General features: G+C 42.4%; 4 protein-coding genes across 7 annotated transcripts in view; 1 reads left to right on the plus strand and 3 right to left on the minus strand.

Moving 5' to 3' along the window:
• The window catches only part of FGF23 (fibroblast growth factor 23), a 3,654-nt gene extending 3,320 nt beyond the window's left edge, over positions 1-334 (minus strand). Inside the window, exon 1 of the mRNA XM_058023562.1 lies at positions 106-334. Within this exon, the coding sequence (XP_057879545.1) occupies positions 106-334 (229 nt within the window). The remainder of the gene's footprint in view (positions 1-105) is intronic.
• A 13,171-nt stretch (positions 335-13,505) lies between these two features.
• FGF6 (fibroblast growth factor 6) lies at positions 13,506-17,008 on the minus strand. Its single transcript, XM_058023143.1, has 3 exons — positions 16,669-17,008; positions 15,641-15,744; positions 13,506-13,682 (listed from the first exon to the last, which is right to left on the minus strand). The coding sequence occupies exons 1-3, from the start codon at positions 17,006-17,008 to the stop codon at positions 13,506-13,508; spliced, it is 621 nt and encodes a 206-aa protein (XP_057879126.1).
• A 14,446-nt stretch (positions 17,009-31,454) lies between these two features.
• Positions 31,455-51,706, minus strand: C4H12orf4 (chromosome 4 C12orf4 homolog). 3 transcript variants are annotated; one of them, XM_058022783.1, is made up of 14 exons: positions 51,635-51,706; positions 50,251-50,445; positions 49,842-49,987; positions 48,581-48,762; positions 47,016-47,115; positions 46,815-46,936; positions 45,493-45,599; positions 43,753-43,950; positions 42,120-42,248; positions 41,006-41,074; positions 39,326-39,528; positions 34,307-34,364; positions 32,985-33,052; positions 31,455-31,988 (listed from the first exon to the last, which is right to left on the minus strand). In XM_058022783.1, exons 2-14 carry the CDS (start codon positions 50,426-50,428, stop codon positions 31,896-31,898), a joined length of 1,653 nt encoding a protein of 550 aa, XP_057878766.1. In that variant the 5' UTR covers positions 50,429-50,445; positions 51,635-51,706; the 3' UTR covers positions 31,455-31,895. The 3 variants fall into 3 exon arrangements, with proteins under 3 accessions (XP_057878766.1, XP_057878767.1, XP_057878768.1); XM_058022784.1 differs by lacking the exon at positions 51,635-51,706 and adding an exon at positions 51,261-51,562; XM_058022785.1 differs by lacking the exon at positions 51,635-51,706 and adding an exon at positions 50,783-50,801.
• Positions 51,707-51,741: 35 nt separating this feature from the next.
• RAD51AP1 (RAD51 associated protein 1) lies at positions 51,742-58,028 on the plus strand. Of its 2 annotated transcripts, XR_009114375.1 has the most exons (9): positions 51,742-51,814; positions 53,712-53,761; positions 54,012-54,138; positions 54,789-54,898; positions 55,225-55,299; positions 55,750-55,902; positions 56,554-56,700; positions 57,228-57,389; positions 57,553-57,641. XR_009114375.1 is itself a non-coding variant. In XM_058022786.1 (8 exons), the coding sequence occupies exons 1-8, from the start codon at positions 51,795-51,797 to the stop codon at positions 57,678-57,680; spliced, it is 810 nt and encodes a 269-aa protein (XP_057878769.1). In that variant the 5' UTR covers positions 51,742-51,794; the 3' UTR covers positions 57,681-58,028. The 2 variants fall into 2 exon arrangements, 1 of the variants encoding a protein (XP_057878769.1); XM_058022786.1 differs by lacking the exon at positions 57,228-57,389 and having other exon boundaries at positions 57,553-58,028.
• The last annotated feature ends 5,551 nt before the right edge of the window (positions 58,029-63,579 follow it).

Here is a 63,579-nt window from a genome sequence, read left to right on the forward strand (position 1 = left end):
TCTGCCTGCCTAATGAGAAGAGGGGAATTTCTGTAGGTGGTGAGGAAGTAAAAATTCTCCTTGTCCCTCCCCTGCTCCCATGGAGGTCTGAAGGAAGCCACTTACTGTAGATGGTTTGGTGAGGAGCGCCGTCGACGTAGCCATCAGCGTTGATTTGGAGGTGGAAGCTGCTCCTCTCGGTGTCGGTGTAGAGGTGCATCAGGCGGTCTCCACTGCCCCAGCTGGGACTCAGCAGTGGAGAGGAGTTGGGAAAGGCAAAGGAAGCCTTCAGGCTGCAGAGCAGCAGGAGCAGGGAGCTGCAGGGATTGCCCTGGGGAATGGCTCGCCGCTCCATGGTGGGTCAGCGTCTGCTCCTCACGTCCCCTCGTGCCTGGAGTGTGAATCCTCAGACAGGATCCCTTCTTCTCTGCAGAGGCTTATAAAGGGCAGCAACATGACATCACACAGGAAAACCTTCTCCACATCCTTGATTTTTGGCAAAGCAACATTTTAAGTGTCCCGAAACCTCAAGGGAAGGATCTCTGGCTAAGGTGTGTGGGGGAAAAATGTAAGGTTTCTAAAGACAGCTCACGAAAGCTAATCATATGTTCAAATGTTATCTACAACCCTGTGACATCTGAAAGCTTCCCACGCCTCTACTGTTGGATCCAGGAAGGGCAATCCACTGCACTTGAACTGAAGGGAATGACCCTTCGGACCTGAATTATCTTTCTTTTTTGCCAGATGTGTTTATTCAGACTCCCACCTCCCCTCACCGTTTCCAAGCTGCATTCTGATTTAGAGGAAACATCAAATACAGCTAAAATTTTGTTGCAAATGTACTAAAAGTTAGTATTAAGTTGTCCTGAGCCTGGTTCCCCCTTCATTATGGTCTAAGTTCCACACCAAGCCTGTTGGGCTGATATTTGTGTCACTCAGTTCAAGTGAAGGGAACTTGATATGAGCAGAGCGTACGTCAAATAAACTGTCCCTTTTCTTTCTCCTATTTCCTTCTGAGTCACACAAATAATCTAAAGTTGGTCAAAACCAGCTGAAAATAATGTGTAAAACACTTAAAAGCTGGATGTTTGCTCCTGCATTGCACATTTGGCTGGCAGTTTGTAAAAAATGTTCCAAGATACAAGACCTGCTTCGCAGGTGTCCTGCCAGTGTTGTGGGTCTTTACAAACAAATTTTCTGATATCAAAAAAGATGGTTCCATTTATTACATGAAAATGCTGTACTAATGGGATGCTGTATATGGGTGAGTCAATGATAGGAGTGACAGATTCCAAAACTGGACTGTGTTAAGGTTCCTTTCAAAATTTAATATAAACTTGACAGAAGTGCCAAACAATAAATGAATATTTCCCTAATGAAACCAGGAGGATTTTAGCTGTAGCAGTGTTAGCTTCCGTTTCATTCTCTAGCTGCACACAGCATGAAAAATTTTTAGTTTCATTAACAAGCTCTGGACCTATACCATCAGCATATAGTGGATTGATAACATTAATGGATTGATACAGCTGTAACCCACTGTAAAAGTGGATCTGATTTTGGTTTTTTTATTGTTTAAAATGAGTAAAACCCTGCCAAATTCTGCTGCCACAAATTCTGTGTAAATCCAGAGACTTGCGTCAGAGTATATTCACCTGTGTAAATGACAGCACTTTTTAGCCAAAGTGTATAAGGGTCAGATCTTAAACTGAGCAGGCTGACAAATCTGGCTGCACTGAAAGACAGTCCAGGCTCAGATGTTTTACTGGTTATAACATCTGAAATCTTTAAATGAAAAGGTAGCTTAGAAGGACAGTTAATTTTTCTTATATTTTTTAAAAAGAAATATCTCTATTTACCGTTGAAATTATCCACCCATATTTTTCTTTCTGATCTTAGAACAAATGTTTGGGTTTTTTGGTTGGTTAGTTGGTTGTTCTGTTTTTTTTTTCTTTGCCCCCTTGATTAGACTCCTATGGAAATGTGGATATTGATACCTCAGTTGCAGAAGTGTCTCACAGAGGCACTGTACCCTCTTGGAATATTCTGTCATTCTTTTGTGACTGCAGTTTTTCTGGTTTGATGTTCATATTCACCATGACATTTTGCTGTGCTTGCCAGCATGCACTGATCTGATCTTTTTCCAGTGCCTTTGTGGCACAGAAAACACTCTCAGGTATTTGAAAAATTCATTCAACCTCATTTAAGCGCATGCCAGTTGTGAGCATCTGTTTATGTTTTTGTAATAATCAGATAAGCAAAGATTACTTTTACAAAGTTAAATTGTTTGGCATTTTCTAAATTTTCCCACAGTGTCAAGAGAACTCCAGACTTTACTAAGTTCTGTTTAATCTGCTGAGCTAAAGTGAATTTATTAAGTCCCTGCTTGTGAAAATGATAATAAAAATTCTGCTTTTTCATAGACTTTGTTGCTTTAAACCTATAAAAACCCACTACATATGGTTTGTTGTGGGTTTTTGGTTTTTTTTACAGTCCATGTCTTTTTTATTTCAGGCTGATCCATTATTCCTTCTGTGGCTATTTCTCTTATCCTCTACTCATTCAGCTCTTTATGGGGTAGCCAGGTGTATGAAAGCTGCTTCACTCCTTCAGCCAAGTCTGTTATAATAGAAGTGATGACAAACTTTCTTGTCTTGCATGTTTTGCTGATGCATCAGCAATAACAATATTTCTGCAACTTTTACCACAGAAGCTGGTATAGATTTTTTCATATTTTTATATTGCTCTATGGTGTTTGATGAATTGAGATGGCTTTTCTCAGTTCTCAGCTAAAAAATTGCTGATAATTAACAGAAATTGCTTGTTGTAGGGAGAAATAAATGGAAAAAAATGGGACTGAATTTAAAGATCACAACCATTTCACATTGCCATATTTTCCACTTCCCACTGCAGGGGTGCTACACTCCCAGTGTCAGGTGCCACAGTGGTACAGGATGCTCCTTAGATGTATCCTGAAAAGGGAGCTGGGAGACAGCCTGGAGGAGCTACCACCTATTGTCAATGTCAGGAACCAAGGTAAAATGAGGAAATCCTCACTCCAGAGCAAAAGATGAAAGGAGAATATGGCTAAGACAGACCCCAGCTTTCAGGATGAAATTTATTCAAGATAATCATTGAACAACCTCGTCTAGGGGGAAATGTCCAGGCCCATAGCAGGAGGTTGAAACAAGATGATTTTTGTGGTCCCTTTCAACCCCCAGATCATTCTATGATTCTGTGATTGATGCTCCAGCCCTTAGTGAGTCTCACTCCCCCCCTCCCTGCCATGTCTTTGTCCCAGGCCTGCTCCTGCTGCCTGCTCCTTGCTCCAGAGGCAGCTCAGCATTCTGGGCACTCACCTGGGCCAGGTGCCTCAGCTGGAACACGGGTGACGCTCAGACCTCCCTGGTATCATCATTTAACTGCAAATGACACAGAAGGAACTGAGGGTTACAGGAGCTCTGTGGCTTCTCCCATTTTGACTGCTTTGAGTTTCAGCTTTACGTCATTTTGCAGTCCAAACTTACCACCTCAACTCTGTAAAACCTTCAGCAGCTAAATGTCATTACTGCTTTCTTTTACTGCTTTTCCCTTCAGTCCTAGAGAGGACTCACAAGGCAAAGGCAAGCTTTTTACAACAGATTGAAGTTACTAGAAGGGACTTGCAGTTATCTTTTGGAAGGGCTTTGTGGACCATCAGAAAAAAATAGGTTTTCTACTCAATCTAAGGGATTTGCCTTCCAGGATTCTCCTACGAGTGAAACTACACGTCCCTTCCCAGTGCTGGAGTTCTTTTCATCACGTAGGAGCACCTGTAGCACTCTTGCCTAATAAAGCATATTGACTTATCTGTAAACAGGTGGGTGGCTTGCCCTTTTGCAGCATTCTGTGCCATCTGAGTGCCTGTGCTGGCCTCAGGAAGCCTCTTGCTCTCTGCTGCTCAGCTCACACAGGAGTTTGGGTTGATAGATTCAAAACTACCTCTGCTCTCAATAATTTCCTTTGCACCGCATCTCTTCAAAAGAAGTCATGGAAATCAGGGGGCCTGTCCCTCTGCCTCTGCTTCCTTAAAATCACTGTTACAAGTGGCTCTGAGATGATCACACCCCCAGCACTGGAAGCACAAGGGTGGAGTGCCTCTCCAGCAGTTATTCTAGGAATACTGACGCACTGAGCCGAGGGAATGTACCGTGGATGCTGTGTGTGTGTGTGTGAGCAGTTGCCTTTGCCACAGACTTCACCCAGTGTTGTTAAACACATCCTGAGTGACCTTATTTGGAGGCCCCATTCTTGTCACACTGCCCACGACTAAAGAAAACATCCTGGCCCAGCTCACCTACGTGAACAAGATGAGGTAAGCACAGCCCACTGGGTTCGGGACCGCAGCGTGTACCAGCAGTTTCTGCAGTGTGCCTGCTCCAAGGAACTGAAATGAAGGGCCTCATTCCTCCTCCAGCTGAAATCCTTGGCACAGCTCCCAGGCAAAGCAGAAGAAGTCCCTAAAAGGTTTTGTTTTCTGAACAGAGAGTGTTTCTGTCATTTTAAGGGGTCTGAGTTTTCTTAGGTGTTGTGGGAGAGAGAATGGGTGCAATTTGTGGTTAGAGCTGCTGATACCCTCAATTTCAAAAACAATCATAGAATCACAGAATGGCCTGTTTGGAAGGGATCTTAAAGATAATTTAATTCCAACCCTCTGCCACGGGCAGGGACACCTGCTACTATCCCAGCTTGCTCAGAGCCCCATCCAGCCTGGCCTTGGACACAGCCACATCTTCTCTGGGCAACCTGTGCCAGGGCCTCAGCACCTTCACAGGGAACAATTTCTTCCTGATATCCCATATAACCCTGATCTCTGTCAGTGTAAAGCCATTCCCTCTTATCCTGTCACTCCAGGCCCTTGTCAAGGGTCTCTCTCCACCTTTCCTGTGGGCTCCCCTCAGGTCTGGAAGGCTGAAAAATGTTTTGGTTTGATGCTGAGGCTTGGAAGGCCTGAAGTTTGTCTGGATTCTGAAATCTGCCCTGTGCACACCCAGTCCTGCTGACATGTCTGCCCAGGCAGTGTGAGAAAGTGTCTCCTTTCTCCTGGTGTGCTTGCTTCCAGGTGCAAAGAAATCCTGGGGACACAGATACACACACTCAAAAAAAAGTCTCTTCAGCCATCCATCTCCTATGGTAATACGCTGCAAGGTGCCTAAAAGCAGACTGATGGTTTTATTTTGGGAAAACTCATTGGTTTATGTAAAGTTTCATGTTTCCCAACATTGGAAATAGGCTTGGACTAGGAACATCTAGGAGTCCCTTCTGATCCAAGTATTTCTAGGATTCAACAACATCTGCCACTGCATTCATTGTCAGTTTCCAATAAACTAAATGGACATTTTTCCCCTTGTTAGGCAGAAGACAAGGATCGATAACAAACTTTGTTGTAACTTAATTTTAAACTTATTCCAACCTCTTGGCTTCACATGTTTCACTCAGATCTGTCTCCTTTAAGAAGAGATAAAAAAGGCTTAGGTTAAAGAAATTAGGAATGGAAAATGAAAAGAGGGAGAGGGGAATGCAGTGAAACAAGAAGACAAAATATGCAGACATCATCAGCCAAGGGCACTTTTACTGTGGGACAGTAATAACACAGCATGTGACTGATATGGGAAGAGCTGCCTCAGTGCAATTGCAGGTGTTGCTCTTTGGCTCTGGGCCTTCTTTTCATGTGGGATCTCTTCAAAATGAAAACTTCATTGGAGAAATCTTTGCTCTCTATAAGTTTTAAGAGTAATTTTTTTTAACACAAAAGCCGAAATAATAAATGAAGACAGTCATGACTGAACATTGTCCTTGTACTCAGGGTTTCTAATAAAAGGGAAATAGAAAGATTCCCTAAGCCACTGGAAGACCAGTCTATGATTCTGGAGTCCTTTAAAGAAACATGGAGATCAAAGTTTGTAATGGCCAAAGCAAGAAAAGTAACAGTGGCTTCATTTTTTCAACTAAACTCTGTTAGCTCATCTTTGCTCAGAAGCTGGGTTCTGTTTTCTGAGCTATTTCCATGACAGGGAGCACATTGAGGAGAATTTATGAGACTGAACAGAAATCTGGCAAAAATATGTCTTGAACTCTACCCCTGATTCAGGTTTTCCTTCACAAAATATCTTTTCAGATAGATGTGCAGCTACATTTTATTTTTTTTCAGCGTAGACACAATAGTTCTTCATGTTGCTTTCTCAGCCTGCCACATTGCTGGTGAGGAGGAACTTGAGAGTCACATTGTGCAAAGGTTCATCAGCTGCTGGGACACTGATCCTGCACCTGGGCCCTTTTGATCTTTGGCCATTTTCACAGCTGTCACAAGCTGGTACCATGCCAGGGCTGGTTGGGAAATGCTTTCTCTTTCAAATAAGTCAGACTATCATCTTTATTGAAGTTCTGACTCTCATCAACCTGCTCAGTTCTCCAAAAGTAGAGAGATTTCTTTGCTGACAATTCTTTCAAAACTTAAAAATACAACTTAATACTTTTTTTAAAAATCTTCTTTATTATCTTTTCCATTATGCCAAAGGAACTTTCTTACATGCCAGAGGCTGGTTAGCCCATCTGCCTACCCTGAACATGGCTGTGTCTCTTTTACACTGGTATCCCTTCTTGACCCTTTGCTCCATTCCTCTCACAGTCTCCACTTCTGGTGGAAGAATGGAAATTAATTCAAGGTACCACCTTCATGACCAGCTGATGACCATCTCAGCATGAACTGAGGTTGTGCAGAATGCAAACATACATAAGAAATGTCATGCACAAGGGCCTGTGGACCTGCATGTTGATTGTTATAGGGGTGTAGGGAAAAAATTCCATTGGAAATTAGCTTTTTATTTTGAAATCTGCAAGTTTCTCTTTAAAAAGTGCAAACATATCTGCAGATTTGCTCAAGAGTTACAGAAAGTGACATGCAGACATACCCCATACATATTTACTTTCCTACAGTTTCTATTTCTGTAGTTACTGCCTTTGCAAAATCATCATCATCACAGAATCATGAAGTGGTTTGGATTGGAAGGGACCTCACAGCCCATCTCATTCCAACCCCCTGCCGTGGGCAGGGACACCTGCCACTATCCCAGCTTGCTCAGAGCCCCATCCAGCCTGGCCTTGGACACTGCCAGGGATCCAGGGGCAGCCACAGCTGCTCTGGGCACCCTGTGCCAGGGCCTCACCATCCTCACAGTGAAGAATTTCATCCCAATATCCAATCTACACCTACTCTCTGTGACTTTGAAGCCATTCCACATGTGTTTTGACACTGGGTTAAATGTAAACTGGTTTGTCCCTCACTGAATCACTGAGGTAGTTAAAGTTCTCCTGATGTCACTGAGTGACACCTATGCTGATTAGCATAATTCCCTTCTTTGGGTTTTTGCATAATTTTGTTCTATTGCTTCTTCAATAGGCTAGAAGATTTATGTTGGACCAGTGAGTCCTGGGCTCAGGTCATAGGCAAAGTAACTCCAGGAAGAAAGCAAGGCTCCAGCCACCAGGAATGAGTCAGGATTGATAATTTTTCATTAAAAAAAAAAAGGAAAGGAAGAGTGCCCTGAAACAAATATAATCATAAAATGTGTTGTTTTAGATATCATCCCTAATGATTTCTTGTTTGACGCAAGTTTCATTGTCCTTGGACAAGCTATTCCAGATCTGTCAGCCATGGTTCATGAAAGCACACAATAAAATTGTGAGTTGTAAACACTTAATTGTGAGGGGAAAAAAATTAGTCCTAATCAAGGCATTTTGGTCCACACCCTGTGACAAAAAATAGCGAACAATTATATGTGCTTATGAGATCCAGGATTGAATAATATGTTCAGATCTCATGATCCAAGGACACAGCTCATTGAGCTCATCTGGACTTATTGGCCCCTTGGATTTTGGCCAAACACTTTTCAGCAGTGTATGGCTTCCAAAACAAACATGCTTTTGGACTGAGCAGGATGCAGAGTTTGGCTGGAGAGAAAAAAGAAAACTCTGCTTGTGGCTGCATACTTGGTTGTTTGTTCTTATAATTTTTTTCTCCAATGACAGAGACTTCCTCACTGCAGTTCAATGCAATTCCAGTTTGCATTACATGTATTAAACCTAGAGATTCCCGGTGGTTTTTCTTACCCTGAGTCTCCTCCTCAGCTGTCCAGCAGCTGGAAGAGATTCTTACTTCCTCCTTTAATCTTGGGTTCTGACAAGGAAACCAAATGACCTTTCGGATTCTGCAAGTCATTGTGATTCCTAACATGGAGCACAAGAGTTTGCAGCTGGACCATTTTTTGAAGGAACAAAGTCACCTGTAGTTAAATACCTGGGACCTAATTGTCTCCTCCATTGCTCAAATTGATGCAGAGCAGGGTGGCTTCAGCAAATGCCAAAAGTAAAACAAACAATAAAAAACACCCCAAAAGACCAATGCAAAAGGGATGTGGGGCTGTTTATTTCCTTTTACAAGCATGTCTTTAATTAGATGGCCAATACTTATCCCAAGTTGCTCAGAGCCCCATCCAGCCTGGCCTTGGATACTGCCAGGGATCCAGGAGCAGCCACAGCTGCTCTGGGCAACCTGTGCCAGGGCATCAGCACCATCACAAGGAACAATTTCTTCCTCATATCCAATCTAAACCTGCTTTCTGTCAGTGGAAAGCCATTGCCCCTTTTCCTGTCACTCCAGGCCCTTCTCAAGAGTCTCTCTCCATCTTTCCCGTGAGTTCCCTTCAGGCACTACAAGGCCACAATGAGGTCACCCCAAAGCCTTCTCCTCTCCAGGCTGAACAATCCCAATTCCCTCAGCCTTTCCTCCCAGCAGAGCTGCTCCATCCCTCTGCTCCCCTTGGTGTCCCCGCTCTGGCCTGGCTCCAGCAGCTCCCTGTCCTTGCTGTGCTGGGCCCAGGGCTGGATGCAGCCCTGCAGGGGGCTCAGCAGAGAGGGGCAGAATCCCCCCTGCCCTGCTGCCCACACTGGGCGCTCAGCCCAGCACAGGGGGGGGGGTTCTGGATCCCAGCACTGGTGCTGGCACTGCCCCTTGCTCTGAACGTGCTCTCAGCAGAAGCCACACAGTTCATGGACCTGAGCTTTGTGCACCTGCAGCTGAGCTTATCCTGTACATGCCAATTACCAGAAAGCCTCCTTTTTCCTTTTTTTTTTCTTTCCCTTCATGGTACTGAATCCTTCAGATGATTTCTGCAGCCATTTGTGTTGGTAAGAGTTAGCTCCAGCTGGAGCTAACAGACGCTTTCTGTCAATGCACAGGACTAATGTATCTCGTGTCAAGACTGTAAAGAAGATGCCAGCCCCTTTTAGACTTAGACTGTCAGCAAAGCATGGGCTGCTCTGGTGACCCTTTTGAGATATTTCTCTATTTGATTCCCTTTGAGTTGCTATCCAGAGTTTCAACCAGAGCTTAATGAATCATGAAGCTGTTGCAGGGGTGTTGCAGGAGATGGGTAGATGGGATTCTTCCTGATACATCTTCCCCTAGCTTTGAAGTTGGTCCAGCACTCATCTAAGAGGTTGGATTCAAGCCTTCCAACAGTCCTTTCCCTTATAAATGTCTCCATAGAAACAGAGATATTATTAAGTTTCAAATTATCTGTGAGGAAGCAGAAAATGAGGTAAACTTAACAAAATGTTTCCTATTCTTCATAGAGGTGTGAGGCTTATCCACCATCTCTTGTCCCCAAAATTCCTGGGAGAGTTTTCATCCCCCAAACTGAGAGCACAGAGTGGGAAGGGAGCATGGGAAATGCCCATGCCTCCCAGGACACCTGGGCACTTCCCAGGCAAGAAATCTGAATTACGCAAAGGTCTACAAAAATTTGGAGTGTACCAATGCATACTCTGGTTCTAGAGGTGAATAAAAACTAGATTTGGAGGAAGAGTTAACACAGCATTTCTGAATCAAGGAAAACACCAAGTGTTAAGAGGGATTTAGAGTCAAAACACTACCAAAAATGTATAAAATTTTATTTTATGAATACATTAAACTATTGTGCGCAGCACATACATATAAAAATAGAAGCAATTTCACAAACAATTGATTGGACAGTTTTATGTTTCTTGCAAATTTACAGTCTCAATTGTGAGTCCATATTGAGTCAGAACATGAGGTATATTTTAGTGAAAAAAAAGCAATCTGAGAACTTTGGCACCATTTTACTGTGCAAAATAAAATCTTGGAATTGAAATAGTGAGGTATACAAATATTACTCTGCTTTTCCACTGTGTGTATATCTGTGTCTCTGCATGTCTGGGAAAAATACATTTATTTAAGAACTTGATTCAGTTCCAGCCAAATCTGCTTTCTAACAGGGTGAATTAAGTCTTAGAATGTTATGGGATTTGCCTGAGGAAGGAGAAACTGTAAATATAGGCATTAACTCCACAGGAGAATCCCATATGCAAAATGTGGGCATGCCAGGCTGGTGTGGAGCAGTCACAGCAATGTTTTCAAAGCTCAGCCCATGGCATGACCCCTGTTAATGCACACTTGAGATATGTTTTGAAGTTCCTAATTTGGCCCTGATGTGGGAAATTCCTTTAGTTTCATGAGTTTTCTTTATATAGTCACATACCCTTCTTTGATTTCAGCTGTGATTTCCATGTTGATCTGGCTGGCATTCGGGTGTAACGAGGATAAAAACAGTGATGTAAAGAGTAACTCAGCAGAGTGACTGATGGGGCTATCCAAATGCCCACCAAAACTGCATCAAAAAGGGTCTGCAGTTCCTAAGAGCAGTCTCAGGCTGTGAATAACAGATTTATAGATACACAGAATGACTGAGGTTGGAAAACACCTCCAAGATCATCAAGTCCAACCTTTGACAAATCCCCACCTTGTCAACCAGACCAGAGCCACATCCAGTAATATCCTGGACACTTCCAGGGATGGTGACTCCACCACTTCTCTGGGCAGCCTGTTCCAATGCCTGACCACCCCTTCAGTGAAGAAATTCTTCCTGATGTCCAACCTGAACCTCCCCTGGCACAGCTTGAGGCTGTTTCCCTCTTGTCCTGACTCCTTGTGACCTGGTCTACAGGTTGTCCTCACTTGACCAGTGTGTGCAAAATGGAGCCAGTGAGTCTGATTCCCACCTTTTGTGCCAGCTCTCCCAATGCTTACCAGTCCTGGCAACAATCATTTTCTCTAGGCTGCCCTGGTTTAAGAGGGAACAGACTTCATCCTGTCACAAGGATGCTGGATTAAGCTGTGATCAGAAACAAATTTGTGCGCCAGCATTTGAACTCTGTTTCCTTCTACATCACTGGACTCTTCCATACTTCTTCAAACTTCATTTCAAAGACAATTAGGAATATAACCCCAGGATACAGGTTGCCAGCTAATGTTGCACAGCTCTCTGTACCTCTAGGGACTCTGATATCCTCCAAACTTTTCTTTGACCCACTCTCTCCCCACTCAAAACATCCTGATTTTTCACTTCAAATGCACATTTCTCCAAAGCGAACTGCGGCACAGGTTGTGGGTGAACAAAGTGTGTCATCTTGGCTTCTTTCTGAAATACTGCAAGACCAGAAAATAAAGAGCAATTCCTTTCAACTCCTTTCCTTCCAAAGCATCCTCCAAAGTATCCCATTCCTGTACTGTGAGTAGGATTCCACTCTTTTTTTCTCTTCATTTACATTGTGATCATCACTTACATTTGAACCAGATAAATCCAAGTATAAGTCACATTAGAGATGCTGGAAAAGTGTATCTTGTTCACAAGACAATTGCATTGACAGTTTCTTATGAATGGTGGTGGTGGGTACATCCTTGTGGGTATGTCCTTTGGGCCAAATCTTCTGTAGCTATAAACTGATAGTTTTCCTGGACCGATTTACTCCAGCTGAGGATCTGGCCCTGACAGTGTCTCTCATGCATGTCAGAAGGCTCAAATTCATCACGAATAGACAGCCCCTGCAAATAGAATGGCATGTCAAGGCTGGACATAGCCCCCTTTTGGCTGGACGTGGGAGATAATCTTGCACTCAGATATTCACTTCTGCAGCAGCATGGTCCATCTATGCTGAAAATGCTCATGCTCTGACATTACATTGAATCTAGTTTCAAATTTAGGAGCATGCCACCAATGCAGGAATCCCAAGGCTTCTGGTAACTGACATTTATAGCAACTATTGACTTTGGGCCTCTTAAAGTACTCTTTCAAAGGCACAGAGAATGCAGCTTCATTGGTGATCTGGAAAAGGATTGTCAAAATAGCAAAGCAAGGTTATGTGTCATTTGTACAGCTTCTAGGAGAGCTTTGAAGAGTGCTTCATACAGCTTGCTATGTTGTCTTTGAAACAGATGCTTTGCAAGTGACAGAAATTGGAATTATGGCATGAGTTCCTCTGTCCCAACATGGGAAGGTATGCTTGTGTAGCCTCCTTTCTCTGTCCTTCATACCTTAGGGAGGTATGATAGAGAAGAACCAAATATACTTAAGACAGTGAAAATTCAACAGAGTTTTCTAAAATAACCCTTTGCTGGAAGCTTCCATGAATTTCTTATCTTTTATAAAATTCATCCCACACATCAGTTCTAGTTCTTAGAGATCAACAACATTCAGGCTAAATGAGATTCAGCGCCTTTAAATATTTCTTTTCTTTTATATAGAGGCACATGGGAATCAGGAGACTGGCATGACTGATTCATTAAAAGTATGTACTTACATAGATGCACACTCATCCATCCCATGTCTATATTTATACAAATATTAATATTAAAGTTGTACACATCTATACTGGAGGTAAGTCTAAACTAAGCTCACAAAATGCCATTCAGAATCCTCAGCTCCAAATCAGTTTTGCATTTGGGAGTCATGTATGATTTATCCTGTGGCCCTTCCCATGGGAAATTGATTGTAGGTCTTCATTTTGCCAACCAGTCCATGTGAGGAGACCCTGGGGAATCCCTTCAGAGGCAGAGGGGCTCTGGGAACAGACAGTTTTCTTGTGTAGAAACACTTACGGAATTGGCACCTTAGTGATCAAAACAGGTTGAGGACTTTAGAGGACAGGACACAGTCTGTAGAGGGGGATGCAGGCAGATATTCAGATGGAGTGAACTGCCTGAAGCTCTAGTGAAGCAAAATCATCTGGTGATTTGGCCCATGGTATGTAAACAGTTCAGTACAATAGGTTATTATGTGAGGTAAATAATATCTAGTAAATCACCTATGATTGATTAGATGGTTGTCCACAGCCATTCTGCATCTTCCAAAAACTTCCTTTGCACTCCAGCTTGCATTTTTCTCTGTACAGCACCAAAGGAGGCACACAGCCATGTAAAATTTGTACAGAGTAGGAGAGAAGCAGCATTGTAATACATATGCTATGTGATGAATCTAGTACAAATATTTTTATCCAAATATACACATACATATAGAGACATCTTTTTTTTTTTTTTTGCAATGACCAGTATAAATACTTTACCTGGGAGGTTATTCCCCATGTGCAAAATGAAACAGTTTGTCCTGGGATTTAATCTTCTGTTTTGCTGGTGGTCATATTCTTGGTAAGAAGTGGGTCACTGTCATGGCAGGAGAAACCTTGTTCCCTCTCTTCACCCTGCCGTGTTTGCTCAGGGCTATGTAAGCGCCGCGGTGAACCTTGGATTCATATGCGTTGTAGTTATTGGGCAGCAAGGTTTCCTTGAACTTGCATTCATCTTGGAAAACAGCCTAAGGAATAACAAGGGGAGGGGTAGGGATTCAAATCAGGTACAATCAATTTTCCACCAAGGCCCAGGTCATTTTTCTCCCTCGTGTTTTTACACCAGGGCTCATTGCAGCGTGCGACAGGTGGTGCCGCAGCCACTGCGGCCAACAATAAATCTCCCTCCTCGGTGCTAATTTGGTGTCAGATGAACTCAGATGCCACCTGTCCAGATAATGGACTGTGTATTTCCTGTGGCAGATCGAGTTAATTCATTATAAATCATGGATTTCTTCATTTTATTTGCAAGTAATAATTTCTGTCAGCATCGCACCCTCTCGCCCAAACAACAGCTTTATTTAAGACCAGAAGTTCCATCATTTATAAAAAATTATATGCTGGCTGTTGAAACCTTCAGAGCTTTTCCAAACAGCAGTGTCCAGGGACAACTGCTTGCTTTAATAAGAGATTTGATTTGCAAGAAATAATTTCTTTCTTAAACCATTAGTAATATTTAACTATGCAGCTAGTTCTAATCTGGGAAAACAGTTTTAATATCCTCCATGTCAAAACATGAAAATCTAAGGAGGGGGAGTTATCTGGGAGAGGAGGTGCAAGAGGACAAGCAGGAGACAAATGCAGAGGAAATTAAAAGAGAAAGCAGAATAATTCTCTGACTTCAAATGTCTGGCACATGACATGCCACCAATGCAGCTCTATTTGGGCATCTGTGTGATAACACCATCCAAAGCCTGTAAGAGTTTGACTTAAGGCACTGTGCTATGCAGGGAAAATGCAAATCTCTTACAGTTTTTGAAAGTGTATTTGAAAATAAACAAAACTGTATTGAAGGTGGAGGGAAAAAAAAATCAAAGGGATTTCTGAAGCCGGACCCTGTGCTTTTTTAGAAAGACCCAGCTAAGTAAAGCAGTTGGACTTGTGGCACTTTTCGGGTGCTTGTGATCACTTGTGATTGAAAGAATATTCCTGAAGTGGGACCTTAAAGTGTGCCCTGTCATTATGAGTGTGAGAAGGAATCAGGTTAGTGATGGTCACAGGTCCCTCACAGCATTTGGCATTATTTTAAACCACTGCAATGCTTTGTTGAAATTACAGCTCTTCCAAAGGAAAGGACTCTGCTGTTCCTTGACAAAAGAGATTGCTACAACCAGTGCCATTCATTACTTTGGGATGAGCTGATTTTGCCTAGTGCCCAGGGCCAGCCTCTTTCAAATGCACCTCCTAACAATCACTTTTTCTGCTGGATATTGACACTGGAGATGTGTTGCTCACATCTCAGAGGTTAAACTGCATTTAGATAGCAAATCATCTAGATGAGGAGGATGGTGTTTTAGTATGATTTGCATACCATTGTTAATAGTTATTATTATTTTCTCACCCTTTGCAACTGATCTCACAAAACTGATCATTAAAATAACCCCAGCCACACATGTTGACCTTGTAGGGTAGACTTCCTATTTATTCTTGATGGTGTGGCTGTTTTTGGTAGGAAGGAGCATGTGGTCATTACTTTACTAAGGGTAGCTGTTGGAAATATCTATAATTGTGCCTCTCCTACACACAGTGCAATGCAGGATGGAATCAACGGGGCTCAGCTTTGCTACAATGTGTTTGCAGCCCTGTGACCTTAGAAGCCATCTAATTAATCTGTACTATTTGCAGAATATGTTCATTTTCCTAAGGTGTCCTCTGTACAGTCTTAAAGCTTTAAAATCCCAGTCCTGTAACAGCCGTGCTGCTTGTTGCATTAAATAGCACTGATGACAGCAGGCTGGGCAGGCTCCCTCTAACAGGAGGGCTATTTTCTCTGCTTGTAATCAGAGATTTCCATAAGGAAAAGATTGAAACAAACAAAACCAAAACAAACTAAACCCAAACAAACAAAGCAAAACACTAAACTGAACCAAACCACTTCAAAACCTTTTCGTATAAACTGTGAAAAGCTACTTGCACTTGTACTTACCGTCCCATACAACCTGCCTTTGCTGTTCATTGCAATGAAGAGAGCACTTTTCACACCAAGCAGACTTACAACACCTCTTTCTACTGTGGATATTTCAAAGAGACCTGAAAAACAGGAAGTTTAATAGGGGTGTTATCACAGAAACTATAGCTAATGGGAGGCAATTTTGATATAATTTGGTTTTTTTTACACCCTAATGAACTTGTAATATATTTTTAATAAGAATTAACTCCCTAATGCAGCAAAATAAATATACACAGAGATCTTGTGTTTTTCTAAATGTCACAGGATTTGAAAATAATTATTCTAGAACTGTAGTTACATTCTGTATAAGCCTTTTGCTCTATCAAACTCTTTTGATCTGTCAACCTCTGGACCTTTTAAATAAGAAAATAAGATCTGTACAAATTTTAATGTAATATGCTATACTTACAAAAGGTTTTTTGCTGAGCCTTAAAGAAGTGTGGCTTGCATTTTGAAGTCCCACAGGACATTGCTGCAAAAGATTTCAGCAACTGCCCTCTACAGGAAATTCAAATCCATATGACTAATGCTTTCCTTAATTCTTAGGGTAACAGAACAGCACCCACAAGAATGAACAAACCAGGACCAGCAAACCCCTTCCATGGGACACACTGAGTGTCCCAAAAATACTGGTCAGCTGGGATTCAAGAATCATGCTTTGGCACTCTAGACTCAGCAAAAACCTCCCAGATTCAAAAGGCAAATGAGAAGGTAAGGAGCAAGAAAATGCAGCAGAGGGTCAGGTTTTAACCTGGTTTGTCTTTTCTCATCTGTGCAGCAAAGCAGGTAAAAATTAATTCTATCTAAATTCGTCTAAGCATTTTGTGCCACGTTTCAGCCCAAAGAGTTCTCATGTTTATTGATCCCAGGGACTTTAAAAGGCAACAGATGTAGCACAGATTAATAATATCAAGTCACAACATTTGCACTCTGTGAAGGGTAATTACTAGAGTTCACAGCAATTAAGTGACATCTATTCTATTTCATTTCTGGATGCAACTCACTGTATTGGTTTTCATTGTGAACTCCGCTTATCCTTCCGTCTGGGAGGATTTGAAGGTGAAACCCGATGCCCACGTTGCAGTAAAGCCTCCGCTGCCTCTTGATTCCTAGCAAATAGTCACTCTCCCAGTTCACATCTGCCTTCTCCCCTGACATCCCAGCCATGGACCTGGACAGCAGAGATTGCCATCCTCTCTCCAGCAATGTGCCATTAGTTCTGCTTACAGCTGGGTGTGTGGCGGCAATCCCGGCCAGCAGGCCCAGGAGAAGGAAGGCAGGCAGCGTCCGCTGAGCGCCGGCGTCGCAGGACATAGTGATGAGAGGTCTTTGTGCCGTGGCCATCCCGTTCACCTCCTGGGCACGTGGTCAGAATTAATGGCCCTAAAAATACCGCCCTTCTCCCTTCAGCATGGTGGCAGAGGCTTATTTTTGGAAAGCAAATAGAGCTTGCTGACCTGAAACTAAAGCCCGATAGCAGTTGGGTTGGGAGCAGAGACAGGCCAGCAGGACTGCAACTGGTGGGGACCATGGTTTGTAGATCCTGCTTCCCGCTGGGCAGCCTCCGTTATATTTGATTGAGCCATCTTTATAGTGCAGGGGCTGTCCCTGCCCACATCATCACTCTGACATCAACAGCCTGCCCAAGGTGAGGCTGCCAGGGCTGTAACACAAACCTGCGTCCTCCCTGCCTGCTGAGCTTGGAGTGCTGTCAGCCAAGACTGGAGGCAGGAGTGGGATTTCATTGGCTGTGGGAAGCAAAGGAGTCAAATTGGTCAGGGAATCAGAGGCCTCACAGGCAGCTTCCTTATTTAGAGAGGAAGGTGTAAAAACAGTTCTGGACCTCATCAGTGAGCAATGAGAGGTTTGCAGCCACTTCCTTGGTGGCACGATCGGTGGGTGCTTGTCGGGGCACCTCGATACTCGGGGACAATCGGCTTGAGGTGGCCACAGCTCTTTTTGTGCACACCCTGCAAAGCCAAGGCGCCTCTTACTGAGCTACCCACGTGCTAACCTCTGTCTGTGCCTCTGCAGGGAGTGCTCCTGGCTGGCTAAAGGAGAGGTAAGCCATGCAGCAGGGACAGAAACCCCAGCTCCTGCAGGTTTTATCCCAGTGGGAATTCTGCTGAGCAGGAAACACAGGCTGGAACATTGATCTTGCAGTGACACATGGATGGGAACATTAGGTCTTCCTGTTTTTCACTGAGGTGACTTCCAGATTATCACATTTACTTCCAGGTGATCACATTTACCTGGGGAGGGTATGTTCCTCCTGCAGGGGGGCAATAGTATTTGTAGGAGCAAGACAAGGATTTAGGTGGTGTGTTAAAGATGAGGAAAAAGTGAGATGGCCACAGTTTCCCAGTGTTTCACTGTCTCCTTTTCTCAAGCCCAAATACTCACTATTTTTATAACTTATGACCATCTTAATTTGCCTCTCCTGCTCAGACTGTCTTGTTTCCCCCTCATTTTCCACTAAAGCTGATTCAGCTCCTTTGGAGTTGGACAGATTAGACTTTTATCTCAATTAGTTTCACAGAACTTATCAAGACATGAGACAGAGGAAAATGGCTGAGATTTATACAAATACTTTTGTCAATGTGTCTGTCAGCTTCTCATAGCACAGGCCTTGCATCTTCTGTGTCATTTGAGAAGCCTGCTAATGAGGGGAGTACCTGGAAGCACAATTAAACTGAGCACACCAGTGTGACAGTTTCACATTAAGCAGCAGAGGTGCAATACAAGGCCTGGGGCACTGCAGACTCCCCAGCAGGAGCCCTGTGAGGTGAAGGGGAGCCCCTGGCAGCCTTGAGGCAGGAGATCAGTCAGAGTCAGTGATGTATGTGAATATTGATTGCTCTCAGGAGACAGGCTCAGCTATAAAATAATTGGGAACCACAGGGCTAGGCCCTGGCTTGTTCCAGGTGACATTTCAAGGTCTCCATGCCTTTCCTGAAGCTGAACTTGACTATCACAGAATCACAGAATAGAATGAGCTAGAATAGACCCACTAGGATCGTGCAAGTCCAGTGCCTGGCTCTGCACAGGACACCCCAGCAATCTCACCCTGTGCCTGAGAACCTTGTCCAAATACCCCCTGAACTCTGGCAGGCTTCGGGTGGTGGCCAAAGGAAGGATATCTTTTGCTGACAAAGAATATCTTCAGATCCTTTTCTCTCCTGCTTTCTACTTTATCTGATGATTTTTTCATCTATATAAAGTACATATATCGTTTTTAGGAAGGAATAATACCAGTATTTTACACCCTCTTATCATAGCTGCAGTCTTCATGAGAGGCCAGCATCACTGGGAAACAAAGCCCAGGGTCCCTGTTCCAAGCATGGAGCACTGATTTCCCAGTTGTTCTTATGCTGCAGTCTGAAACCTGCCCATTCCCAATGCATGTGACTCCTGCCAACACTGCCTGGTCTCAGAGCCATCTCTGTCTGTAAAAACATGCATTGTAAGATTTTCTTTCCTGTTTATTTCCCCCCCTAGAGAACTTTTCAAGTGTAATGGGTGCGGAGCTGGATTTCCATCCTCAGCTTTAATCACCTTTGCATCTTTGTCTCATTCATCAGAGCAAAGATAAACCATGGGCTAATTGAGCTCCTCTAACTTTTGCTGGCACATCTGCCACTGTGGATTCCCCCTAAGGTGTCCTGATGGCCCAAGTTAAAGGAACACTTTGTAGGATGCACCATGTCTCATCCCAGTACCCTTGATCCTAGAATTAAAACCAAATGGTCAGACACAAAACAAACAAAGATAATTTTTGACAAGTCTATGGGATGCATTGGTTTGTATTTTAGTCAGTCCAGCTGGAAAGTGGCTGCTGAGGGCTGTGGTGACCCAGGAGACAGCCTTGATCCAGCGGTTTCCTGCTGAGCAATCGGACAGCGTTCTGTATGGAAAGGGTGCACAGATTACTTGCTTGCAAAAATTCCAGACTTCTCTTGCCTGGTCTGTAAACCAAACCAAAGAGCTAAAATTTGTGATTTCACTGGGACATCTGGTCCTCTTAAGACCAGGAGTCCTGGTGTCTGGCCCCAAGTGTGTGCAGCTGGGAGATGAAGTGCATTCTGCAGTCTTGTACTGCTCAGCAATTCTGCATCAGAGCTGAAATGAGTCTTGAACCATTCTCCAGCTGGATCTGTGGCCAGCAGGTTGCTGAGTTTCTGTGTATTAGCATTTGAACTGCCATGTAAAGTCTTGAGCTTCTGATTCAATTAGGCAAGCCTTGTTTGCTCTAAAAAATGTCTCATTCTGCTTAAACTTGTCCTCTTGGCCCATGAAGTGACTGTTTCCAGAAAATACACTGTAACCTTCTGACTTTCAGGTAGCATGTTGTCCTGGCTTCATGTGCCCAGTGAAATTTGGAAAAGAGACACCAGTAGCATTTGCAGTAAAATAAACCCTGTGAACTCCAAAATAGTAAAAATTTACTTCAGCAATCAAACTCTGCTTACTTGAACTCTTAAGACCTGGGGTGAGAGTGCTCACTGCCTAACTAAAGCAACAAGTTTTCATTGTCAGTATTTCAGCACAACATTAAAATAACCCGTCTTTGGAGCACAGCAGTTCAAATCCACTTTCAGATAGTCTAAGAAAAGTCCTGCAGCTGAGCAGTAACATGATATGGATGCGGAGCACGTCTTTCAAAAAATGTGTGATGACTTAGGGTCCTAAGTTCCATTTTCAAATCTGTTAAAATTCTCTCCCTATTTTAAGGCCTGGAAAGAGCAATCCCTCATTCAAGCACAGAAGGATGGACTAAAATTGCTCACCTTGCCTGCAAAGATCCAAGCTGATGGTGGACAGTGGAGAAGGGAGATTTCCAGGTGACAAATCTGCCTGTTGTGGCAGGGCAGGTGTTGCAGACTCTGGAGAAGTTGCATAAAAATCTGTAAGCCCGAGTATGACCATGGAGCCCCTCTGATGATCTTTAGGTTAATGGGGTTTGCTGACCAGTGTGGAGAGATTTGTAATACACATACCAGGACTGTTATGAATTACATATTAATCACAATCTGAAAGCAGCATAAAAAAATAACAGAGCAAGGGTTGCAGAGCTGTATTGACAACCAAAGACCCCACAAACTGTAGAACACTGAATTGGGTGTTGTTCCCTTGATCAGGGAACACTGATGTTGTTGGCTTCAAGGCTGATTTGGATAGGACCACAGAAGAGATGATTAATCAGCAGAAGACCTGAGCTATGGTAGCAGGAGGATAACAGAAAGGGTTGTAGCACACTGTATTTGTTATTTCTCCTCCCACTACCCAACAGAGAGGCAGATTTGTTGTCACACTGATCCCCAAAATGAATAAGCTGGATAACAGACAGCAACCTTGCCTAAGAGCCTTGGCAGCTGATGAACTCTTGGAGGCTGAAGTGAGCAAACTTCTGACCCAAAACTATCCCCTCATTGCAGCTGCTGACTCCCAAAGCATGTACAAGACCTGCTCAAACATGGTTTGTCATCACCAGTCACAAGGAAGCCAAGATATTAACAGGGACCCTCCATTTTGTCACACACACAGAGGTCCTGGTGAGGACACAGACACACCTGGGCAGGAGAGTGTGCAAATTTAACAACTTAGAGTCATCTCAAATAATTATCTTCCCATTTCTCTGCAGGGAAATCTCTCACTGAAATTTCACATGCCAATTTCTTACAGGCAAGCCCAAATCACAAACCAGCTTCCTTCTGTTTTCTTTTTGGAGGGAAATGGGAAAAATTATCTACTCCCACAAGAAACTCTGGAGGATTTAGGACTAGGTGGATGCTAGCTTGCTTGGAAAAAGATCTCGGTTTATTCATGCTGAACTCATTCTCTGCAGAGGGTATGTCAAGCACAGGGACAGTCAGATATGCCCAGCTTTGTTCTCCTGAGCTGGCCAGGTGTCCCTCTCCATGTCCCACAGAAATGGGAATGGCTGTGAGAAAAGAGAGCAGTGACTCTACAGTGGACCTGTGGGTTCCCACCTGGTGCTGTGCCCACCAGCCCACGCTGCTTCTCTCATCACCTCTCAGCTGTTCCCACCCCACAAGGACAGGCACTCCAAGGGTAAAAGGCCGAGCTGAAGAAAACAGAAGCGACAGCACCACCCCCACAGGGATCAGCCTGGAGTTATTTATTAGAAGAGATGAATGACAAGAGACATAGTTAATTTGGTTTGTTTGCTTCGTGCACAGTTTGCTCATTGCAGCAGGAACAGGGACGCTGCAGGAACAGGGATGATAAATGCCACATTTAAGTTACATTTTGAGTAGGAAAGCAGAAAAACTCCTTGGTTTTTATTGTTGTTGGTGATGAGATTCTGTCTAGTAGCCCAGCTAACCTCTGTGTGATTCCTGACCACAGAACTATTCAGATTAAATTATGTAATGATCATAGAAGGTTAAAGGCAATTTCTGTCATTTGCCAGGTTATCGTGTCTTCCTTGTGTTGTGCACCATTAGCTCAGTTGAGGACTTTCTCTTGCATGCCTATTCTTCATCCATTGGTCTGGATCCTCTCTAATATTTCAGAGGAGAATTCTGAAACCTTTTGTGTAGTCATCTGAATTTTTTCCTGGGTTTTTCAAGTGTTTGGGTTGTTTTTTTTCCCTGCATGTGAGGCAACACCTGAAGGTCTAAAGCTTATAATTCATCATTCAAACAGCTGTGATTCATTGTTTAATTTCCACAGAAAGGATCCTGGTTTTGACATCTTCTCCTTTCCTCTTCTGCCACCCTGCTCCCATTCCCACTGCATTCTGCTCATTCTACCTGCACAGTTCTGCAGAGAGCTGTTAGGGTTGCACAATGTTGGCATCTTCTGTGCTTGAAGAAGGGATGCATTTATGGCACAATGTTCTGAATTCTCCAAAGGATGACAGAATTACATCCCTGATGATAGCCAGAACCTTATTCATAACGCATCTTTCCAAGGCAAACAGAAGCTTTTTTCCCTTCGGTCGAAAATGCTCCAAACAGCTTAGCAGTCTCTTGATCCCTCAGAAGCTGCTGAGATCACCTTCAGCCTCTCCTTTGAACACCTTCAGCCTCTCCTTTGAACACCTTCAGCCTCTCCTTTGAACACCTTTAGCATGCTTCCTGTGCATCCCTGGGGCTGTCTACTGAACTTCCTCCAATCTGTTGACTTCTCTCCTGTGCTAGGATGCCCTAAACTGACCATAGCACACCAGATGTGCCAGGGATGGGAAATAATCCCTTCCCTCACCCCTTGGCCTCCTGGCCACCTTTGGGCTAAACCAGCCCAGTCTGTGGCTGTCCTGCCTCACCACAACTATGGATTTGGGTTCAGCTCTCTGCACCACAATCCCCAGCTTCTTCTCAAAGCAAAGTTGCTCCCCAGTCAATCAGTGCCCAGCCTGGACTATTGCCAGGAATAATGTATTCCCAGGGTCAAGGCTCTGCATTTCTTAATGCCAGGCTGCACAAGAATCCTGTCAATCCATTGTTCCAGCTTTTCAGGGGCCAGCTGGATGCCAGCCCTACCCTCATTATATATTCTTTTCCTACAATTTATTGTTGCCAACTGCAGACTTGCAGGTTAGGGAAATAAACTTATCTGGGAGTAGTGATGGATTCTTCCTCAAATGCCTGCCACATTCATGCAGGATGTTTTTTCCACTCTCCAAATTATTGTTCATTGTGATTTGGTCCTATGTGGTCATCACACATAGAAAAATACAACATTAAAAAAATTAATTTGGTTTCTGCCAGCAAAGACCTCATTCTTTAGCTTAATTTTTTTACATTCATGTTTTCCTGTGTGTGATTTTAGATGTTCTCCTCATAATCCATGACTATACAATACACTTAAATGGACTTGAATCCCCAAGGCACAGCCTAAAGACAATGTGAGATGAGTAAATGCAATTCTAATCTGGTTGATTACAGTGGTCACTCAATATTATTTTTGAAGACTGCAAGTCCTGTTTTCAGAAGGGACCCTGTCTCTCTGTGTCCAAATATCCTCTGTTTTCAGTGCATCAAGGAGACCTCAATATTGGTGCCATTTTCCCCACTGGAGTCTGGGATCTGTTGAAGAGCTGTGAGTAACCAGAACATCACTACCCTCTCTACAAAAATCATGCAGGTTTGTAAGTTTCTCTGGTTCAAGGCTGTCTTCTTCTTTGCCTTGAAATGGTAATTTCCAGTAGTCACTCTGAATAGCAGCAAATCTGAGTCCAAAGGAAACTTTTTGTGTTTAAGGCTGCAGCCACCTTGTCATTTCTTCACCAGGAACCACAGTGTGAGGTATTTGTTGTGATGGTTTTTAACATATGGAAGATCAAGATCAGATTCCTAAAATATTCTGAAAACCAGTTATAGCTTTAACAGTGACTGTGGTTAAATATAAAACCTAAGTAATTTGTTCTATTAAAAAGCTCAAGTCTTATTTTTATCAAGTGATGTTATGAGGGCATGTTCTAAATCAGCCAAAAGCTCTTGTAGCTACAAGAGCTTCACTTCTGCAATTTTTAACAGCCCAGTTAAGTTGGTGCAGCTCCTTGTGCATGTTGTTAGTACAGAATTCCTCCTCTGACACTGACCAGATCTTCAGAAGATGAAACATTTGAAGAGGACAGGCAAAGAAAATACAAGAGCTGAATGACAATTTGCGTTTATTTTTCCCCTGAGTCTCATTTGGACAGGGTCAGGTTGTGATGGGTGCACAGGACTGGGAAATAAACCCATACATTTCATGCATTCATGTAACTCTTCTCCTGACATCCTTCTCCAGGCTGTCCTGCACTTCTCCCTGTGCACAGGCCCAGTTTAGGATGCTGCTGCTGCTGCTGTGCAGCAATTCCAAGCATCCTTCCAGCAGAATGTGTATTCCACGCAGGATTAGAGAATGGATTGTCTGATGCCCACTGGACAGGAGGTGTGGGGCAGGGTCAAGGCAAGCATGCAGCAGAGCTCTGAAATTTCCTTTTTGATCAAGCAAGGAGTGAGCATATGTTGGCAGATGGAATGTGTGCTCAGCTTACTTTAGTGGAGTTTCAGCACTGACCTTTTGTTGCATTCCTCCAGCAGCAGTAAAATGGTTCTGCTTAAGTAAACTGACATAGACCACGTGCAAACCCAGCTGTCTTCTCCAGCCCACCATTTCTCCTACTGTTACAAGAAGCCTGGATGCATGGGAATGTTGTAATTCAATGTGTAATAACCTCTCATGGAAATAATGTTGTGAAAATTAATGGTGCTCGTGACACAATAATCTCCACCTTGAAGAGTCAGTTTAAGGACTGGCCACAGAAGTGCACATTAATAGTTCCTGGGTTGCTGTACTTTATATTAAAGTCTTCCTGACACAAACAGGAAGTTAAAGGCTCTTACACCACTCCAGCTTGGCCCATCCTTACTTCTCTTTGACTGCTTTATGTTTTCCACCGTTTCTTTCTCTAAGTGTCTGGCAGGTCTGACTCTGTATGACTCCACAATAAAAATGAAGATGGATTAGGCAGAAGTAGGTGATCCAGCAGGCCAGTTATTAGTGGGCACAATGTTTCTCTAAAGAGCTACTCATGACAGCATCAGTAAAAAGAAGAAAATACAAAAAAGACTTGACTGCACCATGTATTGTACAGAGCCTGCCCTTCCAAATATTTGATGCCTTTTTCATGGAATCATAAAATCATTTGGGCTAGAAGTGACCTTTAAAGGCCACATAGCCCAACCCCCCTGCAATGAGCAGGGAGAGCTTCAACAGATCAGGTTGCTCAGAGCCCTGTCTAGCCTGACCTTGACTGTTTCCAGAGATGGGGCATCCTCCACCTCTCTGGGCAACCTCTGATCACCTTGGTGTCCCTCCTCTGCACTGCCTCCAGCAGCTCCATGTCCTTCCTCTGCTGGGCCCCCAGAGCTGGGCCACTACTCCAGCTTGTCCAGGTCCCTCTGTCCTTCAGGTGTGCCACTGCACCCTCAGCTTGGTGCCATCTGCAAACTTGCTGAGTGTGCAATCAATCCCAATGTCCATGTCATAGATGAAGACATCAAAAGTTACTCAGTCCCATTACAGGCCCCTGGGGGACACCACTTCTCAGCCATCAGGAGGGGCTGACTCACCTGCTGGGTCCCATACCCAGGCAAAGGGGCTGACTGTCCTCATCCATAAATACCTACATGCTGTAAAATAATCATCAGGAGAAGAGAAATTAGAAAATGCTGTTGCCCTCTTGCAGCAAAAGATTTCCCACTGTAAGCAAAAGTAGGATATAAATGTGGTGTGTGCCATTTTGCATGTAGCAACATCAGTTGGCATGCCTTGCTCATAATTGATGGACTGCTTGAAAGGAAGAACCACTTCCAGTGGGCAGGGAGAAGTGCCCAAAATGGCTAAAAACACATCCAAGATAACAACTGGTGGTCAGGCAGCGGTTTCCAAACAGCTACTCAACAGAAGCACTCACATCCTCTTGTGTAGCTGGTCAAGCCTGGGCCAAGCTCCTGCCAGTGACCCACTGCAATTTCCATCTTTGATTGATGAGCAGGGAGAGACATTCACTTCTCAGAAAGGGAGGCTTGGCTGGCCTGTGCTGGTGGGATTTCTGCTGTGGGAATAGGCACGGAGCACGCTGATAACTTGGGTGCTGCACACACCAGGAGGGGCGGAAGGAAGCAGCCCCTGTTTGTGGGGTCAGGCTATTTCTGCTGGGATTTGAAACTGCTCCTTGGAACAGGGTTGAAACAGTCACTATAAATGACTTGCATGAAAGAGTACAGACCATTTTGGAGGATTATAATTTATGCCAGGCAGAAGCTGTTATGGTTCAGTTTAAGGAGCTTAAAATAAGACTTTTGAGAGACAACCAAACCAGCTTCAACTCTGGTAACTCCTCAGTTCAAGATACTCCTAAATTGATATGTACAGGGTCTGTTCCTGCCTGAGGCCAAGGGCTTTGAACTCCTGTTGAAAACACTGGATCTCAAAGATGCTCTGATGATATTTGGCACTGTTAAGAGTGAGCCAATGCCCATTAGGAAAGAGCTGATAGTGCCTTGGAGCATATGATTCTCTTTACCCTTCATCTAAACCTGAATTAATTTAATTTAAGGATTTCTCCCCCCAAGGCTTTGTCTTTCATGGAAGGTACCTTTTGTAGGAATGTAGAGCTTTTCTCCATGGGATCCTCCTTTCTGCAGATTTAAAATCAATCACCTTATTAAGCCAACTGGAGATGAAGCACATGTGTCTGGACCCTGATCATCATCCACGTGCATCCTAAAGATGGAACAGAGGGAGGGAGAAACCAATCCTTTTCTGCTGACCAAACAGAAAGGCAGACATGAAGTCTTGTCTTGCCATCTCCCAGGAAATTTAAGAGTACTTTATATCAAAAAGGTATAGCTGTATCCTCCTGTTTTCTTGGAAATGACACAGTGGCTATCATTCCATTCTCAGAGAAATATGTGTACAGTATGACACTGATTTCTAAGTTTCCAGACATATTGCTTCTCTAAAACTTCCCTATTTTCCTTTATTAGTTTTATCGCTGTTAGTTGAGTTGAAACTCTTACTGGAACATGCAGCCTCCTCTTTAGTCTTTGCATCCTTTAAATATTTACAGATGGTTTTCATATTCCCCTTCAGTTGCCATTTAGCCAGTGTTGCTCTGTGTGTGTCTCTTCAAACTTAGCACCCTGGGAAGGGCACACAAGGCCAAATCCTGCTCTCAGTTACATCTTTGTAATTTTGGAGTAACTCAGCAAACTTGATAGACATTGAATTGACACAAGCAACACACAGAGCAGAAGGTGAATGCCAAAATATAAAACAGGATGTCAATCAAAGCTAACGTCACATTCTATAGGCCACAGACTGCACAAGGTTGGTGCCTTTTCTATCATGGCATTTTTTGCTGCATTCTCAGTGACTACAGTGAAGATTTAAAGGCTGTTGTGAACTGCAATGGCCATGAGGGAGATGCCAGCATCTACCATGGCTCCTCTGAGCAGTGAGATACAGCACATAACTGTGTGCTGGTCCATGCAGAGTGCTTGCATGATTTAACATTGATTTTATCAGAGGTTTTCTATGTTACATAGAATATTTGATACTAGATACTTCATATTTCTCTCTGTGTTAAAAACATGACACAAGAACCTTGTTTTGTTCAGTGACTTTTTTCCCTATGGGTACTGATAATTACTCCAGCAGAGAACATTTCTCCACCTTTTCTCAGCCCTTCATAGGGCTGATTCAAAATACTGTTCTATATATGTTCTGAAAGTGGAGAAACTGGCCAATGAGACCAGAACTGAACATCACAAACTGAAGTCCACAGTCCATTTCCCAATTAAAAAAATATGTCATATTTTTTTAATTGGGAAAGTGCATGCCCAGAGGAAGTGTTTGCTCAAGCTGTCTCATCTTCTCCAAGCTGCACTTGGCAGAGCTTGCAACACTGACTTCACATCCTCAGTTGACTCATTTCCATGGCTTTTCTCTTTTGCAGCCTTTATAAAGGGTGAATGTTGTTTTTCTCCCTTTGCAGGTTATTCTGACAGAAGTGGCAAAGGAAATAGAGAACTATGAACCACCATTCTTTACCCAGAATCTGGCCTAACCTCCAAGGAATAACCTTCAAAACAACTTGCTTCTAAATATTGGGGTAAGATTTCACCTTAGTGTTTAATTGCTGTTATATCATAAAATCAAGCTCTTCAGCTTATGCAACTTGAAATAAAACGGTTTGTCCTTAAATATAATAATAACAACAACATATTCTTCTAATTCTGTGCTCCCATAGGACAACAGTCCTGTGGTTGCTACTGACCTCTATCACATCCAGTATATAGCATGAAGTAATAAATTTATTTTTATGCAGCACTGATGGTGTGTCCTGAGAGCTCCATGAGGCAAAGATACAAGAAGAGGACAGGCATCTCTTTACTCAGCTGACCTGGTGTGAATACCAGGGGATAGCTCTGTATTTTTGGGTATAGCACTGGCAAAAAACCCCAGTAAATGAGGCATGAAAGACTAATGCTCAAAATGCTACACAAGTATAAATTAAACTTTCCTCTAATGAGGGGAAAATGAGGTACAGATACAACAAACTGATAAATTTTTAAGCTCACAGAAATACCAGAATGGGGTTAGAATGGGCAATCTCAATCCTCTCAGATGGAACTGGTTGTTCTTCAAAGCCCCTTTCAACCCAAACCATTCCATGATAATTTCCTCCCTTACATTATATCCCCTCTGCATAATCACCTTCTGTGGCTTCAATCACCTCTCATACAACAGGAAAAATTATAAAACAACTCCTTCATCATTAAGATTTCACTGTCCAGAGTGAATTATTGCAGAAGAAAGTATCTCAGGTAGGATTCCCACCTGTCTGGGCAGTGCCACCTTCTAACAGTGACATTTCTGGCATTGCAGCAGGGGAGAAGCACCTGGCCAGGGCAAGGCCTGTGCATGTGTGTGACTGCCTGCATTGTCCTCCTGTTTGTCAGCAGCTCCCACTGAAGCAAACAGACACAGGCTGCAGAGCTGGTGACAAGAAGCAAAGGGCACTAAGTGATATCCTTGACAGATCCACACTCTTGGCATTTTTTTCTTGCAATAACCTCAGTTCAGACTCTGTAAAGGGCACCTGCAGTTTACAGTGGTCACCATGAGCAAGGTAAAGAAGCTGAACAATGGCATTTGCTCCTCACCTCTCCCCATAGCAAGAATACTTTATTCAGTTCAAGCCACGAGTATAATTTTACACATTTTCAAGGCATTCAATACTGCCACCCTCCCAAGGAATCTGCACTGCATATACAAATAGAAAACCTCATGCCTATTAAGCAATTTTCCTCTTAATCTTGAATAGCTTTTCATGACTGAAACAGAATTTATAGGGTGGCTTTTCACCATAAACTGCAGCCTGTATTCTACAGCGGCCAGGCACAGACCAAAGAGAAGGTACAGCTTAGGTCAGCCCATCTCTATATTCTGCTTTTCTCCAAAGACAGCTAAAATTCTGCTGTTAGCACCACTTCCTTGAGAACAGATTAAGAAAAATGGGAATATCAAATGCTCTGTCACAGATCCTCCAAAGATTCTCTTTGGCAGGCTTATTCAGCATTTACAAGGGTCACACTTCGGCAAGCAGAATTAATAGTTTTCCCATACATTCCTTCCATTTTGGCTTTCCAAAACCTCATCACTAGAGCTTGTTGGTTCATTTCAGTATCAAAGACTAATTGGTTCTTCTGATGACAAGTTTCGATGCAATCCTCTGAAGACTGAAAACAAACATTTCAAAAATAAATAGCAAAAAGCTGAGTTATTTTCCTAGAAATTAGTGGCAGTTTCACCCAAGTGCTACTATATTAAATGGAGTCTTCATGCTTTGGCAAAAATACAAGGCATAATTTTTATCACCAAAAAATCTCGAAGTATATGCAAAATGCTTGCTTAAGAACTGTTGGTGTTCCTTGTTGGTAGATTTACTTGACTAAAGGAAAATATAAAACTAGTATAGGTAGGTAACACAGATTTTTTTTTTTCACACACAGATAAGCATTACAACTTCTAAAAAGGAATAGCTCCGCCACCACACCTTTCCCAGACAGAACAGTGTTAGAGCACTTGCTTTTCTGGGACCAGAGTATGATTTCAGTTTAAGGCCAGCAATGTAAAATGAGCTGTAACAGGATTAATCCAGCTCCTTCTAGAGGAATTTACATCATTCTTTTCTAGAACACCAAATTAGGTCACGTTACTTGCATGATTCTTCTTTAGAAGCTGCTGGCAGAGGAAAAGAAAGTATTTGACAGTTCAGCAAGAGATGTTTGCTGGGTCACTTACATGGCTTCCTGCAGCATGCAAGACTTGATAAAAATACTAAGCTGAGTCTGTTAATTACACAGTGACTTTACAATCATCATGAAATGGTGAATATTCCTTTGGTACTCTGTGAGAATTTTAAATTTAAATGCAGCTTCCCCAAAACAGAGCTTTTCAATCTTTGCCTTTATTAAGCTAAATAACATTAAAAAAACAAACTGTGAAGACAGAAAATTATTTGAGTAGTAATTGGCTTCCAGATTCTCTAGTTTCTAGTGCAGAATTTCAGCAGTAGGTAGGAAGAAATTTCTGATTCAAAGTCGGGTCTGCCAGGATTCCCATGATTCCCATAGAGTAGGACTGTGGATTTGGAAATCCCACCACATGGAACCCTCACCCACAGCTGCTGTGCTGAGAGCCCAGTGCTTCTGGCAATCCCAAGAATCCCAATTCCTGACAGAATTCAGAATTCCCAGTGCTTCTGGCAATCCCAAGAATCCCAATCCCTGTGTCCATGGAAAAACTGCTTCCAGCTCCTGGCACAGCTGAGTGCCAAGATTGTCCATAATGGGGGAAAAGCAGCTCCAGGGTCCCCCTTATCCCCCATCAGTGGGATGCAGGGGGTGTCTGATTGGGGTTTTTATTGATTGGATTCAAGTTTGTCCCAAGAAATTTCATACCTGCATCTTGAGCTGTCTCCCTAGCATTTTTGATTAGTCATAAAATGTTAATGAATAAGCAGCAAATTTTATCTGGATAACAGTGTCCAGAACACTTTATTGTTTCTATAAAGTTGTTCATATGATAAACTTTTGAATGCAAAGTCTGGAAATAAAGCAAAAAGTATAAATAAAGGAAGAACCAAACTTCAAAATTTCTAATTGTTGTCACAAGTGTATATATTAAGTTTTTAAACACTTCCACCATCTACAAAATGCAACAGGGTAAATGTTTGATTCAAGTCTTTCATTTTGCAGCAGTAATAAACTTTATTCCATGGTCACTATGACAAATTCCAAAGGTTATTGTGACGTGCTCCATATTCTTTTAAAAGTCACTAAGAAAATTCAGCAAATGTTTGTAGAAGGCAGAAGACCCCAGTCCTAGCATAAGCTCTTATTGCTAGTACCTATTTTTGAGAATCACCTATATATTTCTGTAGATTTCTTACAAGTTATAATGAATGTCTTTCAGAAAAGGTGAGAAATTTATCATCAGTCCTGTGCTGAAACAAAACAAGGGGCCAAAATCAGCTGCTACCAGCCAAGAACAGACAACATTTATCTTTTATTACAACACAATTCTTGAAATTGCAACAAATGCCACTCTGGCGTTATGAGTCCACAGGAAAGAGACATCCTAGTCCAGAATCTCCTAAATCTCTTCCTCTGCCAACAGGATACAGGTTACTGCCTCACAGAAATCAGTGCTTGGAGGTCAGAGTCAGTGTGGAGGACACTCTGAAGATCTGTGGCAGCATGTTACTCAGCTGGTAAAACATTTCCTCTGAAATTGTCTGGGAAAAAAAAAAACAACACACAGGTAAGCTTTGTCTTTTTGTAGTTTGGAAGAATTAAGTCTCTCTCAATTTTGTTTCTTGGTATTTAAGAGAATTGCTGCTATTCAGAAGACAACAAAAATAATTTTCAAACTGTCTTACAATCGGACTAAATTCAGTTAAAAGACTGACCTAAAAAAACTGGGTGTATATTTATGTGACACCCACATAACCATTTCCAGTAGATTTCTTGTTCCAGGGATTGATTACTTCTGCCAAACATAAGCAGGACAGTGCTGCTTGTTATCTACAGGACTCCTGCTCTCTGCATTTCAAGACTAGCTTCAAATTTGGAATTTATTTGTGGCTTCTTCCTTGCTCAGCAGCTTTTAATTTGTCAAGAAATACATGTTACTCCTTTCCTAACATTAACTCTACTTTTACTGCTTTTTAGAACAAACCTCATGCTGGGCATCTTTGGATATCTTCCTGTTTCTGAAGATCAGCTAGAACTCCAAATTAAATAATTTCAGAATCTAAATCAGAACTAACTTCAAATACCTGGAGTAATTTTTTTTTTTTTTGTGAAAGCATGACTGAACTTTCTGCATTGCAGCTTTCCATGCTGTTAGACAATATGACTAATAAACAACTCAAGTTATGTAACACAAGGTTAGACCATTGGAGTAATTAACAGAAAAATGTAATTAAGTAATTAACAGAAAAAAGTACCTTTTTCAAAGGTGATGCATTCACTACTTGTAAAGGTGAATTTCCCAGTTTGAAATTTTAGCATAATCTCAGAAAATACTACTGGGTATTCAAAACTATAAACTCACCCTTACTCCTCTTACTTACTCCTTGCCTATAAAGGCAATGAAACAAAACCAGACAGATTAAATTAAACTCACTCAAAAAGGGCAGGCAAAAGCAAAAAAATTACAACTAGATCTGCTGACATGTGACTTCTTACCAGCAGGCTCTTGGGTTGGATATGACTTTGGTTTCACCTACCTGTGGTACCAGGAATTGTACAGTCCGAGAAATTCCTCCATCCCACGAGGCCATTTCCATCATGAAACCTAAAAAACCAGCAGTGACAGAGTCTGGGTAACCTGTGCAATACTTCCCAGCAGTTACAGCATGAGCAGGCAGTGAGGGAGCTTTCACACACAAGTAGGGTGGGAACTGCCTTAATTAGGGATGTCCTCAACTACCTTTAAATCAGACCTGGGCAATCCGAATGAAACGTAGAAAAATCTAATGATGAGTTTTGCAGAATACCTACACTGAGGACACAATTATCAGTCCTCCTGTGCAGCACAGTGATGCACAGAAGTGAGGGTTTCTCCAAACAGTGTGCCAGGAGTTCTTACCATGGCTTCCTTTCACTGAGAAACAGGGGTGACCTCACTGTGGCCTTGCAGTGCCTGAAGGGAGCCCACAGGAAAGATGGAGAGAGACTCTGGACAAGGGCCTGGAGTGACAGGACAAGGGGCAGTGGCTTCACACTGACAGAGAAGGTTCAGATTAGATAAGAGGAAGAAATTCTTCCCTGTGAGGGTGCTGAGGCCCTGGCACAGGTTGCCCAGAGCAGCTGTGGCTGCCCCTGGATCCCTGGCAGTGTCCAAGGCCAGGCTGGATGGGGCTCTGACCAACCTGGGATAGTGACAGGAGTCCCTGCCCTTGGCAGAGGGTTGAAATCTTTAAGGTGCCTTCCAATCCAAACAATTCTATGATTCTATGATGATTCTATAGGGAAAAAGCTCCACACTAATTTATTGCTCAAGTAATGAACTACCAACGGCCACAGGAATCCTCTCATGGCACGTAAAGACACTCAGAAAAACACTTGTTTAATAGAAGTGGATGATATAGATAATATATCCATTGTGAACTACTAAAGGTCAGTTACTACAGGAAGAGGTTCCTCAAGCAGGTGGTTGAAATAAAGTGACTGGTTCAACTATTTAAGTGCAGCTCTAAAAATGCAGAAAGTAAAAACAACACTTGGAAAGAGAGAAAACCATACTGGGTCATGAGGACTACTTTTTCCTAATATCTAATCTAAACCTGCTCTCTGTCAGTGTGAAGCCACTGCCCCTTGTCCTGTCATGCCAGGCCCTTGTCAAGAGTCTCTCTCCATCTTTCCTGTGGGCTCCCTTCAGGCACTGCAAGGCCACAGTGAGGTCACCCCAAAGCCTTCTCCTCTCCAGGCTGCACAATCCCAATTCCCTCAGCCTTTCCTCACAGCAGAGCTGCTCCAGCCCTTTAATGAGTTCATGTCCCTGCTCTGGCCTGGCTCCCCAGATCCCACTGGGGCTCCACTCCCCTACCTTTGACGCACTTGAACACGAGCTCTGCCCTCTTCAGGCACCATGGAATGGTCATCTCCTAAATGAAGAAATAAAAAACCTCAATGTCCCACAAATCTTAACAGCAAGAATAGCAGGGAAATTATTGAAAGCAATACATTTTTTTCCCTAGAACATAATTTTGAAGCGGGATTTGGGACCTAGTTTTCAGAACATTCTAGGCAGGTGTACACACCTTACAGATGACCATAAAAGCACCACCACTCCTTACTGCTAGGACAGCCAGTGTCAGAACAATATTAAACATTTTTAAACTGAGGTGTTGAAAAAAAATGCTGTCAAACCCACTGGAAACTGGGCTGTTCCATTCCCCTGTGGAGCTCCAGAAAAAGTCTAATGTTCAACTGATAATTGACAGGTTCATGCTTCAGCAAATCAAAGGCAGGCTCCTGACTACATCTTAAAAGCACAATGATAACTTCTAACTGTTCTTGATTTTGTTTAATATTTCTTGGCATACCCACAACCTTCAGTAAAACCTTCTCTCTAATACTGGAACTGAAAGAAGCCCTTCCTCCTTAAGATGCATTTATGGTAAGAGTGAGAACAAACAAATCATCTGCATCTGATGAAGGAGTTTCAGATAGCAACAGCCAGCAAATCCTTACCTAAACTTAAATAGCAAAACATGACATGAAAACCACAGTGGTTTAAGATATGGCTACAAGTTCTGGGGTAAAATTATTTAAGATTAAAGTTCATGAAACGTTTTTTGGCTGTATGCCAGAAAGCAAATTACACCATGATGATGTAATTCCATCAGAGACAGAATGACTCACTGCAAACACTGCTCAGGAAGAAGAAAACAATATCTGTTTGTTTCTGCTGTACTCTTCAACATGAAGATGAGCACTTCCTACTCTGAATACAATAATACAGATGTGGAAACTGATTTATCATTCCAAGAAACTTTTCAAACTTAAGCTTTACATATTTTTCACTTAAGCTTTACATTTTTTCACTAAAGCCAGTCTCTATTTTGCAATGTCAAACACACAGTGCAATCTGTTGTTATCAGAAAGCTTAATTTCAGGATTAAACAAAGTTATTTGAGAGGCAAGGTTATCTAAGAATGCTCAATGATAACACAACTGATAAACTGGATGTGTGGCTTCATTAAACAACTACTGAAAGCCAAAGTTCCTCCTCAGGTGGGAGGATCTCCGGCAATCCCCCAAAATACATTGTATGTTAAAAACTGGGTAAGTTTGAAATATCTTTTCATAAATCTTTCATTATATAATCACATGCTGCTTTTAGGGTATACACCACAGTAATCAGAACAGTGATGGACAAGTTTGGATTTGTACTTTTGTTGTGGTTGCCTTTTGACTTTTTTAATTTTTAAGCATTCTGGAAGCAACACTTGGTGTTTATTATAACTCATCTGCTCATGTGTGCTTTCTGTCACAAGTAAGGTTTATAGCTGGTTTTGATCACTGCTTTGGCTTAGTAAAAAACAAGTAACTAAGAAGAACAGTCTCTCTCAGGAGCACTTCGAGCAATCAGTGATGGGAACTGAGCCTTAAACAGACTGGTCAACACAGCAGGATATGACACCATTCCTTGGACTATTTGAGAGGAACAGAGATTAAGGTTTGTGGGCATCCAGGGAGATAACAGAATGTTGCTCCATGCAAGCCAAAAGAACTGAAAATGACATAGCAGTGATTCAATTCTAATCCATCTTCATACACCAAAGTTCTCATGAATTCACCACATCACCATGAGTTTTCTCTGGTGATGAGTTTTCTCTGGAAATGAAGGATCAGCTAAGCAAGAATGCAAAATACAGAGAAGGACATCAGAAAGCAAAAAAGCAAACAGCCAACCTCTTAGAGGGAGTTTTGGATAACAGCTTTTAAGAAAGTTAAAAAAAAACACCTGGAACTTTGGGTGTTTTTCACTAGCAGAGACACTTCAACCCTTTTTAAGATGCAATCATTTTGTCCAATTAGGATTTCTTTGACTCATTAACAAAAAAAAAAAAAAAAAAAAAAAAAAAACCAAAAGAAGAGGGGGAAGAGAGACCAGCTTCACTGGTCTTTCACATATTTTTCACAGTGAGAAAGATATGCTGCAATCCTTTTGATTTTATTTTAATTTAATTTATTATAGGCTCACTACATAGGGCTGCTTAGGGCTTGGGTCTTTGCAGAACCATGTTGTAATCAAGTAAGTAAAACATAAAGTCCACATACATCATGTGGAAAAATATTTCAAACTAAACTTCAGTGGGTAATTTCAGTAAGAATTAGCAAGGTGTTTAACTTGGTGCATCTGTGCAAATCCTAAACACTGGATGAGCAGATAAAAAGTTAAAGCCAGGAAACTCAGATGAGAAATCTGAGATCAATACACCCATCATAACCTCTCTATGGACATAAACCACGTTCATAAATATTTGTTACACAGCTTACACTTCTTTCATTTCCACTTTAAAAAAAAGTTGTCTTAATTTATGGTAATAGAGACAACTGCACTAAGGTCACTGAAGAGTCACATTTTTGTCACTGCTGCTGTGTGGACAACAGCAATGTTGAAGCTATCAAGGGAGGGTGCCAGCTCTGGCATTTTTAGCTATGCCTTGCTGTTAGAGCCACTTCATTTCCCAGTTTATAGCAGATTCCAGTGATCAGTAACACCTCACTTGGCCTGAAATCAAACTTGCCTGCTTTTGCCTTTCTCAGGTATCAAATCCAGTTTCCTTCCTTCATTTAATTTAAGAGAGATCTGTTTTGGTTGTTCTTGCCATAAGAAAAACAAAGGAAAACAGAACTCTTTATATTTTTTTTTTTTCATAGAAATAATGAAATCTAACAGCTTCTTTGAGATCAATACAGTCAAACTGACAGAGAACAGGTTTAGATTGGAGGGTGGTGAGGTCCTGGCACAGGTTCCAGGAAAGCTTGGATGGAGTTTGGAGCAACCTGGGAGAGTGGAAGGTGTCCCTACTCATGGTAGGTGATGGGACAGGATGAGCTTAAGGTCTCTTCCAACCCAAAGCAGTCTGTGATACCGTAATTACTTTTGTGAGGCTATAAACACCACTCATCCATCTACATTAGGAGAAAACCTTTGGAAAAAGCACAGAGAACACTGCTAATGAATGCCTGTCCCAGGGAAGCATGGAAACATCTCTGCAGCTGGGCTCCTGGTTAACCACCTCACAAAAATGTTCTTCTGTGGGTGGTAAATGCAGAGTCAGAACTGCGGCTGCCAAAGGCACCGAGTTCAGGGCAACTTTCAGAAATCTGTCATTACTCACTTCTCCCTCAACAAGGAGTTACAGATTTGTGTGTTTCAAAGCAGGTCAGCCAGCTGCCAAGCACTGTAATAAGCAAGCTGCTAATGCAAGTCATACAAAGCACTTGTGCCTAAACACACAGTTACCATCCAGCTCACCTTCTGCTTACTCTGCTAACACTTAAAATCTTAATACAAAAGGTAAATCGTTTTACTAGGATCTTTTAAGAATCCAGCACTAGACAAGAAGATAATTCTTCAGTTTCACACATCTCAAGGCATGTTGAACACTTGGTCGTGTGCTTTATTTGTAGTTTAAAATACAGATATGCAAGCAGAAGCTAAAACTAGCCAGGTTTAAAGGAAACAAAAACCAGAAGAACATAATCAGTGGGCACCTTGATTAAGAAAAAGGTTGATATATTTAATAAATGTCTGAAACACAGCAACTGGGTCCCATGAGTGACCCAGGCTGCTGTCCTGCATGTTGATTACTTGTATTTGCACCCAAAGAAAGATCTCAGTACAACAGATGAAAAATTTCATAAATAATCTAATCTGTTCCTAAAAGCCTACTTTTATGTAGGGAAACACATCCTTTAGGAGCTTCATTATTGTCTTTTTACCTTTTCATTATGATAGACCCCGATCCTGCAAAAAAGGACGACTTTCACTCTGTGTTCCAGTAAATTCTATTATAAAACCTGTCACTGTTAAAGGTAATCCACTGGTGAGCATTTATCTTTCTGAGTCAGCCACTTTCCACAAAGGAAAGGCAACATTGAGTCTAAAAGTGAAAAATCAAAGGGTTATTTAGAATAGAAACCTCTCCAACAGACTGAAATTATTACTGATATCCTTGCATGGATGACAGAGGTATCTTCTTTTTCTCATTTCTTTAGGTTTACAGCTCTTCAGGATAGGAGGCATATGGCTGTACTCCCTGCCCATCACTTCTTTCCCTGCCTTCCCACCCCTTTTCTTCCCTGTGAGCCAGGTGTGACAGAGAAAAGAGGCTGCCAATACTTTTAAATTGCTGTACACTGAGAAATGTTACAGCTGATTGAGAGACAAGCCCTACACCAGAGTCCCACTACAGAAGAAAATACAAAACTCAGCACAGTAAGTAAGAACACAAAGAGCATCAGCAATATGCTACCTCTTGCCCAACCAGTATTTGAGGGGACTTAGAGAGGAAACAGGGACAGAAATTAGGTAGTAAAGGAGACAGGTCAAAGTGAAGGTGAAATTTGGTTGCTCCTGTGTAGGGCTGAGGTGGTAGAAGATTTACAGAAGATAGTGTTTAGATTTACAGAACTCTAAGCCAAGCTTTGCCAGTTCTGCTGCTTCCAAAAGTTAGTTTTAATGTTTGCAGCTAATGATAATTAAAAGAAGGGATCTGGTATCACTACTGCATCAGCAACTCTGAAGGTGCAGTTTCTAAGCAAGAACTACCAGTTGTGTAGTCCCATCTTCTATTAATACTTGTACCACTGCAGTGAGATGGATCTAGGAAGTGAATTGTCCAAAAGGAGGGGTTGGAATAAAAAAGTCATTCAGCTGGCTGAGATGTTTTTAATTAAAAACATGGCTCCTTAATTTGGGTCACCATGTATATACAACTACCATGTGGTGAGTGAGGAAACCATCCCATTTGGCCTAAATCAGCATGAAACACACCATTTGCAAAAATCCAAGGATATAAAACCAGCCCAAACGTTTCCATTTACTTACTTCTGACATTTCATGCACTAGCAGGAGGGGAATGCTGATGGTGGTGATGTCGTGTGTGCAGCACACCTTGAGGATGTTCCTGAGCCCCATGATGGCCGGGTCTCGGGCGGTCACGTTCACAGACCTGACGTTGTCATCCACGCACAGGTGAAAGGCAACGTGGATTTCTGAGAGGTTTGAGTGCCTTGTGATGTAGAACTCTCCTGCACAATAAGGCAAAGCAGGAAGGGAAGAAATCATAGTAGTGATGTGTACTGAAATCCAATTGTTTGGAAGTGTAAGAAAGATAAAAGGCAAATACAAATATACAGCAGAGATGAGGACATACACAGGAGATCTAAAAATCTCTTGGACTGTCACTGTTCTACATCCATCCCACACTCTCTCCCCTGCTTTGATGGGTTCCACTGGCATCATGGCCACATGGTGTAATGAACCATAACAGTGCCAGTACAGGATATGATCTCTATATAGCACAAAACAGAAAAACAAACCCAGAGGAGGTGCAATACTCAAAATACACAATGCAAGCACGGAATTGCAGACAGATGTGGGAGGCGGAAAGGCCAAAAAAGGATGGGTTCAAATAGAGGATGCACAGAGCCTGTGGAAAAAGATAGTGGGTTATGTAACAACTGAGATACGGCACTGGAACACAAGGGGATCAGTGACCATTAGAATTTAAAATAATTCAGAGTAGTGGGAAGGTGAGTTACAGAGTTGCTTGAAAAAAGGAACCAAGACATCTTGTTGGGGGTATTTTTAGATTTAGTATTCATTTATCAAAGGTGAGAGGCAGTGAAATCCAGGTCTCTCCATCGGTCCTTTGCACTGGAGATCTAAAGTCTACAGTACAGTCAAGGGAAAAGCAGGTGTGCAATGCCCCCACTTTTTCAGTCAACAAATAAACATCTTCCTTCAAACCTATTCCCACTGGCCACTGAAGTTAAAATCTTTTCTTTGAACTGGAACAGCTGCAGAATGGGTCTGTACTCCTTCTGGATGACTGCAAAGCAGGCAGGAATCCCCAGCAGTGACCATCTACGAGCAGTAACACAGGCCACTGCAACAAGACACCTGGATTTATCTGGTGCAAGTTGATTTACAATACACTCCCACTAAAATATTTATGACAGTCATGAAATCAATTTTAATAAGCCCTCACTCAACCACGGGTTGTACAGACTTAACTCCTTCCCCTGCATCTTAAATTCAACAGCATCTTTCCTTACTAAACATCACAATATACACTGAACATACTTCCCCTGAGAGAGGGATTTCTGAAAGTTAAAAAATCCACTCAAAACTGCTTTTCTGTACCACAGCAGTAATATACATATAGCCATTTTCAAAAATAAAATTAGCTGATAGTATTGAAGTTTTACCTTTCCTACAAGATGCTCAGAGGTTTATTTTTTTTCACCCTCAAATTCCAAAAGGAAATTTTAGGCAAAGAGAAGTGATTTGCCCCATGCCATGTGATGCAGTGGCAAAGCTGGGAATAGAAACCAGATGTCCTGACACCCAGTTCTCTGCCTCAGCCACAGGAACATCCTTCTCCTCTGATTGAGGTCAGCTTGGGTTCAGTTTATAATTTATGTTCTGACTTTAGAGCTAAAAATGTGGATGTATAAAACACAATTTGCTTCAGGAAGAGGGGGTCAATGCCACACAACTCACCCGGCAAAATGTTCGACTGGTTTCGTTCAATATTCTTTAATTTATCTTCATTCCCACTGATTTTGTTTTCTGCATATGAACACATGGAACAAATATTAATCATATCCTCTGTTAATTACACTTGGGCATGAAAAGGTTCATGTACTGATATCTGGCTTGAATTTTGACCATGAAGTCCTCAAAATGCAAGGGGGATGGGTAGAAGAGTTTTTGCTGTCTTCAACACATCCCAAACTGAATCCTACCTCAAATCCCTGCCTTTCTTACTTACCATCCCATGATATTTCTTCATTTGGACAAGAGCAAACAGTATTCTCAGACATAACAAGAACCTTTGGAAGCTGCCCCCACAATCACATATTATCTTGCTATTACTTTCTTTTAATTTCAACAAATTAAAACAAAATTGTTCCTAAGAGATTTACATAAACCAGCAGCATAAAACCAGCTTTCACCATTTCCCTTGAGATGCAGCAATATGCAGGTTCTCAAGGGAACTTGTTTTTCTGTGTACTCATATTTGTTCATGTTCTAGATGCATTGAGATCACATAAGTAGCTCTCTGGAGGGAAACCAAAGTTACATGATGTACAACTGCACTGCCTAAACACCATGTGGTCAGAGCATTTCCCAGCCACTTGCAAACACAAATGTAAGGAAAACCATTCCCAAAACTTTGGCCAGCACAAGAGAGCTAAATACACATTTAGTCTATTTCTTATTTGGTTTTCAGCATTCACTTTAAAATAAGGGGGAAAGGTAATGAACTTTTTTTTTCTGCAATTTTCAGAGATTTAAATGTAAATGGCAATAAAAAGATAAAGACAGATAAAGTTTGTGCTGCTACAGGCAGTTCAGGAAGGCAGAATGGCCTGATGTACTTCCCATGCTGCTAAAATGTAACTTTTATAAGTTGATTCATTTTAAAGGAGCAGCAAAGACAACACCCGAACACCACATTCTCTGTGAATTTCACACAGTTTCTTGATGAACCCAAACATTCCATTTTACAGATGAAATAACTGCAGAAGAGTGGCAGGGACTCTGCCCTGCCCACAAACATCCCTCTGACCACTGTTCTATTTCAAGGAGGGTAATTGTGGTTGTCACTGACCGTGGTGTCTTTTTGTCTTGCTGCTACGCTGTGCTCTGGCCTTAAGTACAACCTTCTGGACAATTTCAAGTTGTTCTTGGATTCCAGGAAAATGGAAATCCGTGCATTCTTGGCAAACAGTTGCGAAATCTAGGAAAAAAATAAGATTGAAATGCATGTCCTGAGGTGGTGCTCAGTAACCTTATGTAATTCTACTCTACTGATCAAGTAAATGCAGCTATAAAGGCAAACTCTCCAAAAGCAGATAAAGCCCTACTGGACTCCTCTTCCAAAATTTATTGAGGATTTTATTTGACAGATTGTGACATGGTCTCAATACTTTCCCCTCTACTGTGGCTACAGGATCTAGTTGGTGGCTACAAGATGCAATTTTGTGTTTAATGGCATTATTTAAATTTCTGTCTTCTCTCATTGCCTAAAATATAGCATAAAACCAGATACTCTCCTTTTGTTATTCATTTAAATACTTAAACAGTTACAGTACCTGCAAAACAAGTACAAAATAATATTGTTACAATTAAACTACTTGGAAACCATCAATAGCAACCAACAAATGCAACTGTAGGTTTTCCTGGTTCACTTCCCTCTCCTTCTTGCTACAAGCCTGATTACAACTGTTTCCAGGAAATATCAAGCACCATTGTGCATTTTTTTTACATCATGCAAGAATAATGACAAGTAATAGTCAAAAAAAGACATTCCAAGTGTATTTGTAGCAGCTGATGTCACAGCTGAGACAGCCACCATACACAGAGTACCACCATACAATTTCCCAAGGCTTTAAGCATCAGCCCATAGAGAGTAACATCAGATCACTTCAGAGGGCTTCAAGCATCCTCCCTTCTTGCTCTTTAGCCCAGCCTTTCACACCCCTCACGTTCATGCACTGCACCTGTGTGCCCTCTGTTCCCTTTGGTGACTGGTCAGCACACCTGGCACTCCATGGCTCACTGCCTTCAATGCTGTTCCCTGTCCTGACATCCCCTGTAACCCATTGGGGATGAGGCTCCACAGCCCCACTCCCAATTTTGGTATTAAACTTCAAGACAGAAGTGGGAGAGTCAACCAGGAATAAAGAGAAGTTCCTTTGGTTCATCTTGATAGAAAATACCATCATAGTGCCCACTTACTCAAAAGACACTCACTCAAATTAATCAAACTTTCCAGGAGTAGGGAAGTCATGTTCCTACTGTTCATTTTTAACAAAATTCACAGTATAAAAAGGACATGGTATTTTTATATATTTACCTATCACTTTAAAATCTGAGCATATTTCTTTTTCATTTTTGCAAATAGGTTTCATTGTGATAATCTGGTATTGAAAGAGTTAGAAACTCCTATAATAAATTTGTCTAAATCAATATTGAGGAGTCCTCTTCAATATTGCTTGTTACTCAGACACAAAATGTAGGGAAGAGATGAGAGATAACAGCACAACACTATCCTCCATCCTCATCCATATCTCTTTTTGCATTTGTTGCCCTTTTGCCATAGCATATGCAAAACATGAGTGCCCTCCACTGAATTTCAATTTTACAAAGAATATTTTTCTGTGAGAAAAGACAGCCAGATTTTATTCTAATTTATTATTTTACTCATTGTCCCTGACAATGCCTCCCATTAGAAGACTCACCTCTTTTGATTCCACTGTATGAGCTGATCCTGTTATCCACTAGCAACACCAGGCCACAGAGGGAAGTTGAGTAGAGGGACATGGCAGTCTGAAGCCTGTGCAGCTTCACCCCACTGCGCTGATTGCGCTTGTGTTTGCAGAAATCCAACATATCAGCTCTCAGCAGCCTCAGGTTGTGCATGGTCTTCAGCTGAGCTCCTGCACAGAGCACATGTGGCTCAATCCCAGTGGAAGACTAACTTAGTGCAGTACAACATAAACTCAGGACTCAGATTGAAATAGAAGGGCACAAAGTGCTTCCCTAAAATCTGGAACCAGTAACACCCAGAGGAAGTTCTCAACCACTCATTCAGTTTGCAGTTTTACAGACACATCAGCAATTCACAAAGTAGCAATAAAGACCGGTGTTCTCACAAAGTGAGGCTTGCCCATGCCTGAAAAGAGCCTTGTTCCTACTGCAGAATCACAGAATTATTAAGCTTGGAACAGACTTTCAAAACCAAGTCCAACCTGTGCCCAATCCCCACCCTGTCACCAGCCCACTGAGTACCATGTCCAGGCATTCCTTGGACACTTCCAGGGATGGGGACTCCAAACCTCCCTGGGCAGACCCTTCCAACCCTATCTGTGAAGAAATTCCTCCTGAGGAGTACTGCAGGGCTAGGGATGAAATACTGATATGTGGTGGTGTATCCTTCCAACCCTTCCCAGAACCGCTCCACAAGCTCAGGAACTCCTGCTAGGCCTTAGCATTTGTGCAATGAGCTGGGTGCTGAGGCATCCCTGGCCATCCCAGGAACTGCTGTGTGGCTGAAGTGGGAGCTGCTTGGACGGGAAGAGATCATCAGTCAGCCCCTGACAGCCTGGAAACATCCCCTACCTGATCATGGCCCAAGGGGAACAGCACCACTGCTGCTGGAGCTCTGGAAACTCCAGCAATTCAACCTGAGGATGAACATTTTCCAAATGACTCAAGGCAATCATCTCACAACCCTATGGACCATGGTCCTAAGGCATGTCCTTGGAGCTTTCCTGCACCACAGCAGGCTGCACCAGCATCTCCCTCTGACAGAGATGCCTCTCAGAGCTTGCAAATTCCCAAGTTTGTGATACTGGGAAGGATTGTTGCTGCCCATCTCTGCCTAAATCATTTTAGATTTTGTTATAATCCAGTTTTCCTGTCTGTGTTTTATCTACATAGTAATAGAGTGAACCTTGACTTTGAACCTTTTTGCTCTTTTGCAAATTTGTATCAAACTTCCTCAGTCTGATGCCTTTGCTGAGGATTTTTTAAGTGACCTAAACCACTCCTGCACAACATAACATGGTGAAAACAGCTCAAGAAGACTTTACTGCATAAACAAAAATACAAATTGCAAGTATCTATTCTACTGTCAACTGATCTCAGGAAGTGAATTTCGTAAACACATTTTTCTACCACAAGTAAGAAAAGTCAAAGCATCACTTTTAGGCAATATACTTTGCTGTTGCTGTGCTTTTTCACATGAGTCACCCAACCAAAACAGACAAAAACTTACTTCTAGAATATTTTCCATTAAGATTTCCACCTATTTCAGACATTGCTTGATACAGTTTATGCTGTTCTCTTACACATGTAAAGAACAAACACAAAACAACTCCAAACTATGGATTATACACATTGAGAGTTAAATAGTGTAAATAATACTTGCTTTGGATACATTATTAATTACCAGCTTTACCTGGGTTTACTCCACTTACCTAAATGAATAGTAAAGCTTTCTTCCAACAGCCTTTGCTCTTCATAGATTCTCCCATTTCCTTCCACAGATTCCCTCAGCTGGCTGGGCTGAACTTTAATTTCATCACTGAAATAATTAGAGAAGTACCAAAAAGTTAATCCTAATTTTGATTCAAGACCAACAACATTGGGAAAGTTATCCCAAGTTTTCTCAGCTGACCTGTGGAAACCAGGAGATCAAACCTATGAGCATGAGCTCCATTCATGAGGTTTCACCTTTGCCTTCCTGGCAGCAGGAGAAGGAAACTTCACTGTTAGATTACATTATTTAGCCCATTTGCAAAGCATTCCAAGACTAAGAATTAAAAATAAGTCACAATACCTAGTTATAACATAGTATAAGAATGCAGGAATAAAAGGAAAACAAAAAGAATTCTCTTCAACCTATTCACAGCAGCCAAAACCTTATTTATGAAGTTATTAAATAAAGCATTTCTTTTCTTCTTCCCACACAAAACGGGAAATTAAAAACCACCTTCTCAAATGTTCCACAGTGTTCAAACTCCCAGGAAACATTTCAGATATCAGTTTTAATATTTTCCCTAAATTCAACTGTCTGGTAGTGATACAACAAATACTGTTCCTAATACATGAAAGAACAGCATTCAATTTGTCACTGCATTAGTGAGAAGTTCCTGTTTTCAAAGTGCCTCACTTCCAAAGATCTCTTATAAACTTGCAAGCAATTCTACTGATTTCAAACGCCAAGCGGCAGTGTCCTAGTGATAAAGAATAAGGATCCCACCCAATTTACAAATTCTAATTTCTCTGCCATTTCCTTAAACAGAGGAAAGCTTCTCATTCAACTCTCTCCACAAGTGTTCGCGCTAAAAAATTCCATTTTTAGCTGTTCAGTGGCATACATACAGAAAGAAAAAAGAGGGTTGTTAATTCAAACCACTGTTACCATTTTTTTAAAGTACCATTATTCTCCAGAACATGCTTAGGTGGTAACAGAAAGCTTTGTGAAACAGTGTTAAAGACAGATATAGGAGAGGAAGGCAAAACAGGAGGAAATTCCACTCATGTTAAGCTGCACTTTAGTGCATTACAACACTTTATGGTGCAGAGATGTTGTAACATCACACAATGAAGAAACTCCTGAAATTATACATATTTCTTTATGATGGTCTATTGGCCTTTGATTATCCTAAGCAAATTATTTATAGATATTATCATATCATAATAAATAGGACTATAGTACTCTATTTAGGAGATTATGCAAACACAAATACTTTGAACTATTTCAGCTGAAATTCAGCATCACAGAGGAATTAAATACCTGACTGAGCTGTTGTTGGGATTCTTTAGGTCTTGATGAAGCTTTATCACCCACTCCTGATATTCCTGCTTCTGGATAGCAGTAGTCTGTTTTAATTCATTGGTCCATTTGTTCTCCAAATCCTGACAGGAGAGCAGTGATAGTTTGAGTGATGTGAGTGTTCTTTTTAAGGTGATTATGTGCATGGCATATTCTAGTTACCTGCTGAGACTCAAAATGCTGAGCTGCTAAGGAATTCACATCCTGGTCAGTCAGTGACTTCCCAAGCTCCTGCATCACCTTATCCATTTCAGCTCCTTGCCTGAAAGGGAAGCAAACACAGAATTCAGAAGACTGGCAGCAGAACACCTTTTGCTGTGATAAAACAACAAACTTGGTTGTTTGTTACTGACAGAATGAACAGTCACAGATTTAGCAATATAAATCCACAAAACAAACTGGTCTTAAGGGTCAGGTCAGTCAGCCCCTGTGTAAACAGAACATCATTTACCCTCATTTGGGACAGTCTCAGCTGCCACCAACATAGGGATGTGATAAATTCCAACAGAGTCAATTCACAGCTACAGCACGCCTGAGCTCTACAACAATACTGCTCTTTCTTCTGTATGCATGCTTGAGAAGAGACAATAGCAGCAAAAAGATTTGCTAACACCCTACTGGCAACATTGACCCTCAAACCAGAAATACGTACAGTTCAGTCCATTAGAAACCATAGCATGAAGTGATTTTGCACTGTCTAATGGGAGCTTAAACACACACAGCTGAAGAGGAATATTGCTACTCAGAATGCTAAACCAGACCTACTGGAATTACTTTGAAAAATCCACACTCAACGCGTTCCCTCTTGTGGATAAAGGAGTCACTTGCAGCTTGCAGCTGTGGAAGCTTATTCCAGAACTCCAGACTCAAACTTGTCATAGAATACATTACTGTCGAGAGGACCATGACACACAGAGTGCCACCATGCCATTTCAGAGAGCTTCAACCCATACAGAGTAACATCACTTCAGAAATCTACAAACATCAGCTCATCTTGGCCTTCAGCCCAACCTTTGACACCCCTCACCTTACATGCATTGCACCTGTGTGCCCTCTGTTCCCTTTGGTGATCAGCACACCCGGGCACTCCATGGCTCGCTGCCTTCACTGCTGTTGCACTGTCCTGCACATCCCCTGTAGCCATCGAGGATGAGGCTCAGCCACAGCCCCATTCCCAATTACCACCAACTGTGTGCCCACACAGACTCAACACTTTCTGGAAATCAAAACTTACATTCTCTTCAGTCACTGAAAATAACAGAAGGTCACCAAAGTAATATAAGGTAGCTAACCCTAATGACATCATGGAATGGGTTGGGCTGGAAAGGACATGAATGCTCATTTCATTCCAGCTCCTGCCATGGGCAGGGACACCTTCCGCCTGACCAGGTTGCTCAGAGCCCCATCCAACCTGGCCTTGGACACCTCTAGGGATGAGGCAGCCACAGCTTCTCTGGGCAACCTGTACCAGGGCCTCACCACACCCTGAGTAAAGAAGTTTTTCCTAATATCCAATCTAAATTTTCACTCTTTTAGTTTGAAGTCATTCCCCCTTGCTCTAAATACCCTTGTGCCAGCCAAGTGCTGTCTGACTTTGGGTTTACACAGATACAAGCTACACACGTTGTCCTATGACTTTACACACCCAGTGACATGTACCCCTATCTAATAAGAGAAAGGAGAACCTAAATAATAAAAAAAAGTAATTAAAAAAAAAGAAAAGCTACCTTTCACGTAGCTTTTTCAGCTCCACGTCCCTTTCACTTATTAATTCTGAAATGCTAACAAAATAATTGTGTTCCAGGTTTAACAGCATTTCAGAAGCTGGAGAATGGATCAGATCATGATAAACATCTGCAAAATCTTCATCCCAGCTGGTTTCTTCAGGTTTGGCATGTTCTAATGTTGTCTAAAGAAAAGGTAAGAGATTTTAATGGATAAGATTCCTCTTAGGACATATAAAGATCCCTCATAATGGTGGGGCAAAACCATGGGGGCCCACACACAGCCTGTACCATACTTAAATTATCTTCCCTAATTTAAGCTTCCTGGCATTCTACTTTAGATTTCAATTTTCTCCTCTCCCATTCTTTATCTTTCAAAGCAACTAAAGTCAGAATCATTAAGGCTTGGACTACAGTAAGGAATTACCAATTTTCACACAACACCAGCTTGGAAAGAACAGCAATATCCACAATAATATTTGCACCTGGTGAATTTTAGATAAGGGCCAGAACACCAGCTGTGCAAACAAAAATGCTTTGCTAGTGAGGATGACTAACTGCTGATGTCACTAAGAATTCCATCAACAACACTGATTCAAGAAAAGCTATTTTTATTGAACAAAGAACAGCCCAAGAATGCCAGTTTTGCAAGCTTTTAATGGAATTTTTCACCTTTTTCTATATTTCATGAGAAGCAAATTCAATTCCTATAAACTTCTCTTTAAACACTGCAGGCTTGTCATAAATTTTTTCTTTTCACTAGGACTCCTCCAGTTCTTTTACATTCCACTATTTTTAAGATCCCATGTGAAACTGGAGACGTTATTCCAACTAAAGCCTCCTAAATAATCCTTCCTAAATAATATGAACCCAAAAAATGAACTGAAAAGTCTCTCTCAACTATACACTTTCTCCTTCTAACCTTAATTACTGCTACTGAGTTTTAGGATAGGAGTGTCACTTCATTACCTCTTGCTTTAATTCTAAGCCACTATGAGCCTTGTGCTTATATTTGTTTGAGTATCAACTGTTGAATGAACAAACCACCATTTTTTGGCTCTCCATTTTCTATCTTTCTACTCTATTAAATTTAAGAAGAACTTGTAGGATGAAGACTTGATGCTCACTTTCAGAAAAAGAGAAAAAACTGCAAGAATTGCAGTGAATTTTAGTGTAATAATTAATCCTCACAACTGTGATTGCACACACACACATACTCTCACAAAGCAAGCCTTGAATATTAACTTTCCAGCCTTAATCTTACCTCTTTATAAGCTTTAGCCCAGGTATCTGCCAGCTGGTTGATGTCTACTTTTCCTGATTTCACTGCTTCCAGAGCCACTTCAGCTTCTCTGTCATAATCTTTTATGGTTTCCTCTTCTACAAATTTACTAAGAGATTCCTTCAGGTCTATTACAAGAAGAAAATGGTCCATCAACAGAACACATCAACAATCACCCAGGAAACCTGTAAGAACAGTTTTTCACCTGAAAACCTTTTCCTTGCTAGCGCTTCCTAGCATTGACAGTAATTTTCTCTGATGTTCTGCTGTTTAAAAACCAATTTTGTAAACACTGTTCCAGTAAAACACTGTTCTTTTGGTTTCTTAGAGCAAGCTGTAAGATGCTTGTGGACAAGGATACATGAGATTAATTTAAGAAACCAATTCATACCATTTTCTATAAAGCAAGGCAGGTTGTGCAGAACCATCAGCCGTCCATGCAAATGACTGATATTCTCTTGCACAGGGAATTTGAGAGGCACAGTAAGCACGAAATGTTCATTTCCAGCACTGAATTCGTACACATAGTCTCTCTCTCTAGTTATAGTCTTTCCTTTATTAGGTTTCATCCTCTTGAGTTTGTTTCCTGCAACAAAAATGGAATTAACAAGAATTACATTTTCGTAAACTCATAAGTAAAAAATGGTAATGAAAAGCCATGGCTTTGCTAATAATTAACTGCCAAAAATACTTAACTCCCCAAATTTTCATAGACACTCAGTTTTGACTTCCAAATACATGCATCTGGAACTAAAGCATAAATACCAGTTTCCAAAATATCAAATGCTTCTAAAATGTATTTGAGTGTGTCAATATATAAACTTGGGTAATTGCTCTTAAAAATTACACTGCAAAATTTCCTGACTTAAAAGCAGAAGCAAGGCAAATGGGAATCCTGATAAATAGAAAAATAAACAAAACACCTTAACTTCTGTCATGGATGCCTCAAAAGCTGAAATCCTGCAGAGTGCACTGAGATTTTATTTCCTCCTTTCTGCAGGTGCAAGGCCGGGGGAGTGGGGGAGCGGATGTTTGCAACGATTTTTAGAAAGAGCTGATTTTGTCTTTCTGTAGCCTGCATTAAAAATAAGCCAAAAGAGATGCAAAGGGGGCTGTGTAGAGTGAAAATACAGGCTGAGATAACCGTGCTGGTATTTTTACCCTCCACAGGGCTCCTCTGCTCATTCACATGCCTCCGCTTTTAACATCCCCTACAAAGCTGGACACATTGATTCAGATGAACCCTCTCCAGTGCTAAAAACCACACCCCGAGGAAAAGAAAAAAACAATAAAAATAAAAAATTCCACAGCAGAATTCACGGGTTTAGGGTTCGGTGGTTTGTTTTGGTTTTGTTTTTTTTTTTGGGGGGGGGGGGGGGGTGCGTTTTTCAGTGAACAAACCTATGTGCTAGACACAGACGAAAAATATCAGTTTCAAAAACATCTCAGGGCAACCAGTATTGATGCGAGGCGGTGTCCCGGCCTGTCTGGGAGCGGATTCAAAGGGAAATCCTGGGAAACACAAACCCGACCACGCTCTTCTGCTGCTCCCCGATGCAGCGAGGAGGTGGGGAGGGAGCTGATAGAGAGGGAGTGTTCCGAAGAGGATCGGAAATCGCAGGCTCCAAGCCGGCAGGACACGGCCTGCGGGAGCCCCTCCGCGCCCTCCCCGCCGGGGCAGCTCCCGGTGCCCGCATTCCCTCCGCTGCAAGCGGCAGCGCCCGCGGGCACCGGGAGCCTCCCGGCCGAGCCCGGTCCGTCCCGTCCCGGCTCACCTGGCTCCGGGCGGGCAGCCGCGGGTTAACCGGGCCGCGGGGAAGGGCGAGCCGGGATGTTCCGCCCCCCCGCTCCCGTCATCGCAGCTGCGCGTCCGCAGCGGCACTTTCGGCGCTGCGCCTGTGGCGAAGGCGCCAAGCGGCGCCGGCGGCGGCGGGGATGGCGCGGCCGGCCAGGAGGTGCGTGTGCCGGGCTGAGGGACCGGGGGCTCGCCCGATCCCCTCGGGGCCTCTGCGGGATTCCAGGGTGGCACCTTTCTCTTCCAGCGGAGCGGTCGGGATCAGTGGCACAGGGTCGTGTTGAAGGCCTGGTATTAGTGGTGTCCCCCTGGGTTCTCTCGTAGAATGGTTTGGGTTGGGAGGGACCTTAACAACCATCCAGTTCTAATCCCCTGCCATGGCGGGGACAGCCTCCACTACCCCAGGTTCCTCCAAACCTCATCCAGCCTCGCCTTGGACACTGCCAGGGATGGGGCAGCCACAGCTTCTCTGGACAGCCTGTGCTAGGGCCTCACCAGTCCTCACAGGAAAAAATTTTTCCATGTACCCAATCTAAATCTCCTCTCTGTCAGTGTAAAGCCATTGCCCCTTGTCCTGTCACTCCAGGCCCTTGTCCAGAGTCTCTCTCCATCTTTCTGTGGGCTCCCTTCAGGCACTGCAAGGCCACAGTGAGGTCACCCCAAAGCCTTCTCCTCTCCAGGCTGAACAATCCCAATTCCCTGGAATTTGCAGCTCTTTCCTCCCAGCAGAGCTGCTCCATCCCTCTGCTCCCCTTGGTGTCCCTGCTCTGGCCTGGCTCCAGCAGCTCCCTGTCCTTGCTGTGCTGGGCCCAGGGCTGGATGCAGCCCTACAGGGGGGATAGTCCTGGGCTCACAATTGTTTAAATTGCTCATCCATGATTTGGAAGAAGGGTTTGATGTCCCCTCAGCAGTTCACAGATGACACAAAGCTGAGAGGAGTGGCTGATACCCCAGAGTGCTGTGCAGGCCTTGAGAGGGACCTGGACAGGTTGCAGAGATGGGCAGAGAAGCGTCTAAAATTCAGCAAAGGCAACTGCAGGATTCTGCACCTGAGGAGAAACAGCTCCATGCAGCAGCACAGGCTGGGGGTGACCTGCTGGCCAGCAGCTCTGCTGAGAAGTACCTGGGGGTCCTGGTGGACAACAGGCTGTGCACGAGCCAGCAGTGCCCTGGGGGACAAGAAGGCCAATGGAATCCTGGGGTGCGCTGGGAAGAGCAGTGCCAGCAGCTCAGGGAGTGATCCTGCCCCTCTGCCCAGCCCTGGGAGGCACATCTGGAGTGCTGTGTCCAGTCCTGGGCTCCTCAGCACTGCAGGGACAGGGAGCTCCTGGATTGGGGCCAGTGGAGCTGCAGAGATGATTCAGGGCCTGGAGCATCTGTGGCAGGGAAAGGCTGAGGGAGCTGGGGCTGTCCAGCCTGGAGAGGAGCCCCAGCTGAGAGGGGCCCTCAGCCCTGGGTGTCCCTGTGTGCAGGGAGGGCTCCGAGCAGGGCCCAGGCTCTGCTCCAGGGCCCAGCAATGGCACCAGAGGAACGGGCAGGGACTGAGGCCAGGAGGTTCCACCTGGGCAGGAGGCAGAACTTCTGTCCTGTGCTGAGCAGATTGTCCGGAGAAGGTGTGGAGTATTTAAAAAAAATCTACAAGCTATTCCTAATGAACCATTGTGTACAGTTGCATTGGTTGTAGATTTATCTCTGCTCTCTCTGCCGAGGGAACAGCTGGAGCTTTGCCAGGAGAGGGTTTGGGTGGATATCAGGAAAAGGTTCTTTCCCCAGAGGGTGCTGGTGGAGCACTGCAACAGGGAATGGTCACGGCCCCAAGGCTGCCAGAGCTCCAGGAGTGTTGGGACAGCACTCAGGGATGCACAGGGTAGAACTGCTGGGGTGTCCTGAGCAGGGCCAGGAGCTGGACTGGATGATCCTTGTGAGTCCCTTCCAACTCATGGATCATCCATGATTCTGTGATTCTGTTCTCTGAACATGTATTGCTTTTTTTACTTCGTAAAACATGATCTACCCAATATGATAACTTTTTTTTTTTTTTTTTTTTTTTGCCACAGGAACAAGAAAGTTGTTGATTATTCTCAGTTTGGGGATTTGGAAGATGATGGTAAGTGAGATGTTCTTGTACATCAAGAATTTGAAAATCGCCTCTTACATGAAAGCACATGTAAGAGAGAGTCTGTTGAATTTTCATTTTAAATACTTTTAAGGATAGTGGAGTCATAGTAATGGTGTTCTTTTAAAATAGAATTAATTTCCAGATAAAGTTATCTTGACATATTTTCAGTGTGCAATGAAAATGATGAAATTTAAGAATATAGGAAAACTCATGAGAGCTTGTTGCTGTTTTCCAACAGATGAAGACTTTGCACCTTCAAGCAAAAAGTCCAGAACACAGCTCAAGGAATCAAAGAAGGAGAAAAAAGAGAAGTCAAAAAAGCCCAAAGAAGTGACTCCATCACAGACACAGACACTTAGTAAGAGGTAAGAAATGTGGTCAACTCTATGTAAAATTGGATTTTAACAAGAATATTTGGGTTTGGTTTCTTTTCCCCTAGAGTTTTAAACAGCTGAGAACAAACAAGTAATACATGACTGTAATAAAGATTTTTACTGTTTTAATGCACCTTCAGATAACTCTAAAAATTCTGAGTTTCTTAGGGACTCCTAAACCAGAGAAATATAAAGACAAATTTGATTTCTTCTAAAAGAACATATTTAAAGGAAGATTCAAAGTCTGTGTCAATGAAAAAGAGAAATCTAATTTTTGTTAGTAGAGTTATGTTTAAATATTACATTTTGATGTGGCATTTCAAACAAAGGCAATCACTTTTTTTTCTGCAGTAATGCCAGTTAATAGTTCATATATTTATATATATGTATATATATGCACACATACACTGTTTTACAGTCATAATGCTTTAAAGTATAGAGTGCTTTAAAAGTTAGTGTGTATTTTGTCTAAATAATTTCAAAATGTGATATTTGTAACAAAACAAAACATGCTATAAAAATGTATTGAAATACGAATCTCTTCACAAGTATCTGAATTTAAAGAGTTCACTGAGCAAAAATAGTTTTATAACACTCATGTAATTGTTTCATTATTTAACATGTTGTCATTCTTTCCCTAGGTTATCCTTGGATGAGAAACTTTATAAAAGAGATTTGGAAGTTGCCTTAGCCTTATCTGTCAAAGAAAAATCTTCATATCCCCAAGAAGTGCAAAATTCAGAAGAGCAAGGTTACTTTGTAGTTCCATGCAACACTCTTTATTTATATGCAGTGAATTTGAATGTGGGAATTTACTTTACACTGAAATAGATTGAAAATTATATTTTATTTCATGATGTCGTGACAAGAGAGAGTTTCTAGGTATTGTCTGTTTTCTTATGTTCTTGAGGTTTTTTTTTCCTGTGAGAAGAAGTAACTCTTCTATAAGGTTTTCCTAATATATACTTGGATTAGAGATAGATAAAACTTCAGCTATTTTAATTTCTTGCTCTTTTTACTTTTTATAATGTGTTTTTGTACAGTATTTTAAATTTTTTCCCCTGGATCTTAAAACAGGTAAAAATATTGAAACAGAAAATACACAGAGGAGACCCCCTTTTTCCAATTGCAGTGTAGACAGTGAACTTTTAGGTAAGTTGTTCTCACACTCTTTTCACAAAAAACATTTAAATACCTTATGTCTTCTTTGTTTCCATTGGTTTATTTTGTTGTTGTTGTTGTTGATGATGTGGAAAAAAGGGTCTTTATCTTAAATAAAAGTTGAAGGATGTGTCAATTCTTTCATTAAAAATTTGGCCCCAGTCTTAAAATGAGCAAACCTGTGGATTGGTGAAATTTTGGTCTTTGTTTTGTTCGCCTGATTACAGATAAATGTTGATAAATTTGACAATGAGAAAATAAAATGAGAAGCACATGAAAACAGGTGTCAGTGATATGTTTCTGAAAAGTATAGCTTCATATCACCAAAATGAATTCTGGGCTCAGATACCAAATTATTATACTCAGATACCAAATTATTGTAGGGGAAGAAAATAAATTTATTGTGAATTTAAGCTGATTGAATCACTTTCTGGTTTGTAGGTCTCAATCAGGTTATGGATGAGGATGCACCTGAGGGTGATGGGAGGCAAAGGACAGCAGCAACCAAAGTTCCAGCACATCACAAGTCACTGGTGGTTGACAGTGATGACAGAGCCCATGATCCTGATGATTCTGACCCAGAGTCTGTACCCAGTAAGTTCTTCTCCACCAAATCCTCTCCTTACATGTGCTTTGGTTGTGATGAATTACATTTAGTTTGGATTTTTAGTGAAATTCGTGCTGTTTTGACTGCATTTTTCCTTACTCCCTCCTTACTGAAGCATCATCCCTCATACTCCTGACATGTCATTTGCACTTTCACACTAAATTTACTCGCTGGAGCTTATTCACTCCCAGACCAGCAAAATGTCACTGCTTCTCTGCATTTTTATGTCAGGAGAAATTCCTTCTGCCCTCCTTTCCAGGAAAGTTTCATCTCTTTAAAGATCCTCTGTTCATTTTGCAGTTGTTTTCTGGAGTTTGTGTCAAAACAGTGATTCTGGGGTAGTATCAGGTGTTGGAGCTTTCACTGTTGGGTTTGTTTAATCTTATTTTAAAAAGCAGATAGCCTCCCTTCTTTCCTTCCTGTGACTGTCATCTTTTGGAAGAGCAAGCTGCATCCATGTCTGCATCCATGTCTGTGTCATTCCCTAACAGGCAAGGTGTCTGTGTTAATATTTACTGCTTCAGGATGGGACAGTCTAGTACCATCCTCATTATTTCTGCTGTGCAGTGGTCTGTCATCTTAAGTGATGATTTCTCTGCTAAAAAGCATCTTTCTAAAGTAATTCTTTTCCATCCCAGCATCACCTATACTTTCTCCTTCCTGGATAATGGAGCACAACTCTGAGCCAAGGCAGAAGGTGATGTCCAGTCCCTTGGAAGCAGCTGGGAGGCCTCTACATGCATCAAGTCCTGTCACAGACAAAAAGCCTAAATGGACACCACCAGGTATGGGTGAGGCTGCAGCTATAGACATGTACATGAGTTGACTTTAGCTTTTGGCAATCTCTCCTAAAAAAAATAAGACAAAAAAAAAAGCTATTCCAGGAAAATGCCTGCTCTCTGTATACATTTTATAGAGATTTTCTTTAAAACAAAGAAGAGAGAAAGGAAGAAAAGCTATATCTATGTTTCATTTGCAGCATTATCCTTTACTGCTTTATCTGCATGGGATTTACAAAATGTTTTCCAAACTGTGAATCAGACCTTAATCAAAAGATCCTTTCATGTCCATTTCTCCCTTATTTAGAGCTTTCTTTATTTCTGGGATGTGCTAAATTATTATCTGTTCTAAACAAAGAATATTTTAAAAATACTGGAGTATTTTAGCTGCACTAATAAAGCAAATGCTTAAAAGCTTTATATTCTCAAGGTGTTTGAGCATGCTACTGCTGACTCCTGATTCTTTGATTTTTCTTCATATTTGCTCTTCTTTTCTGTACATGGTTCTTTCTGTTTGGCTCCTTTCTCTCAAGTCCTCGTTTCCCCATTGGAGTTGTGTTCAGTATTTCTCTGTGGAGTGCCTGAAAATGCCCAGGACACTGGGAGCAGTTGCCCAGTGTTGCTGCAGTGTGTGGCTGGGTAATTAACATGTGCAACATTCCTGCTGCACTGGCTCCCAGAGGGAGGAATCCCTGGTGAGTGATTTCCATGTGCCTCTGTGGTTTGGACCTTTTTGCACCCTTTTCAGAATGCTTCTTTTGTCCTGCTAGGAAAACAATTAAAAGATAGCAGTCATATGATACTTTTTTCCTCCTTTAAACCTCTAATACCTTCTTTTTGTTTCAAAATCATCTCCAGCTCCCTCAGGAAGCAGTAATGCCTCTGTGAAATGTGTTCCTGTTAAGTCACCTACTCACTGCCTAAGACTTGGCCTCTCCAGACTGGCAAGAGTCAAACCTCTCCATCCCAATGCTACCAGCAGTTAATGGTCAGTGACAGAGTGCCACACAGAGGAAAAGACTGTGGAAAGGGTTTTGCTGATAAGCACAGGGTGGGCAGCATCCTGGAATCATCCATTTTGGAGGACTCTTATTACAGATGTATCTCATGTTAAGATGAGTTTTTATTCTGCAAATTGCTAGGCATCTTTTAAGTGCTACTGAATAATAATGTTGTTTAATCAAAATGATATCTGGCCACCAGCTTTTTGATGTATTATATTCAGGTTTGTGATAATTTTAATTCTTTAGTACCTAAGATCTTGGCATTAATGTAATCTAGACAGCACTATGGCAGTATGATGATAGGGAAATGTTTTTTTTGAATGTTGTATTTTTTAAAAAAACTAAAATAAAATATTTTATAATGTCTAACTGTATTCCTTGAATGTATTAATTTTGAAGGTCACTTCAAATGTTGGTTGCAGTCTGGCAGATATTTTTGCCTGTGTATGCTCTTACTGGAAGTCAGCAGCATTAGTCAGGCTCAGACAATGAGGAATTTCCTTGGAGCTCCTGGGGTTTCATTGAGGATCATGATACCTTGCTAAGGTAGGGGTTTTGTAAAGCAGTGAAGTGATTGCTACTGATTAATGAAACTGAGCTTTTACTAATCCACAGTGTCAGTAATTTCCTCTGTAAGCCTATGGATTACAGTGGATGTTTCCCATGTCCACAAATTCTATTTGAATTCAGTCAAGGACAGTTACTCAGATGTTGGGAATTATCTCAAAAGGTTCTGGCAATTACATCCTTACCAACAGAGCACCTTGATTCTCTCCTATGTAAAATTGCATTCATGGCAGCAGATCCATTTCTCCATGATTACTTGGGACTCAGGGAATTGCATTAACAAAGGAATATAATAGAGTCATGGAATGGCTGGAGTTGGAAGGGACCTTAAAGATCATCCAGTTCCAAACCCCACCATGGGCAGGGCCACCTTCCACTATCCCAGGTTGCTCCAAGCCTCATCCAGACTGGCCTTGGACACTTCCTGGGATGGGCAGCCACAGCTTCTCTGGGCAACCTGTGCAAGAGCCTCACCACCCTTACAGGGAACAATTTTTCCTCAATACCCAATCTAAACCTACCCTGTGTCAGTGTGAAGCCATTGCTCCTTGTCCTGTCACTCCAGGTCCTTGTCCAGAGTCTCTCTCCATCTTTCCTGTGGGCTCCCTTCAGGCACTGCAAGGCCACAGTGAGGTCACCCCAAAGCCTTCTCTTGTCCAGGCTGCACAATCCCAATTCCCTCAGCCTTTCCTCCCAGCAGAGCTGCTCCATCCCTCTGATCCCCTTGGTGTCCCTGCTCTGGCCTGGCTCCAGCAGCTCCCTGTCCTTCCTGTGCTGGGCCCAGGGCTGGATGCAGCCCTGCAGGGGGCTCAGCAGAGAGGGGCAGAATCCCCCCTGCCCTGCTGCCCACACTGGGGGCTCAGCCCAGCACAGGGGGCTTCTGGGTCCCAGCACACACAGCCAGAGCAGGGCCAGCTCTCACCCACAGCATCCCCAGGTCCTTCTGCCAGGCCTGCTCCCTCTGTTCATCCCCAGCCTGGATTGATCCCCAGTACAGCACCAGCACTTGGTCCTGTTTAGCCCCATGAGATTCCCACGGGCCACTTCTGCAGTGTCCAGGTACCTGGGGACCACATCTCATCCTTCAGGTGTAATCCATGTCTTTGCAAAGCCTTCTGCTAATGGTTTCAGTGATTCCTTGCAGATTGCCTGTCTGCTCCTGATGCATTATGAATCAGGTTATTGTAAGGCAAAGATCACCGTTCCAGCTTTCATTATTTCTGGATAAAACAGAATTTTGTTTTGATTCAGAACCTCTTAAGTGTGTGACTATTACCTTCTGTAATTAAAAAGATCCAAAACTTTAATTTCCCAGGTCTGTATTGGTTCTCAGATAGTCTGTTAATATGAAAACCTGTATCTTTAAAGTGGTTAAATAATAGAGATATATCTTAATCCTCATTCAGAGACATGGGATTTAATTAGGGAAACAAATCTTTTCCCATTATTTTCCTTATAGAAACAAAATTGCCCAAATGCCATTTCCTGAGATCAAGTGCATCAGGAATTCCATAAACTGCTCTTTAATTTTTAGCAGAGGGATTTGGTGTCATTTGCTCTGAGCAGATAAATTTATTCTGCCTTTCATGTCAAATCGCTTTTGTTGGTCCAACTTTCGTTAACCCAACAGACTTGAAGCCTATCAGTGCAAACCACAAAGATGAAAACAGGATGTAACCACTTCTGGTGACCCTCTGAACAAAACCCTGCTCTTTGCATTTAAAACACTCTGTCCTGCTGCTTACAAAGAATTTCTGTTCTGTCTCCACTCAGGTGTGACAGTATTCTCTTGAGAAGAATCCAAAAAGATGTGATGAAAAAAAAAGAACTTTTTTGAGTTGAGGCTGTTTCTGCTCTGCTGAATCTGTCTTCACACCCCCAATATTTATAACCCTTCTGTACATTTAAATGAAGACTTGGACCATGAGTTTTTCTTGTACATTTTGGATATTAATAAACTGAAAATTCTTTTTCTTGCCTTTTGTATTTTCCCCCATTGTTTGTTTTTTTTTGAAATTGTTTTTGAATGTAACTCAGAATTTAAAGGTTAATTTTTTCCAACCTCAGCTGAATAAGAGGATGGAAGGACTTAACTGGCCTCGAGTGTAAAAGAATCTACATGGTCCTTAGTGTATTAAAGCTCTGTTTAATGCTCAGGTATTTCAATTCCTTCACCAAATTCTTTTTCATACTGACAGCCCTTGGAGACATTTACAATACTCCTATGTACAAAGAAATCACAAGAAATAGTACTGATTGAAACCCAGATGATATTTATCTGCTTGGTGATAGACCATCTTGTAGAGCCAAAGATGACAGATTCTCTTTCTGTTTTCCCCCTTGAACAGATGAGAGATGTGTTACACATTTTTTTACTTCCAGTAAATCTGTGTAAGTCTTGCTTTCATTTTATTATATTTGCAGGATTCATTAAGCTGAAGATTCTAAAGGGTTATAATCAGGCAGTTCTTTCAGAAATACCTTGTGAACCCCATCCCAGCAGAAAGGTTAGTAGATAGGTGCATATTTTTTAGAATGTTAAAAGTCTGTAACTATGTAGGAACTCAACATTAGAGGGCATAATAACATCAAGTTATCATCCCAGTGCAGTGGAGCTATGTGGCTATCACTTGTATCTGCAGTGTTTGCATGTCAGAGGGTCAGATGACAAGTGAGCAAAATATCAAGAACAGAAAAACAAATTTAGGAATTTAATAAGCCTTAACCATCTTAACTTGTCAAGTATTATCAACAACACAGCCTCACTCTGATACATTTTCACAGATCAGTGACTTATAATGTTAGTAGGTATTTCTTGCATTATTTAATTCAGTTATAAGCTTAACATACAGTTCTTCTCCAGATGTTTGTTATATTTTTCCTTGAGCATAAATTAGCCCCTCCCTGGGTTAAAGTCGTGTTGATGCAATTTGTGAGTGGGGTTCACAGCTGCCTCTAAGTCTCTGTCATGATTTCATAAGGAGCAGAGCTGCCTGTAAGTCAGAAATGTAAGAATGGGCAAGTCTTACCCAGCCCTGGGAGGCACATCTGGAGTGCTGTGCCCAGTCCTGGGCTCCTCAGCACAGCAGGGACAGGGAGCTCCTGGAGTGGGGCCAGTGGAGCTGCAGAGATGATTCAGGGCCTGGAGCATCTGTGGCAGGGAAAGGCTGAGGGAGCTGGGGCTGTCCAGCCTGGAGAGGAGCCCCAGCTGAGAGGGGCCCTCAGCCCTGGGTGTCCCTGTGTGCAGGGAGGGCTCTGAGCAGGGCCCAGGCTCTGCTCCAGGGCCCAGCAATGGCACCAGAGGAACGGGCAGGGACTGAGGCCAGGAGGTTCCACCTGGGCAGGAGGCAGAACTTCTGTCCTGGGCAGTGACTGAGCACTGAACAGATTGAACAGAGAGGGTGTGGAGTCTCCTCGCTGGGGATATTCCAGAACCATCTGGACACAATCCTGTGCCCTGTGCTGTGGGATGGCCCTGCTGGAGCAGGGAGGTGGGACAAGATGACTCACTGGTTCCTTCCAGCCTTATGTTTTTTTCTGGGATTCCTTGATCTTCCCTAGCATATCTAAGTGAGGAAAAAGGATGCATTCAGGACAACAAAGTTAGGAGAGCTACAGAGACCCCAGAAGATAGAGGCAGAAAGGGAACTCCCCAGGAACTTAGAATGCTATGGTGCTTCTCTGTATTGAAAATATGCAGCAATTGGCCAGTTTTCAGGAAGAATTTCTTCACAGAAAGGGTGATTGGACATTGGAATGGGCAGCACAGGAAGGTGGTGGAGTCACTATCCCTGTGAGGGTGGTGAGGCACAGGTTGCCCAGAGAAGCTGTGGTTGCCCCATCCCTGGCAGTGTCCAGGGCCAGGCTGGATGAGGCTCTGAACAACCTGGGATAGTGGAAGGGGTCCCTGGCCATGGCTGGGGAGTGGAAGTGGATGGGCTTTAAGGACCCTTCCAACCCCAGCCATTCCATGATTCTTTGACTATTTTGATGAACCCACTGTGTCCTCACACGCATTAATACAGAGTTTTAATGCACATCACCATCCTCACAGGAAAGAATTTCTTCATAATATGCAATCTAAACCTACTTTCTTTCAATTTTAAGCTTTTCCCCCGTGTCTTGTCACTCCATGCCCCTGTAAATAATCTCTGTAAATAATCTCTGATAACATCTAGAAGTCCTGCAGTAATTTTAGGTAGAACTCAATTCCCTTGTAAAAAATGTTCCCTTTGGCTGTGTTCATGTGGCTGTGGAGATGTAACCATGAAACCACTGCCAGGTTTTGGGAAGACAGCCCAGCTGTTTTGCTTGAGAGAAAGATCATTAACTGAAACTCTTTTAAGCTCATTTCCCTGCCACGTGGATGGGTTCTGGTGCTCCCACCCATTCCACCTGCACTTCCACCTGCACAAAGCCTGTTCTAGGAGGGCTGAATCTTGCCCATAAATCAAAGGCAGATGATTTATATTTACCCAGAGCTGGCTGCAGTTAGGCTACCTGCAGAGGAACTGCAAATGTGGAGAGCTGCCAAAGATCTGGAAACATTCAAACCAGCAGGAGAGATATGTAACTCTGAATCGTTTGGAAGTGATCATTTTAAGAAGAATCATGGCCAGTTGGAGATGAGTTTTCCATCTCTGATTTGGGTGGGGGGTTGTGTATGGAATAAAGTCTGATTCTCTTCATCCATCACCTTTGTGCTCTGTACCTTCACTTGCCCCAGTGAGGTTGCAGTAATAAGTGATAATGGAGAACACATTCCCTGCTGAGCTATATCCCCTTTGGAGCTTGTCTGAGATCAGCTCCTCCTTCTCCTTTCCTCATTTGCTTTGATTCATCTTTCTTGCCAAAGAAATTTGGAGGCAGATTTTTCCAGCTGCTCCCAAAAGAGTGGGAAAGCGTGTTATTGAAGTTGAAGGGAAGCATTCTGTCCTCCACACATCACAGCCTGTTCCTAAGTGGGAACACTGCCTAACTCCCAAATTTTCATCCATATCATTCCTGAAACATGTTACCCAGCACATACTGCCAGCAGCTCCTCTGTGCACTCTTCATTTCTTCTTTGCAAAGGAAAAAATGGATTTATGAGCAAATTCTGCATTTTTTAACATGTGATATGATTTATTACTGTCCTGATGATGACATTAGTTTGCACTCTGTGGCTGAACATGCAGGGAGGTCTTACAAAGGGTGTAAAGTGAATGTTGTTGTTCAAAAAATGAGACGAGGCTGGGGTAGCACTCCTCAAAACATGGCTGGTGTGGTGAGAGTGACACTGCAATATCACTTTCACAGAATTGTTTAGATTTTA

Source organism: Melospiza georgiana, chromosome 4 (genome assembly GCF_028018845.1).
Source record: "Melospiza georgiana isolate bMelGeo1 chromosome 4, bMelGeo1.pri, whole genome shotgun sequence".
Lineage (NCBI taxonomy): Eukaryota > Metazoa > Chordata > Aves > Passeriformes > Passerellidae > Melospiza > Melospiza georgiana.

Coding starts and splice junctions, on each gene's coding strand:
- FGF6 (XM_058023143.1), bottom strand. CDS start 17,008: ATGGCCACGGCACAAAGACCTCTCATCACTATGTCCTGCGACGCCGGC. Junction 15,745..16,668: donor TCACAATGAAAACCAATACA/GTGAGTTGCATC, acceptor CCTGTTTTTCAG/GTCTCTTTGAAATATCCACA. Junction 13,683..15,640: donor AAGGCAGGTTGTATGGGACG/GTAAGTACAAGT, acceptor GTTATTCCTTAG/GCTGTTTTCCAAGATGAATG.
- C4H12orf4 (XM_058022783.1), bottom strand. CDS start 50,428: ATGAAACCTAATAAAGGAAAGACTATAACTAGAGAGAGAGACTATGTG. Junction 34,365..39,325: donor TAGTGCATGAAATGTCAGAA/GTAAGTAAATGG, acceptor TTCTTCATTTAG/GAGATGACCATTCCATGGTG. Junction 33,053..34,306: donor CGTGTTCAAGTGCGTCAAAG/GTAGGGGAGTGG, acceptor CTGGTTTTTTAG/GTTTCATGATGGAAATGGCC.
- RAD51AP1 (XM_058022786.1), top strand. CDS start 51,795: ATGGCGCGGCCGGCCAGGAG. Junction 51,815..53,711: donor ATGGCGCGGCCGGCCAGGAG/GTGCGTGTGCCG, acceptor TTTTTGCCACAG/GAACAAGAAAGTTGTTGATT. Junction 53,762..54,011: donor TGGGGATTTGGAAGATGATG/GTAAGTGAGATG, acceptor GTTTTCCAACAG/ATGAAGACTTTGCACCTTCA.